At 42.7% G+C, this 72,089-nt stretch overlaps 1 protein-coding gene across 2 annotated transcripts; it reads right to left on the bottom strand.

The window, feature by feature from the left end:
* Positions 1–6,350: 6,350 nt before the first annotated feature.
* LOC141140038 (cyclic GMP-AMP synthase-like) lies at positions 6,351–43,376 on the bottom strand. Of its 2 annotated transcripts, XM_073626799.1 has the most exons (5): positions 42,388–43,371; positions 40,258–40,486; positions 24,830–25,060; positions 17,270–17,369; positions 6,351–13,696 (listed from the first exon to the last, which is right to left on the bottom strand). In XM_073626799.1, exons 1-5 carry the CDS (start codon positions 43,309–43,311, stop codon positions 13,348–13,350), a joined length of 1,833 nt encoding a protein of 610 aa, XP_073482900.1. In that variant the 5' UTR covers positions 43,312–43,371; the 3' UTR covers positions 6,351–13,347. The 2 variants fall into 2 exon arrangements, with proteins under 2 accessions (XP_073482900.1, XP_073482901.1); XM_073626800.1 differs by lacking the exon at positions 24,830–25,060 and having other exon boundaries at positions 42,388–43,376.
* Positions 43,377–72,089: the final 28,713 nt, after the last annotated feature.

A 72,089-nucleotide genomic window follows, 5' to 3' on the forward strand; every position in this document is an offset into this window, starting at 1 on the left:
GAGTTTATACGTACTAGACATCCTCGTTCTCCCACTATGTATGCACTTGTACACAAAGATCTCTACAATCCCCCAGGCCGCCCCATCATTTCAGGAAACGGTAGAATATCCGAAGGTATTGGTCAAGTCATTGACCAACATCTAAGACCTCATGTCCTAGAGTTGGCATCTTATACTAAGGATACTATCCATTTATTGCAAATATTGAAGGACTTGGTGATTCCTGATTTGGCCATTCTGGTCACTATAGACGTCGAATCACTATATAAAAGCATACCGCACGATCTAGGGGTAGCTGCTGTTAGTCGTGTTTTACAACAAAAGGCAACCACAGAGTGGAAATTCAATAAATTCATACTTGAGATGTTGGTTTTAATCCTTAGACATAACATCTGTAAAAATCTGGGGGACTTTCCCCTGTGCTTCCTGTTCCTTTTGTGGGGTTATCGGTAAGAGAACTTCTTTCCGAATACCCAATGGTGAACGTTTCCACATGAAGCACTTTGCCAACTGCAAGACTCAGGGAGTAGTGTACTTAGTACAATCTCAATGTGGGGCTTTTTATGTCTGGAAAACCCGACAAGAATTTGGGCAGCGTGTCAGTAAACATCTACAAAGTATGCGAATTGGCAACTTGTACCTTCCCCTTGGAAGGCATGTGGCCAGGGGACATGGATATAGGATGCCATCTGTAAATTTTACAGTGTTGGATCGTATCTATATCCCTATCAGAGGTGGGGATTGGAATAAAATTCTATTACAGCGCGAAATGCGCTGGATTAGATACTTAGATGCCACTACACCACCGGGCCTCAATGATGCTGAAAGTTTCAGGCCTTTTTTAGAAGGCTTCAGTTCAGGAAAAACAGACTAAAATCCATCACGTCCCACTCCCTTTTTTCTCCCTTCTTGTCCTTCTTACTCTGTCTTCCTGTCAGCAGATCTGTTAGAATGACATTATCTACTGGCATACTATATTATTTTATTGGAAATGTATTAGTTAATGACATACACCTTTTGTCGTTGGTGCTCCACCTCTATGGTGGCTAGATTATGTAATATGATCTGTGTTATGTTTTCTCATTTCTTTTATACACATGTGATGAGATTATGTTCTTATACCCCATCCAGCTCTGTCCACCTTCACTTGTGGCCATCATCATGCATCCGGAACACGTAGGCCCCCACGATGTTGTTGGGGGCCATTTCTCCTCCCGTGCTGTGGTTCTGGATGCTTTAAGCACCGTTCCAACAGTTTCGGGTGGGCAACTCGTGTGTCGGGGGCTATTAGTTCCTGCTTTATGGAAAGATTCCCCTTTCGGGTCTTTTTTCCTTATGTCCTTGCTTCGGGCTGGGCTGTGATTTTCCGTTTTTCCATTCAGCCTGATTATTTTATATATATATATATATATATACTGTATATATATATATATATATATATATATATATATATATATATATATATATATATATATATAATTTTTTAATTTTTTTTTTTTTTTTTTTACATAGGTGACCCATTATGATTTTTCATGTATTTATCTAGTTGGATCATACTTTTTCTATTATCCTGGACATATTGATGTTCTAATCTTGTTTGGGACATCCTGACAGTTTGTTGGCCCTTTGGTTTACATCTGCTCTGCTGTGTGGATTACGAAGCTGTTTTTGATTTTGATTTGTATTTTTTAGATATTCTCAAATTTCAGCAATGTTGGTAAGCTTAGTTCTTTTGGATACATTTAATTTACTTCACTCCTGTGTTTTAAGACTCTGGGCTTCACTTGTGGAGGGAAGCTTCTTGTGTTTTACTTTCTAGATGGTCCTTATATTTTCCCTCCTTATTACCCCTTAGGGTTGGGAATTTTTATTTCCATCCTCCTGGTGGTTTGGATTTCCCCATTTGGAGCAAACTCCACATAGAGATTTTTGATTTGGATGTCATATTTTGAAAGTACCTCCCTTTTTTTTTTTTGATATGAGCCTCACCACATGCTGTGTGTTTTTCTCGTAGGTCCCCCTATTATTGCTGCTCTCAGCCGTTGTTTTTAAGGCAGTATTCCACCTTACTAATTTGGTGCCTCTTTTGGATTACAACATCCGGGGGTTTTCTTGCATGTTGAAAGGCTAACACAAGCTCTTTGGATGTCTGATGGGGTGTAGGAACTTTTTATTCGAATCACTGCTTTTTGATATGTAAGGTTTTTTTGTACACTTTGACATAAGTTTTATATATCGTTTCAGTTGTATGCTATAAGACATATCTCTGTATTTTATATACTTATATTGTATCTTGTACTTTTCAGAAATGGCAAAATTGTCCCTGAGGAAGATTATATATTTAATTATTTTGAAACGCGTCTGACTCTCACTCATGGATAAGGAGCATCTATGTAGTCTGATGATATAATGATATATTGCTCAAACATGCTATGGGCATATGTGAAATTACACCCCAAAATACATTCTGTTGCTTCTCCTGAGTACGGGGATACCACATGTGTGAGACTTTTTGGGAGACTAACCGCGTACAGGACCCCAAAAACCAATCACCGCCTTCAGGCTTTCTAAGGGTGTAAATTTTTGATTTTACCTCACTGCCTATCACAGTTTTGGAGACCATGAAATGCCCAGATAGCTCAAACCCCGCCCAAATGACCCCATTTTGGAAAGTAGACACCCCAAGCTATTTGCTGAGAGGCATGTTAAGTATTTTGCAGATCTCCCTTTTTGTCACAAAGTTTTGAAAATTGAAAAAAAAAAATACATTTTTCTTTTCTTAGTTCACTTTCAAAATACTCACCATGCCTCTTAGCAAATACCTTAAATTCATTAAATATACGCTTATTGATATTTTTTACCAAAGACGTGTGGCTGAATATATTTTGGCCTAAATGTATGACTAAAATTGAATTTATTGGATTTTTCTTATAACAAAAAGTAGAAAATATAATTTTTTTTTCAAAATTTTCGGGCTTTTTGCGTTTGTAGCGCAAAAAATAAAAATTGCAGAGGCAATCAAATACCATCAAAAGAAAGCTATATTTGTGGGAAATAAAGGACGCAAATTTAGTTTGGGTACAACATTGCATGACTGTGCAATTACCAGTTAAAGCAGCGCAGTGCCAAATTGTAAAAAGTGCTCTGGTCATTGAGCAGCCTAATCTTCCGTGGGTGAAGTGGTTAAATAGTTATATTTGATTTTGATGTTAAATTCATTGTTTGTCTGTTTTTGTTCTTACTTTTATGCATATTAGATTGCAAGCTCCTGAAGAAGCGCTTAAAGGCGCGCAACAAGTAGAGTTTTCTCAATTATGCCTCTGCCACCAACCATCTTCTTTTTCAATACTATCACCTAAGCTAAATCATTCTTGATCCTAGTATTATGGTAATATTTGGTTATGTAGGTAGTGAGAGTGCTGTATAGGTTTAATCATGTTATGTTTTTAATATGTATGTCAACAATGTTGTTTTTTAATCATGTCTAAATAAAAATGTATATATTCTTCTATCTAATTGTACGGGTGTGCCTGTAAAGGCCATGTTCTTTTATCTAAATAATTTTCCAATCTAGTTAGGACGTTGGCATACAAATTACTCTGTATCCACATCGCTATCATGTGGCGAAACATAATACTTAATTTTCCTATTTATGTCTTGGCTGACTTGACTTAAGAATGACCAAATGTTAGGGTTGATTTGTAAGGATGGAAATTTTTGGGACTTCTTTTTAATGTTGCTACTAGATTGCTGGACATTAGCTTCCATTTGTGTCAGTTACTCAATGAATAGATGATCATCGGATGAGCCATTCATTTTGTTACCCAATCCACCACCATCATTTTCTGACAATATGTTTTTTCTTTTGACGGTTCCCACTTCCTCCAGGTACAGGGGGTTGCTATAGGCACATGTTGTGCACTCTCCTATGCCAACCTGAACCTGGGGTGGTGGGAACGCGATTTAGCTGCCACTGAGGAATACGCCGATCTACTATAGAACATTTTATGTTGGTATAGATATATCGACGACGTCTTCATGTTGTGGGCGGGAACATCTGAGGAACTTAATCAATTTATGTGTGTGATTCATGATAATAAGTACAATCTCAAAATCACTATGGGGTATAGTGGTACTAGCATTGCATTCCTTGATATCAATATAAATTCTGTCGGCTCTATTGACACGTCTCTGTTCCGCAAGCCGACGGCAGGAAATACAATATTACATGCATCAAGTGAGCATCCCCGCCCACTGCTTGAAAGCATTCCATACAGCCAGCATCTAAGACTGAGGAGAAACTGTTCGGATGATCAGGTTTTCCACTGAGAGGCGGATTGCCTCCGTGTCAGATTACTGGATAGGGGCTATACTCAGACATGCCTCAAGAAGGCTTTCAGAAAATCGAAGTTGAGATCAAGGAATGCTATCCTCTTTAACCGATCTACGGCGAAAAATGCGGATACGGATAGATTTATCATAACATATTCTGACCAACATAGACGGATTAGGGAAATTATGAACAAACACTGGCACCTACTCACCAGTGACCCGACCCTATGTAAACACATCAAAGAATATTCAGGGATTACCGGATCTATTAGGGATCGTCTGGGTAAAAGCCACTACACTAGATTTAAAGACCAACAAGGGGATAGCTTGTGACATATAGATGCAGTGCGTGCGACTATTGTGAGCTGTTGTTGGAAGGCTCTTCCTTTCAGCTTCCCAATGGACGTATTCATTCACTGAAACATAATGTCACTTGTCTTACTAAAGGAATCATCTATATCATCCTATGCCAATGTGGTGCCTTCTACGTTGGCAAAACCATAAGGCCGTTTTGATAGCGTATGAAGGACCACATGTACTATGCTACAGTTGGGAATTTGAACACTCCCAATGGACATCGTAAAGCATTTAAGCATAACTACAATCCCCATGTCTTCAAATTTGCAGCGCTGGATAAAGTCCTGGAGGACCCCCGAGGGTTCTATGCAGAGAGGCAAAATGGATATTTGATCTGAAAGCTATGGTGCCACCTGGCTTGAACGATGTATTAAGTTTCAGATCTTTTTTAAAAAGCTTGTATCTGCAGTTATGCATTTCCTTATTATTATAATTTTTGTGTGTGTATTTTTTCTTTCTGTTATTTCTTTTTTGTCTCCCTCCCTCTATTGCTTTGTTAAGGTCCTATCTATAGAAGATCGAATTATATCTATAAATCTCTACTGGTACTGACAACCTTACATGTGTAGTGAGGTTAAATAATGTCCTATGATATCACATTGGCTTGCATTCGTATCTGCCTGCTCTGGTTAATGTGTCCCTGCCTGTATTTAAATCTACTTCGGACATACAACTTGATATTATATTTAGAATTTTGCTCTCTATATAGCAGGATTAGACAATTGGGCTTTCTTCGGGATGCTATCCTCTCTCTTGGTTTGGCTGTCGAGGGTGTCATATCATTCAATGATTCCTCAGATGGATCTGCATGTCATATGCAATGGATGTGTTTTCTCTCTGTACTTGTCTTCCATTTTCTTCTATGACATTGTTCCCTGTGGATGTGGGGTGGCTGTGGGCCTCATGGGAGCGTGTCCCTCTGTTGGGGCTGTGTACCTGTGTGTGGATCGCGCCCGCGCCGCTTGTGTTGTCGTGATCTGCCTTGGGATGCCGGCGGGCACGGTCTTTGGTGCGGCACCGCGTTAGCTGAAGGGGCAGGTGCTTATGGTCATCTGTATATCAGATGGCCGGCCATGCCCCACTACGACGCTGTACACGTCATCTGACCGCGTCATGGCGTCACTGCCCGCGTCAGCCCTGAGCGGCGGCGTGCATTGGCGCCAATTAGGGCGCAACAAGTGGGGGTAGATATAGGCCTATATATAGGCCGTGAACCCAACCCCTAACTGATGACATCTCTGGGGGAAGATATACAGGAACATTTACAGGTATGGCGAATTGTTAATTATACCAAGCTTGCTCCAGGCTACACTGGCTTTATTGGAATATGCTTTGAGGATCTGCTATACTCCTATGCTGTTGTTTGGCCTTAATTAGGTGCTGGCCCTGGATTAATGCTGTAGGAGCTGTGCAATAAATGACCTCCATGCAAATATAACGCTGTAAATAGGCTGTAATTATTGTCTGATGTGGATGTGACCATATATGTCAGTGCAGCTATTATATGACTCGTATCTGATGGCAAGTGTACTACACAAGACGTTGTTTGCCCTAGAGGCTGAAGTAAGTACTACAGCCCCATATTTCCTTATATGCGATACTGTCAGGGAATTTAGTAGACCAGACTGTGTGGACTGCACAGAAGGAACCAGAAACACAGGTAAGTGAAAAATAATGATGTTTATTAAATGGGTGACAAATAAATGAAATATAACAGTGCAAAACAACCATAGACCCACAAACAAATGGTATATACAAATGGATGGGAAATACCATAATCGTAACAAAAGCCAGGCCGAGTTCATACACAAGGAGGTCAGTCAGATGGGAAAGGACGGGGAACCAACAGGACAGAGAGAGGATGGATGGATAGGCTGCAGGGCAGGGATCAGGGAAATCAGGAAACCGGAGGGACAGGTCCAGGATGGGCTCAGGATAGGGATCGGATCAGGTCAGGACAGATGCAGGCTCAAGGTCAAGATAACAGGCAGCAAGATCAGGGCACAGGGAGAGAGACACCAAGGCAAGGATGTGAGGGCTTGCCAGGTATTTATCAGACTGCAGTGATTTGACCTCAGGTTACACCTGAGTGCAGAGGATGGTGTCTGCTCCACACTGCCAGAATACACCCGCTGGTGGACACCGGTACTACGGCCCAAGGATGCAACAGTGCCACCAGCAGGTGAGTCCTCTTATTACAGGTCTTAGGTGTTGGAAGACACCTGCTGGTGGACACTGGTACTGCGATCCAGGAGACCGATAGCGCCACCAACGGGTGAACCTTTTCATGACAGTACCCCCCTCAAAGGAACGGCCTCTGGATGTTCCAACTAGATGAAATTGTCCAAAGTTCATGGCCTCAAACCGAGCAACAGATGAGGGCACGTCAGGCTGGGCATTGGGTACTTCAGGCTGGGCATCAGGCACCTTAGACTGGGCAGCGGATACATCAAACCGGACAGCGGGCACATCAGAGAAGACAGCGGGCACTTCAGAGAAGACAGTGGGCACATCAGAGAAGACAGTGGGCACATCAGAGAAGACAGCGGGCACATCAGAGAAGACAGCGGGCACATCCGTGCAGACAGTGGGCACATCCCAGCAGACAGCGGGCTCCGGGTCGTCGAGCTGGGTAGCAAGCTCTGGGTCGTCAGGCCAAACAGCGAGCACCGTAAGGGCAGGCTGGATCACAGGCACCAGCTCAACAAACTGGGTAGCGGGCCCCGGCCCAGTGGGCTGGGTAACGGGCCCCGGTTCAGCAAGCTGGACACCGGGCACTGGTCCGGCAAGCCGAATAACGGGCACTGGCTTAACGGACTCCGGTTTAGCAGACTGGGTAACGGGCACCGGTTTAGCACACTGGGTAACGGGCACCGGTTCAGCAGACTGGGTAACGGGCACCGGTTCAGCAGACTGGGTAACGGGCACCAAAACTTCAGGCTGACACACGGGCACGAAACTTCAGGCTGACACACCAATATCAAGACATCTGGCTGGAAGGCAGGCAACGAGACACCAGGCTGGAAGGCAGGTAACAAGACATCCGACTGAGAAGCGGGCACATCAGACGGGGAAGTGGAGACATCAAGCTGGAAGGCAGGCACCAAGACATCAGGCTGGAAGGTGGGCACATCAGACTGGAAAGCGGGCACATCAGACTGGAAGGCGGGCACATCAGACTGGGAAGTGGGCACATCAGACTGGGAAGAGGAGACATCAGGCTGGAAGGCAGGCACCGAGACATCCGGCTGGAAGGCAGGCACCGAGACATCAGGCTGGAAGGCAAGCATCGAGACATCAGGCTGGAAGGCGGGCACATCAGACTGGAAAGCGGGCACAGACTGGAAAGCGGGCACATCAGACTGGAAGGCAGGCATCGAGACATCAGGCTGGAAGGTGTGCACATCAGACTGGAAAGTGGGCACAGACTGGGAAGCGGGCACATCAGACTGGAAAGTGGAGACATCAAGCTGGAAGGCAGGCACCGAGACATCCGGCTGGAAGGCAGGCACGGAGACATCAGGCTGGAAGGCAAGCATCGAGACATCAGGCTGGAAGGCAAGCATCGAGACATCAGGCTGGAAGGCGGGCACATTAGACTGGAAGGTAGATACATCAGGCTGGAAGGCAGGCACCGAGACGTCGAGCTGGAAGGCAGGCATTAAGACATCAGACTGGAAAGCGGACACATCTGACTGGAAGGTAGGCACATCAGGCTGGAAGGCAGGCACATTAGGCTTGAAGGCAGGCACATCAGGTTTGAAGGCAGGCATCGAGACTTTGTGCTGGAAGGCAGGCATCAAGACATCAGACTGGAAAGTGGGCACATCAGGCTGGAAGGCAGGCACATCAGGCTGGAAGGCAGGCACCGAGACTTTGGGCTGGAAGGCAGGCATCAAGACATCAGACTGGGAAGCTGGCACATCAGACTGGGAAACGGACACATCAGACTGGAAGGTAGGCACATCAGGCTGGAAGGCAGGCACATCAGGCTGGAAGGCAGGCACTGAGACTTTGGGCTGGAAGGCAGACATCAAGACATCAGACTGTGAAGCGGGCACATCAGACTGGAAGGTAGACACATCAGACTGGAAGGTAGGCACATAAGACTGGAAGGCAGGCACATCAGGCTGAAAAGTGGGCACATCTGGCTGGAAAGCGGGCACATCAGGCTGGAAAGTGGGCACCAAGGCATCAGGCTGGAAGGCAGGCATCGAGACATCAAGCTGGAAAGCAGGCACATCAGACTGGAAGGTAGGTACATCAGGCTGGAAGGCAGGGACCGAGACATCAGGCTGGAAGGCAGGCACATCAGGCTGGAAGGCAGGCACCAAGACTTTGGGCTAGAAGGCAGGCATTAAGACATCAGATTGGAAAGCGGGCACATCAGACTGGAAGGTAGGTACATCAGGCTGGAAGGCAGGCGCATCAGGCTGGATAGCAGGCACAGGGTTGGCAGGTTTAGGTGGGTCATCAAGTTCAACTGGCATGAACGCAGGCTGGAACAGGTTGGTTGGTGTGGAGGCAGGTTGGGTTACTGGCGAGATGGTGTGGGTCGGGAAGAACTTTCGTTTCTTTTTTGGTTTAGCCATTGCTGCTTTGTACGTAGGTGCAGGGTCGTAAGAAAAGTATGTAGCTGGGCAAAAGGAAGACAAAGGAACAGTGGCTGGAGGGGGGTTCTGTGGGGTTGTTACAGGTGGAGGAGAAGAGACAGGTGGATTAAAGGCAGGATAGGTGCAGCACTTGGAGACTGGGTAGTAGTATTTGGTAGGGAGCTGAGTAAACTGGGCTGTAGCTGAGGTTGCCATAGGTGACGGGAGATAGATTTTTGGGAAGGCAGGTGTTTGATGGCAGGGCTGGAATGTTGAGGCTTAGCTAAGTGCAGGAGATCTGACCATATCTGTAGCACAGGTTGAACAAACGCTGATTCACACCCGGCCTGACTAACCAGGGATTGCACTGAATGGATGCAATCAGACAACACCTGCTGTGAACAAGCGGAATAATGTTCCATAAAAAAGGCTGGATCATCTTCTAATAACCATACCAGGCATTCAACTTGGCCATAATTGAAGGGGGGAGAAAAATCATCGCTCCCTTCGGGAATGCATGACAGGGCTGATTTTGCACATAACTGGATTAGGGGCTGAACATCTTCAAATGACATATACCCCTGATCCACTAGGGAATGAGCTGATCGGATAGTTCCCATCAGCTGGTCATTAGTCCACCCTTTCAAAATCTGGCGACAATATTCACCATCATCTTCTGCCAACACAGGTAAGTGAAAAATAATGGTGTTTATTAAATGGGTGACAAATAAATGAAATATAACAGTGCAAAACAACCATAGACCCACAAACAAATGATATATACAAATGGATGGGAAATACCGTAATCGTAACAAAAGCCAGGCCAAGGTCATACACAAGGAGGTCAGTCAGATGGGAAAGGACGGGGAGCCAACAGGACAGGGAGAGGATGGATGGATAGGCTGCAGGGCAGGGATCAGGGAAATCAGGAAACCGGAGGGACAGGTTGGGCTCAGGATAGGGATCGGATCAGGTCAGGACAGATGCAGGCTCAAGGTCAAGATAACAGGCAGCAAGATCAGGGCACAGGGAGAGAGACACCAAGGCAAGGATGTGAGGGCTTGCCGGGTATTTTTCAGACTGCAGTGATTTGACCTCACGTTACACCTGAGCGCAGAGGGTGCTGTCTGCTCCACACTGCCGGAATACACCCGCTGGTGGACACCGGTACTACGGCCCAAGGATGCAACAGTGCCACCAGCAGGTGAGTCCTCTTATTACAGGTCTTAGGTGTTGGAAGACACCTGCCGGTGGACACTGGTACTGCGATCCAGGAGACCGATAGCGCCACCAACGGGTAAACCTTTTCATGACAGATACACATCAAGATGGTAGTTGATACATACGCCTATTGGAGGTGATTGACATGTAACACTTCCTCCTTTTTGTCCTCTTTTCTTTTCCCCATACTCCATAGTTATTTGGTTGTATATTTCAAGTCTGGACCCTGGCCTTGGTTATTCCAGTGCTGCGGCGCCCATCCAGGGAGAGTCCTGTGCAGGCAGTGACGCATGTTCAGATCAGATGAATATGAATGCATAACTAATTTTAACGTAATTTTGGTACTTTTTCTTTAATGTACTACTGTATACATTTATTTATATGCAACTCTTTATACATATATATTAATATGTTGTGAAATGATCGGTTCTTCTATCCTATGTGGTGAGATCTGTTCCCATACCCCCAATGTGTGTCCTGAAGAAGCGATCAAGCAAAACGCGTAGACGCACAGGGGTTCACGCATGTTCTGATGTCATACTGTTGAACATAATTTTCCCATTTGGGTATATGTAATGTCCTCCCTTTTCTGTCCACTGCCTGGCTGTTAGTGGACAACACCTTTTTACACAATTTTTATACTGTATATGTCTATATGTTTAATAAAAGTAAACTTTTAAAATTATATAATTGTTCCAATCTGCTTCCAAAGTCCGACCTGGAAAGGATTCTTTACTACACAATCTGTGAATATTTTTTATTTCTAAATACAAATGGACAAAATGCAGATTTAATTCCATCTTGGTATTGATTTACCTACTATATATTTCAACAGTTTAGTAACATAATAAAAATTGATAATATTTGTAACCTATGAAGTTATAAGCATTCCTATAATTTAGTGCAGGGGAAAAGTATACCTTTTTGTCATTTGTTTCAATGTGAAATAATATATATAGTTACATAGTAGGTGAGGTTGAAAAAAGACACAAGTCCATCAAGTCCAACCTATGTGTGTGATTATGTGTCAGTATTACATTACATATCCCTGTATATTGCGGTCATTCAGGTGATTATCTAATAGTTTCTTGAAGCTATCAATGCTCCCCGCTGAGACCACCGCCTGTGGAAGGGAATTCCACATCCTTGCCGCTCTTACAGTAAAGAACCCTCTACGTAGTTTAAGGTTAAACCTCTTTTCCTCTAATTGCAATGAGTGGCCACGAGTCTTATTAAACTCTCTTCTGCGAAAAAGTTTTATCCCTATTGTGGGGTCACCAGTACAGTATTTGTAAATTGAAATCATATCCCCTCTCAAGCGTCTCTTCTCCAGAGAGAATAAGTTCAGTGCTCGCAACCTTTCCTCATAACTAAGATCCTCCAGACCCTTTATTAGCTTTGTTGCCCTATCTCCTGCAGTAGGATAGAGAACATGCAAAGTAACTGAAATGTATGGCAAGTTTCCACAAAAAAAACATCCCTTGACCTCCCAGACCATGATTGATTGGATAAAATCTAAACCGAAAGCTTAGTATACACCATCAAGGTGTTTTTTTTTTCATTCATTGAATGGAAAATAAAAAACCTGACAGCTGTGTTTGGAGCCGCTGTACTAACGATCTGACATTAGTACAGTGATCTTTCCCGCTGAGCTATTGTGTTCTGACAGTGGGGCCCTCTCTCAGCCAATCTGGAGCTAGTCGGCTGCTGGTTTTCTGGCATGCTCATCCAACAGAAGCCGTCTTCTGTCGGACCGGCTGCAATACACACAGGCTGAATGCCACACATTCGGCCTGTGTGTACTAGGCTTTAGGGTCCATGCACACTGCCTTAAAAATTGCTGCTTCTACAGGAGTTCTGCCTGTAGAAGCAGCTTAATGTTATCCTATGTGTCCATGCATATTAGGCCGATTAGAGGCATATTTTAAACTCAGCGATTAGCAGCAGGAAAAAAAAACTCCTATATGAGCCTTTTTTCTGCCAAAGGAACTGGTGTTTTTTTAAACCCAGAGTGCAGGGAGCCTTAGGCTGAGAAGCTATGTATGCATACCGCTGCACACTGTTTATTTGAAGTTCTGTAGGCCCTGGGTGTGTCCAAGGAGGAATTTTAATTCCCAGTGGCTGCAAACCAAGGAGTAGTTTTCTTTCCTGCAAGCATGGGTTGCAGGAAAAAAAATTGCTTGTTTCCCCCATTAACACTGACCGTTGTGTTCTTCATTGTGTACTCCCAGTGGAGGAACACAGTGATTACTGCTAGCGGCTATAAAAGCTGCTAGCAATAATCACATGTAAAATCCGACAGTCTGGTTGTGTACCCAAGTTTATCGATCAATTGGGTACATTCAGCAACACACATGCTTCAAATCTCAGCCAGTCACTGCTGAACTGAGATTCAAACCAGCTATGGCCAGCTTTAATCATATCCCTGAGCTCCTTCAGCATCCAGTGACAGCTTGGGAGAACCTGTGGACTGCTATAGAAATGAAAGGCAAAACATTTTTGAATGGATATAAAAAAAACATTATAAATACATCCCGCCCCCATGTTTTTTAAGTGATCACATTCCTCCTCTTCTCAGCTACACAAGGGGGAGGGAGAATGGCAGCACACTGAGCTTCCCAGTGAATGGCTGTGCGGGGGGGGGGTGCACGTGTCAGGACAAGTCTGATTATTGGAGGAGAGCACAGCTAGAGAACTGACCACAGTGTCTTCTGCTGTTTAGTCTGGTCAGTTTATAATAGAAAAGCAGTGGGACATCAGGACTTTCACACAAAGGAAGCAATACAAAGCGAACAGGATACTTTCTCATACAGCAGGCACATATCGGGAATATGAAATGTTGGGTTTACTTAATCTTTAAAAATATTGGGTAGTTTTTAACCTTTTCCATTTCTAACTCATCAAGAAGGTAGTTGCAGCTTGCTTTATCAACTTCATCTGGACTAAAAAGGTTTTGGGAAGGTATGAAAAAGTTCGGAAGAGAATAGGTTTTCAGGCATTTTTGAAAGAATTCAACATATCTATTGAAGCAGATATGCAGGTCTTCCTGCTTCCAATCGTCATCTTTTGGGTACTGAACGCATGTATGCAGTAGAGCAGTCTTTGCGTGGTATGAGTAAAAATGATTCATTCTCCGATTTCCACTCTCCTTGAGTTGTTTCAGTATATACTTCATCAGTTTAAGACACTGTTTCCTGAAAGATATTTGTACAGTGAGAACATGCAAAAAACAAATTTGGGCTGTAAGGAAAAAAATAAGTGAAAACAGCCTCATATTCCTTCTCGTCTGTTGAGGGACCTAGGTGGTCCTTAAAGTGTTTATAAAGGCAGTTGTTTTGTTTTTTTTACCTTACTGCATTGTATGCAGTAAGGTAAACAAAAAAAAAACTAATGCAGCTTTCCCAAATATATACCTAAGCCAATGTCGATCTAGTGATGTGCACGAGAGCTGAGGCCCTCCCAGGTCTTTCACTCCTGATTTGCTCAGATAAAGCAGCAGGAGCCATTGGCTCCCACTGCTGTCAGTCAGAGCCAGTGACCAGGGCTGAGCTCTGTGTCTTATGTCTGAGTGTGGCTTGGGATCAACCACGGATGAGTACCCCCATAGCAAACGACTGCTGTGCCCTACACAGATGATCACAGAACGCGATAAAAGGCCAGTTACAGCGGTCCTTTTCCATGTGAACGGCTGTGTCCAATCAAAGCTGGTCACATGTAAACAGACTTGCCGGTTATTGGCAGTCCTTTCCTCACGTGCTGTCTCTGTGTGAAAAAAGGAGAGCCGATATTGGCAAGGCTGACAGGGCACAGTGAGTACATTCTTTACACTGATAATCAGAGCAGCCCCATCAGTGCAGCCTCATCAGCGCACATCAGTGATGAAAAATGATTTATTTGCAAAATTTTATAATAGAAACTAAAAGACTTTTTTTTTTTCAAAATGTTTGGTTTGTTTAGCAAAAAATAACCCAGTGGTGATTAAATACCACCAAAAGAAAGCTCTACCTCAAAAAAAAATGATAAAAATTTTATTTGGATACTGTGTTACATAACCGCAAAATTGTCATTCAAAGTGTGACAGTGCTGAAAGCTAAAAATTGGCCTGGCCAAAAAGGGTCAAAGTTTCCGGTATTAAAGTGGTTAAAGACTAACCTATTATTTTAATAGCACTTTTTTTTCGTCACCCTAGTCTCCCTACCCCATTGCTGGAGGCTTACCGTCAAACTTGCAGCCATGCACTGCCCTCATTTTCAGCCTAGTTTTTGGCATGTATATCTAGACTCCCGTAGACTGGATGTTACAGAGCTAGCCTGGAAGTGACCTTCAGCTCTTGGGTTCCAAGCTTTTAAAGTCCAGAGCTGCTGGCATTGCCTCTGCGCTTCACTGTCTCTAAAGACTCGGTGAGTAGACTGGTTGACTCAGGCCAAGCAATGAGTGCTCCCTCGTTATTGGTTGCTGTGCATCGTTATTCTCTTCCTACTGGCTTTTGCTGTGGAAGAGGTTAAAGCTGTGGGAATGAGCAATGATGTCACCCACGGGGTAGAGTGCACACACCACGCTTTCTCTCTGGGGGGAATATCTCCCTACTGCTTGTAAATAGCACATGGATCTTTGGTCCATTTCTGCTGCCTGCCTATAATGACTTTGGTCACTTTTGGCCATCTGGCCACTGACCCTCACCTGCTACCAGCTGGCTAGATTTTTTGAGTACTTGAGGCCTTGCCTCTTGGTTTGAGCCAAGCTAACCATGCTGCGTGTCCAATTCTAGACATTTGGGGAGGGGGGGAAGGGGTCATGGGCAGTTTCCTGCTTTTAATCTAGGCATTAACCCTTCAGTGCAGAGGTTATGTAACTCTCTGCTTCTGCATGCGAGTCTTGAGGCTGATGGTAGCCTTCTTCGAGGCAGTTCCCTTTGCCCAATATTTCTGCCCAATATACTCTAGGCCCATGCAACACAAAGATTTGTCATTATGAGAGAAATTTGTCCTGTCTCTGGACAGATTTGGTTGACAGCAAAGACTGGGCTACTCCTGGCCTGATGTCTCAGGAAAATGGTTCTGGTGTTGAATCTTCTCTTCATACCTTTTGGAAGATTCTCAAGACAGAAGCCAGCCTGTTTGACTGGGGAGGCGGAGTTCTAGGCACACTGTCAGTACAGAGTATTTGTAGCATTGGACCCACCTATTAGAGAGCCCTCTGATCCAGATTGACCAGCGTCTGCCACTCGCCAGTCACGCCACTCACCTTTATATTCCATTTCATAGACTGTTGGCCCCTAACTCTTTTTGATTAAGGCTTTGTACAGTAGGTCTCCCAATCTGTTTCCCAGTGGTATCCGATTCTGGTTCTCTCTGCACTTCAGAAACTACCCTTGAACTCTTTGGACATCTACTGCTGTCTTATTCTCTCACACACAAGGTAGATTTCCTTGTAGCCATCACCTCTGCAACTTTTATCTGACCTGGAAACTTTACAGAAAACACTTTTTGATCTTGATCTGTGAGCATCTCATGGGTTTTTGGAATTGGGCAACTGGTTTTCAGATATATGTAAGGCTGCCATCTGGCCTTATGGTCACACATTCTCCAAGTTCTATCAGGTGGATGTTTTTACCTCATCTGATGCCAGCTTCAAACTTAAGGTTTTTCAGGCAGCTCTTGCATGCCCGGAGACCCAAAGAAATCTGCTTTGTTCGGGGCTCAGGTCCAGTAACCCGGAAGCAATGTCATGCCTAAAGGCGTGTTTTAAAAAAATTACAGTATTCAAAACAGCCAAACTTTGCGTTTTGAATGCTTTAAAAGGCAGAGGAGGGATTTGGGTGATCCCTCCATAAAGAATACCTGTCACTGCCTATTACTGTCACAAGGGATATTTACATTTGTTATGGCGGCAATAAAAGTGATTAAAAAAAATGTAAAAGGACAGTGTAAAAATAAAAACTTTAAATCTACAGAATATAGAAAGCGATATTGGTCAATCTCTAACAGGTACCCAGCCCACTGTGTTGTGATCATAGTTTCCATATTGTTTTGCTACTAATGTGAGGCATACTGGTGGTAGAAGGGATTATCCTGGGCTGACTTACAGGTTTTATATTTGCCAGTGTCTAATCCGTCTGTATGTGGCAGTTATAATAGCAAGACCTAAATGTATTTCCATTTTTGAGAAAACCACACTGTTTGTGTATAGTCTAGTGGTAAACAAGCACATCTACATTTCAGAGATTGTCCCATGGACAGTTCAAGCTTCCCCCATTAACCTGTTATGCAGTGAAGTCACCTCTGCACCACGTCCAATCAAATAACACTTTGCCAAGCAGGCAACCTCTTGTGTTCACAATGCAGCAGAGCATTTGCTCACCACCATACCTGAAAGCTAGTGGAGATCAATGTAATGTGATCCCTTAGGTATAGTATATACATAGTTACATTGGTCCAAGTTGGACCAATGTAACTATGTAAATCTATTTATACCTGGAATTCTTTAAGTACTTTACTTTTATTTAGCTATTTATATATATCTAGAAAGTGACAGAGTGTATTCTTAAAAAATGCCATATACACTTCTAGGACATTACAGATATGAATGTGTTGAGAGTCAGAATTTCCGCCCACAGATGTCAAAGTGAGATCGAGGTCACAAATAGCAGTGAAGATCTAGGAGATTATCAAATTCTGCTGCACCTTACTCAGAGCTACAAATATAAGCTGGTGTTCCACTGTAATGTTTGTTGTGAATATGTCTGTAGCATTATTTCCACCACTAACCTGCAGCACATGGATCCTTGACGCTCACAGCAGGTTTTTGCACTTCCGTGATGGCTTATTATTTTTTTTTCAATATTTGAAAAGGAAATACGCCATGTATCTGGGAAAAAAAGGGAACAGTTATCTACATGAACTGCAAGAAATTATGCTAGAACTGAGTGAAATGGGGGGTTTCCATCATACTAATTGACAAAGAAATTCACTGTATCGTTCATTCAAGCACAAGACCATCCATTTTGTATAATGGTTTTGCAGTGTCTATTTTCTATATAAAATAAATTTTATGCTCATTCTCGCTCACCCCCTCCCATTTCAAGTTTTTAGTTTTGCAACTTAAGATAACTGCTGACGTATGAAATATGACTATTTGCTGGTTTTTAAATACATCGCACACCATCCTTTTCTTGGGTATAAAATGAGATCTAAAATACTTTAGAACAGATGCTTTGATTTAATTTGGTGTCCAGTCTCCTCCTGTTGTATCTGTTCTTTGCATTTGCATATACTTATTTCAGTGTCTCAAGAAAAGTCATAACCGTTTTGGTGAGTCAGGAGCAAGGAATCAACAGAGTTTCCAGAAGATACTGCGCCTCAATTGAAACCATTGGGAACACAGACTCTCAGAGGCGTAACTAGAACCTTTAGGGCCCCGGTGCAAGAAACCATGATGGGCCCCCCTTCCATCCGAGCCCCGGGCTTCCAATTTTGGGAGAGTGTCCATGGACATCCTCCCAAAACCGTGCTTCCTGCATGACCCCTGGGACATACATCCAGCGCAATCACATGGGCCCTTTACCATGTGATCAGCTGATCACATGTAAACAGACTTGCCGGTTATCCACAGCCCTTTCCTTACACGCTGTGTCTGTGTGAGGAAAGGACTGCCGTTAACTGTCAAGAATGTCAGTAAATTGTTTACACTGATAATCAGTGCCCCAATCATCAGTGCCATCTATCAGTGCCCATCAGTGCTGCCTATCAGTGCCCATCACTTCCACCTACAAGTGTTACCTATCAGTGTTCATTAATGCCGCCTATTAGTGCCCATCAATTCTGCCTATCAGTACCACCTATCAGTGCTCATTAATGCCGCCTAACAGCGTCCATCAGTGCCACCTATCAGTACTCTTCAATTCTGCCCATCAATACTGCCTGAGTTCTGCCTATCAGTATTCGTAAGTGCCCATCAGTACCACCTATCAGTGCCCATCAATGCCACCTATCAGTGCACATTAGTGCCTCCTATCAGTGCTGCCTATCAGTGCTCATCAATGTGGCCTATCAGTGCTCATCAGTGCCTCCTATCAGTGCCTCCTATCAGTGCCCATAAATGCCTCCTATCAGTGCCCATCAGTGCCCATCAGTGCCTTTTAACAGTGCCTTCTATCAGTGCTCATCAGTGCCGTCTATCAGTGCTCATCAGCGCCTTCTATTAGTGCTCATCAGTGCCTTCTATTAGTGCTCATCAGTGAATGCTATTAGATTCCATCAGTACCGGACAGCACGGCTCTAAGCGGAGATCGTGTGTCATAGAACAATAGCACAGAGACACCGGCGGCATTAATGTTCTACTTGTCCGTCCGTCCTCTCTGGCACAGATGAGAGAGGACACACAGCTGATCTCACGGCTCCCCCTTCTCCCCCCTCCCTCCTCCTGTGTGCTCCGCGGGAAATGGGAGCTCCTTAGCTTCACACGACTGCCTGCAGAGCACACAGGAGAAGGGAGGGGTGAGAAGGGGGAGCCGTGAGATCAGCTGTGTCCTCTCTCATCTGTGCCAGAGAGGACCTACAAATAGAACATTAATGCCGCCGGTGTCTCTGTGCTATTGTTCTATGACACACGATCTCTGCTCAGAGCGTGTGTGAAGAGCAACCCCGCTGCCCCCCCCACAGTGGCGGAATGCCGGGCCCTGTCGCAACTGCGACTGTTGCAACCCCGGTAATTCCGCCACTGCAGACTCTTATATGCTGACTAGGTAAGTTGCCTTTAAGCTTATATTTTTGCCTTTTCTTTGTGTCTTGTTAGTTCTCAAGGAAAGCAGATCTGCTTTCTGGTTGGATAAACTTGTGTGTGTGAATGTGTTTGTGTCCCCCTTTTCAAGCTGGACCAAGAATGGACAAGGATAAACCTCTGTAGCTTCCTACGCTGACCCCTCAGCTGCCTTGGTCAGAGACGCATGGTATGGTTAGAATAAAACACAGATAAGAGATGAGGAGGGTCTCTGCCGTGTTTTATCTGTTGTTGTAAACCCCTTCTATCCACATACTGTAAGTAAGTGGAGACTATGCTTGTAAATCTGCAGATTGCTGTACTTTTTGTTTTAGAAGCAAGAGGGGTATAGGCACAAGTAAAGAAGAGAAAAGACTAGCCAGTCATTATGGGTATTGAATTAAGTAAGGGAATGAAGGGTCAGGGAACCGAAGGTACAGTTCTGCATCAGTGGTTCTCAACTCCTGTCCTCAGGACCCACTAACAGGCCAGGTTTGCAAGATAACTGAAATACATCACAGGTGATATAATTTGCTGCTCAGTGATTGCAGTATTCTAGTCTGCATCTCCCCAAGGTAATACTTAAAATCTGGCCTGTTAGTGGGCCCTGAGGACAGGAGTTGCGAACCACTGCCTTAGATTATTGAGTAGAATAAACAAAAAGGGTCAAACTTTAAAACTTGAAGGCACTTTTGATTTAAACACATTGGCAAACCTTTCTGCACGATTATGGCCCCCCACTGTGCACTGAAGAACATGAAGAATAGCTTGCAGGGGGGGGGAGAGAAACTAAATTCGCAAACAAAACTGGCCTGATGGAAGTGTTTAATAAAAGTACTGGCCAAATTGTATTATGTCTGGCCAGAAGATACTTAACCACTTCAATACTGCGCATTTTCACCCCCTTCCTGCCCAGGCCACTTTTCAGTTTTCAGCGCTGTTGCATTTTGAATGATGATTGCGCGGTCATGCAGCACTGTACACAAATGAAATTTTTATCATTTTTTCCCCACAAAAAGAGCTTTCTTTTGGTGGTATTTGATTACCACTGCGGTTTCTATTTCTTGCGCTATAAACAAAAGAAGAGTGACAAGTTTGAAAAAAACACAATATTTTTTACTTTTTGCTATATTTTATAGCACTGATTGCTGTAAAAAATGACAATGGTCCCAAAAAATGTGTCAAAATTGTCCGATGTGTCCGCCATAATGTCGCAGTCACGGTAAAAAGATCGCCGCCATTATTAGTAAAAAAAAAAAATTACTAATAAAATGCCATAAAACTATCCCCTATTTTGTAGACGCGATAACTTTTGCGCAAACCAATCAATAAACGCTTATTGCGATCTTTTTTAACAAAAACATGTAGAAGAATACGTATCAGTCTAAACTGAGGAAAAAAAGTTTTTTTTATATATTTTTGGGGGATATTTATTATAGCAAAAAGTAAAAAATAATGCGTTTTTTTCAAAATTGACGCTATTTTTTTGTTTATAGCGCAAAAAATAAAAACCGCAGAGGTGATCAAATACCACCAAAAGAAAGTTCTATTTGTGGGAAAAAAAGGACGTCAATTTTGTTTGGGAGCCACGTCGCATGACGGAGCAATTGTCAGTTAAAGCGACACAGTGCCAAATTGCAAAAAGTGCTCTGGTCTGTGGCCAGCGAAATGGTCCTGGGCTTAAGTGGTTAAAAAAACAAATTTTTTCCTCAGTTTAGGCTGATATGTATTCTTCTACATATTTTTGGTAAAAAAAATTTGCAATAAGCGTATATTGATTGGTTTGCGCAAAAGTTATAGCGTCTACAAAATAGGGGATAGATTTATAGCATTTTAATTTATTTTTTTTAACTAGTAATGGCGGCGATCTGCGATTTTTATCGTGACTGTGACATTGCGGCGGACATATCGGACACTTTTGACACTATTTTGGGACCATTCACATTTCAACAGCGATCAGCGCTGGAAAAATGGACTGATTACTGTATAAATGTCCCTGGCAGGGAAGGGATTAACGCGTGCGCGCTCCCCAGGCGGCTGGGAAGCCGAGGACGTCATATGAAGCCCGCCCGGGATGGGAAATCCCTCCTGCGGACGTCATATGACTATAGGCCGGTATTGAAGTGGTTAAGACCCCTTTCACACTGAGGCACTTTTCAGGCATTTTAGCACTAAAAATAGCGCCTGAAAAGCACCTCTCAAGCTTCCCCAATGTGAAAGCCCGAGTGCTTTCACACTGGGGCGGTGCGCTTGCGAGATGGGAAAAAAAGCAATCAGCATCTTTGGGGCGGTGTGGGAGCGCTGTATACAGTGCTTTCACACCGCCCCTGCCCATTGAAATGAATGAAAGCAGTTCGGAAGCTCCACAACACGGGCGCTTTTAACCCTTTCTTCGGCCGCTAGCGGGGGTTAAAAGCGCCTTTACCGCCAACGGACCCCCCACCCCAGTGTGGAAGTACCCTTAGAGAAGGACCCCCCAACTTATGTGGCTGCCAGTTTGGCTTTAGGAGGCTCTACCACAACAACCAGATTATATGCAATGCACAAAAGATGAGTTGTACAGAAGTTTAGAAGCACATCAACTTACTAAGCATGATATTCAAGATGCTAGAAACAGACAATTGGCAGCAATCAAAATTTTGACCAAAGAAAGCGATATACAGTATCTCACAAAAGTGAGTATACCCCTCACATTTTTGTAAATATTTTATTATATCTTTTCATATGACAACACTGAAGAAATTACACTTTGCTACAATGTAAAGTAGTGAGTGTACAGCTTGTATAACAGTGTAAATTTTCTGTCCCCTCAAAGTAACTCAACACCCAGCCATTAATGTCTAAACCGCTGGCAACAAAAGTGAGTACACCCCTAAGTGAAAATGTCCAAATTGGGCCCAATTAGCCATTTTACCCTCCCCGGTGTCATGTGACTCTTTAGTGTTACAAAGTCCCAGGTGTGAATTGGGAGCAGGTGTGTTAAATTTGATGTTATCACTCTCACTCTCTCATACTGGTCACTGGAAGTTCAACATGGCACTTCATGGCAAAGAACTCTCTCAGGATCTGAAAAAAAGAATTGTTGCTCTACATAAAGATGGCCTAAGCTATAAGAAGATTGCCAAGACCCTGAAACTGAGCTGCAGCATGGTGGCCAAAACCATACAGCGGTTTAACGGGACAGGTTCCAGTCAGAACAGACCTCGCCATGGTCGACCAAAGAAGTTGAGTGCACATGCTCAGCGTCAGATCCAGAAGATTTTCTTTGGGAAATAGACGTATGAATGCTGCCAGCATTGCTGCAAAGATTGAAGGGGTGGGGGGGTCAGCCTGTCAGTGCTCAGACCATACGCTGCACACTGCATCAAATTGGTCTGCATGGCTGTCGTCCTAGAAGGAAGCCTCTTCTAAAGATGATGCACAAGAAAGCTCACAAACAGTTTGCTGAAGACAAGCAGAGTAAGGACATGGATTACTGGAACCATGTCCTGTGGTCTGATGAGACCAAGATAAACTTATTTGGTTCAGATGGTGTCAAGCGTGTGTGATGGCATCTGGATGAGTAGTACAAAGACAAGTGTGTCTTGCCTACACTCAAGCATGGTGGTGGGAATGTCATGGTCTGGGGCTGCATGAGTGCTGCCGGCACTGAGGAGCTACAGTTCATTGAGGGAACCATGAATGCCAACATGTACTGTGACATACTGAAGCAGAGCATGATCCCCTCCCTTCGGAGACTGGGCCACAGGGCAGTATTCCAACATAAAAACGACCCCATATACACCTCCAAGACGACCACTGCCTTGCTAAAGAAGCTGAGCGTAAAGGTGATGGACTGGCCAAGCATGTCTCCAGACCTAAATCCTATTGAGCATCTGTGGGGCATTTCCCAAATCGAAGGTGGAGGAGCGCAAGGTCTCTAACATCCACCAGCTCCGTGATGTCGTCATGTAGGAGAGGAAGAGGACTCCAGTGGCAACCTGTGAAGCTTTGGTGAACTCCATGCCCAGAGGGTTAAGGCAGTGCTGGAAAATAATGGTGGCCACACAAAATAATGACACTTTGGGCCCAATTTGGACATTTTCACTTAGGGCTGTACTCACTTTTGTTGCCAGCGGTTTAGACATTAATGGCTGTGTGTTGAGTTATTTTGAGGGGAAAGCAAATTTACACTGTTATACAAGCTGTACACTCACTACTTTACATTGTAGCAAAGTGTCATTTCTTCAGTGTTGTCACGTGAAAAGATAGAATAAAATATTTACAAAAATGTGAGGGTTGTATTCACTTTTGTGAGATACTGTAGAATCCAAAACTCCAGGGCACTAGTTTCTAAATTGTAGCAACAAGATGAAGTGAATAAGGGAGGAGCCACCCCTTCTGGCCCAGAGCAAACTGTTGCAGTCTATCGTCTCAGAACATTCATTTTTCACAATGAAATGGAGAGAGCAAGCTCGCAGTATGTGGGCGATCTCATGTATCCATCCAAATTGTGTCCCCAGCAAAAAAAAAAAAAAAAGTACCAAGGTAATGCATTTTTTTTAGGAAACTGCTTGAACACATATGCAATATAGTGACCTCTACCAAGAGGAATACATTTTGAACATATGCCAATTTGTTAAAACAAATATGCTTCGTTTAAACAATAAGATATTTTCTTAATCATACAGTACAGGACACAGGCTTGATATTCATAAACCCTGGATTATAGGCTGGTACCTTAAGGTGATTGAACACTGGTAAAGCTTTTGAAGATGCCCCCTGGGTGTCCCCCTAGAACTCTACCCCACTCTGTAAGTTTTAAAACACAGTGAGTTTCTGCTAGGGTCCTAAGGTGATGGACCTCTTCTCTGTTATGGAGAAATAACTTGCCTTAAATAGTTTATTATTTTTATTTTTGTTCAACCCCTTAAATTAAAGCTGAAAGTCTGTACTTCAAATCATTTTGTATTGTTTCGTTTTCATTTTATTCTGGTGGCATACAGAGCCAAAAGTATGAAAATTGTGCCTGTGTCCAAATATATATGGACCTAACTGTATGTGTGTGTGTGTGTGTATATATATATATTGTAAGTTTGCCCATTTACAAAGAAATGAAGGGTCTATAATAATTTTTTTATCATTTTATCATAGGTGTATTTCAAATGATAGAGACAGAATATCAACCACAAATCCAGAAAAAATACATGGTACAAATGTTATAAATTGAGTTGCAGTTCAGTGAGTAAAATAAGTATTTGTTCTCCAAGCAAAACATGACTTGGTACTTGGGGAGAAACCATTGTGTACTCAGTTTTGTGAGATACTGTGCATGTATGTATGTAATATTTATATATTAACTTCCTATTGGCCTCTGTACAGCAGAGGGAGGAACAGCACTCAGAGCCAATTCTGTCCTTTTAACAATTTGAACGTGGAGGAAAGAGCAGGGTTCTGACTTCACCAGTGCTGGCTGGCAGGGGTGCCAAGTTCACAAGACTTGCTTTACTTAACTAGTAAAATAATTCTTATGCATGCCAACCACGTCTTTAGCATTACACAACATCTAAACAAGCAATCGTACATCTTACCTTTTTTGTTTTTCTGTTTGGCTACCATGTAGCATGGTTCTTTTCTATACTCTTGTTTAACCTTTGTGCCAAGCCAGCCGTCAATATTCATTCCATTGTTTGCACTTTCAGGCCATTGTCGTATTTGAAGAGCAAGAACCAGATCCACCGATATATTCTCAGATTCATTAGTAATAGTCAGAGTAATTGCAGGGCTTGAAGGATCTTTCCTCTCTAAGGAGGCTTGTTTACCTGTTGTGAAGACAGACTTGTTTGTACTTGTGAACAGGGGCGGATCCAGAGCCTAGTCTCGGGAGGGGCACTGGCAGAAAATACACTAACTGACCCCATACTACACTAACTGACCCCCATGCTACACTAACTGACCACCATGCTACACTAACTGACCACCATGCTACACTAACTGACCATTATACTACACTAACTGACCCCCATGCTACACTAACTGACCACTATACTACACTAACTGACCACTATACTACACTAACTGACCATTATACTACACTAACTGACCCCCATGCTACACTAACTGACCACTATACTACACTAACTGACCCCCATACTACACTAACTGACCACTATACTACACTAACTGACCACTATACTACACTAACTGGCCATTATACTACACTAACTGACCCCCATGCTACACTAACTGACCACTATACTACACTAACTGACCCCCATACTACACTAACTGACCACTATACTACACTAACTGACCACTATACTACACTAACTGACCACTATACTACACTAACTGACCCCCATGCTACACTAACTGACCCCCATGCTACACTAACTGACCCCCATGCTACACTAACTGACCCCCATGCTACACTAACTGACCCCCATGCTACACTAACTGACCCCCATGCTACACTAACTGACCCCCATACTACACTAACTGACCCCCATACTACACTAACTGACACCCATACTACACTAACTGACCCCCATACTACACTAACTGACCACCATACTACACTAACTGACCACCATATTACACTAACTGACCATTATACTACACTAACTGACCCCCATACTACACTAACTGAACACCATACTACACTAACTGATTTTCTCTCTTTCACCCCCCCCCCCAGGGCCAGTAACAGGACTGTCACGAGGGAGTCTCACTCACCTTCGTGTCTGGCTGGCCTGCATCAGTCCGGAGGAGGAGAAGACAGCGGCGGCTCACAATGCTTCTCTGCCCTGCGCTGTAGCTGCCATGTTCAGTGTCCGGTGCAGCAGTCTCTGTGATTGGGCGTATGGGGGTCATGTGCGGAGGCGGGACTTCAGGAGCAATCACGGACAGGCCAGCTCTACGCCTCACCTGACCCCCATACGTCCAATCACAGGGCGCCGGACACTGAACATGGCGGCCGGAGCCCGGGGACACAGGAAGATAAAATTAGGAGGAGGCAGCCAGTGACACATACTGGCGCCCCCCTAAATGTCACGCCCAGGGCCACGGCACCCCCCACGCTAGGAGCTCACTCACCTGCCAACTCCCGCTGACTGGCCCGCCCGCACACTCGTCCCTGGGCTCTGACTGGCCTGTTCATCACACTAATTTCTCGGAGGGGGCAATTGCCCTGTTGCCCCCCCCCCCCTGGATCCGCCCCTGCTTGTGAAGTGCTATCAGGTAGTCTCATAAATGAACATATCACAATCTTCAAATTTACCTGAAGGGCCACCTACTGGTGAATTTGAGAATGTACAGTGCCTTGCAAAAGTATTCACCCCCTTAGCTTTTTACCTATTTTGTTACATTACAGCCTTTAGTTCAATGTTTTTTTAATCTTAATTTTATGTGATGGATCAGAACACAATAGTCTAAGTTGGTGAAGTAAAATTAGAAAAATATATACATAAAACTATTTTTCAGAAATAAAAACATTGGCATGTGAGTATGTATTCACCCCCTTTGTTATGAAGCCCATAAAAAGCTCTGGTGCAACCAATTACCTTCCAAAGTCACATAATTAGTGAAATGATGTCCACCTATGTCCACCTGTGTGCAATCTAAGTGTCACATGATCTGTCATTACATATACACACCTTTTTGAAAGGCCCCGGAGGCTGCAACACCTAAGCAAGAGACACCACTAACCAAACACTGCCATGACCAAGGAACTCTCCAAACAAGTAAGGGACAATGTTGTTGAGAAGTACAAGTCAGGGTTAGGTTAAAAAAAAAATATCCAAATTTTTGATGATCCCTAGGAGCACCATCAAATCTGTCATAACCAAATGGAAAGAACATGGCACAACAGCAAACCTGTCAAGAGACGGCCGCACACCAAAACTCACGGACGGGCAGGAAGGGCATTAATCAGAGAGGCAGCACAGAGACCTAATCCTGGAGGAGCTGCAGAGTTTCACAGCAGAGACTGGAGTATCTGTACATAGGACGACAATAAGCCGTACGCTCCATAGAGTTGGGCTTTATGGCAGAGTGGGCAGAAGAAAGCCATTACTTTCAGCAAAAAATAAAATGTTTTGAGTTTGCAAAAAGGCATGTAGGAGACTCCCAAAATGTATGGAGGAAGGTGCTAAGATTGAACTTTTTGGCCATGAAAGAAAACGCTATGTCTGGTGCAAACCCAACACATCACATCACCCAAAGAACACCATCCCCACAGTGAAACATGGTGGTGGCAGCATCATGCTGTGAGGATGTTTTTCAGCAGTCGGGACTGGAAAACTGGTCAGAGATGAGGGAAAGATGGATGGTGCTAAATACAGGGATATTCTTGAGCAAAACCTGTACCACTCTGTGTGTGATTTGAGGCTAGGACGGATGTTCACCTGCCAGCAGGACAATGACCCCAAACACACTGCTAAAGCAACACTTGAGTGGTTTAAGGGGAAACATGTAAATGTGTTGCAATGGCCTAATCAAAGCCCAGACCTCAATCAATAGAAAATCTGTGGTCAGACTTAAAGATTGCTGTTTACAAGCGCAAACCATCCAACTTACATAGTTACATAGTTAGTCAGGTTGAAAAAAGACACAAGTCCATCTAGTTCAACCATTAAAAAAAAAAAAAAAAAAACAATAAAAAAAAAAAAAAAAATCATACAATCCCATATACTCAATCCTATACCTACAGTTGATCCAGAGGAAGGCGAAAAAACACCCAGAAAAGCAGGATCAAAATTGCTACAACAAGGGACAAAAACTCCTTCCTGATCCCAGGGAGGCAATCAGATTTTCCCTGGATCAACTTTACCTATAAATGTTAGTACCCAGTTATATTATGTACATTTAGGAAAGAATCCAGGCCTTTCTTAAAAGCAATCTACTGAGCTGGCCAGAACCACCTCTGGAGGAAGTCTATTTCACATTTTCACAGCTCTTACTGTGAAGAAACCTTTCCTTATTTGGAGATGAAATCTCTTTTCCTCTTTCCCTCAACACCAAGTTCACTATAACTTGAAGGAGCTGGAGCAGTTTTGCAAGGAGGAATGGGCAAAAATCCCAGTGGTAAGATGTGGCAAGCTCATAGGGACTTATCCAAAGCAACTTGGAGATGTGATAGCCGCAAAAGGTGTCTCTATAAAGTATTGACTTTAGGGGGGTGAATAGTTATGCACATTGACTTTTTCTGTTATTTTGTCCTATTTGTTGTTTGCTTCACAATAAAAAAAAATCTTCAAAGATGTGGACATGTTCTGTAAATTAAATGATGCAAATCCTCAAACAATCCATGTTAATTCCAGGTTGTGAGGCAACAAAACACGAAAAATGCCAAGGGAGTGAATACTTTTGCAAGGCGCTGTAGATCATTTATGCAGACGTGAAAAATATTATCTCAAAATCATCAGTCTAAAATGGAATTGCAGGCGAACAACTAAACATAGGCCCTCTGGCACACCAGGCAGATGACAGATTTATATTTTTCTTTAGCAATGTAGTTTCTCCTCTGTTCATTCTAAGCAGAATTCACACATTTCTTCTAGGTGTATGGTTCCAGGAGGATTGCATACTGACTCTTGGCTTTGCCTAAGGAAAGGGGAGGCATAGGGTTCCCAGACCCCTTCAAATATTACCAAGCAGTCTATATGACTGGAGTCCTAGACTGGATTAAGATGGGTAGATTTGGAGCAAGAAATGGCCTCACTACCGCTACATACTTTACCATGGCAATACTCTACACTCCCATCTTCAGTAAAGCTCCACCCACTAATAGGTAATATGCTTAAGGTTTTCAAAATCAAGCTGTATTTCTTCCTCCTCTGCAGGACCAACAGGAATGACGCTGGTTATCAGCTTTGCAAGTTTCCCTACTGTGTCTGTCAACCCACTAATTCTGTCTTTCCAAGCTAATAACCAATTATCTATCAGCTCAAAAATTTCTGGTGTATGGGGTTGTGGAAATCGGTTTTGTAAATTCAATCAATGATCATGTCATCCCTCTACTGAAATTGTGGTAGGCCTTTCATGTCAAACTCTATCTTTCTACTATCAAACCCCAGACTGTCGAAATGAAGCTGTGTTCTGCTTTTGGGAACCAATGTACTGATGTTTTGCCCTTGAAGCATGCACTCTTGATCTCCTATAACCTTTTTTCTTGTCTGGGTGAAGGGTATGCACCACCTCTTCTTAGTATATGGGAGAATGCTCTAGGGCTCACATTTACAAATAAAGGGCTCATGTCTTATTTTTTTGTGCATAGGTTTTCCATCTCAAGCAGATCCCTGGAAGCTGGATGTAAGCTTCTGACCAGATGGTATAGGGTGCCCTCTTAAATAAAATGTTCCCCACCACTCCATCTGTATGTTAGAGGGGTCAGTGGTAATGTGGAACCTTCACATTTTTGGGGACTGCTTGTTAATACATCTGCTTTGGGAAAATATTTAAGATATAATAGCTACACTATCCAATGTTCAAATACGGAACTGACCTGAGGCATTTCTGTTGCATCTTACCCCAATACTTAAGAGCCACTATTAAAAGGAAAGAGGAGCAGCATCAGAAAACATGGTTTATTGAAATGCTTTCCAATTCTCCCAGGAACGCCGCTTTTATTTTTCTCAATAGTATAGTATAATATGTCCCTTAATTCATTTTGCTGTTTTAATATGTTAAAATGTTTTATTCTTCACATGTAATACATGTGAGACAACACTTAAAGGATAAGTTCACCTTTGTTTACATTACCACCCTGCGTCATTCATTCAGTTTCCTTTGAATGAATGAACTACAAGTTCCATCTTCCATTGCTGCAAATGGCTTGTAGATCTCAATGATCTGCAAAGGTGCTGTTGAGTGCTCTCGTAGTTCATTGATTCTTCCTAGACTTCAGCAAATGCCTGCCCATACAGGCGACATGGGCAGATAGTTTACTAAGAGTATGCAGGATCCTGGCATTGCACCCGCAATCTGCTAATTGTGGATGCTGTGCATTTATTTATGTATGTATGTATTTATTTATTTACAAATGGTGAACTTCGGCTAAGCAGCCCATAAATTGATCCTTTTTTATTTTTTTATTTTTTTTCAACCAGCGGATTGAACAAGAAAAAATCGGATTGCCCCATCCACATATTCGAGGTGGATGGGGGATTCCTTCCTGCTGTGGTATTGTATTCTGACAGCGGGAGCCTAACCTACTGTCAGAATCCAATGATCAGTGTTGCCGGCTATAGCTGGTAGCACTGATCCTTTGTGAAAAAGTTGACTGATTTGTGTACAACCAGCCTGCACATACATATGTAGCGCTGGTAGATTTTTGATCTACCGCTGATAGGTAAATCTAGTGGGTCACTTGTTAGAGGAAGTTAGATTTGCCTCTGTTCCAGCTTGGCTGAGTTGCATGTGGTCACACACTGTGCCAGTGGGTGTCGTTGTCACCATGGGCCAGTGTTGGAAAAGCAACGTGTTGAAGCGTATGAGTGCTCCTCTGTCCCGGAGATAACTCGGTGGAGGTGGTCCTCCGAGTTGCATTCTGGGAGAGGGTGTTTATGGGACAGACGCCATATTTTGGGGTTCGTTTTCAGCCACCTGCTGGCCCTCCTGGCCGACAGGTATGTGTTAAGAGTACCACCTCGTGGTCCTCCGTTCCGACGTGGGTGGGCCCAGAAGCCTGTGGGGCCTACCACAGCAGCAGAGGAATGGTCCTGAGCTGTCTATCCTGAGTGAAGAAGCTGGACAACCGAGAAGATCCCAGGGGAGGACCCGTCATGGAAGGATCATGCAGAGTGCTGGTCTGGAGAGGGGCCTGGGGACTTGGTTGGAGGACGTATCCTGAAGTAGTCTTACTGCATAGTACTAAGCAAAAAAACAGAGGTATTGCCTGGATCAACCAATTAATTAATTCCGTAAATGGCCATTTTAGCGGGTGAGTATAAAACAATCATGTAGGCATAAGCCTGCATGCAGTTCCAGTTGCCCTATGAACAAGTAGCAAAAAACAAAAGAGAAAGAATTCTCTAAAAGAGGTCAACGGAGAACACTGATGTTAATACAAAACCAGCTTTATTTATTACCTAAAATATAAACCAAATTGAGATACAAAAAAGTGAAAAAAGCAGCAATGGAGACTGACGGTTACCACTAACCAATTAAAAATGGACAATGTTGTCACAAGGGATAATTAAAAACATATGGGAGCCGCGGTTACACATCCACTCATACACATCATTCGCATCTCTGATATATTGATAAGGTATAATGAACAATAAGAAAGTCCAGCCCAGTTGGAGTAGCAATAATAGGTAATAATTAACCAAAAATGGAGTATCCAGTATAGCAAGGGCAGTTCTTATACCGATATAATTAGGATGTGGGTGGATGAACGATCTGGCTATAGGTTGGGTGTGATGTTGTTCTACACAGAAAAATCGATCTCGTAAAGGATTAACTTTGCACTAACGTTGTGTATATAACAGCTGTAAAGCAGGTTGCAAATCAAAGCATGTCCAGGTCCCAGCAAGGGAGGATGTAGATTAAACTACACAAGCAGCAGGATGTATGTCCATGGAGACAGCAATAGGAAAATGCAAAGAAAACTGACATACGTTTTGAAGGTGCTGAATGAAGTGGGAGAATCTCACCAGCCGCAGTATCACAGTCGTCAGATTGCAATAAGCCTTTAGTTCCTGGGTCTCTACATGGATAGGTGCCGCTGTGATGGTACAGATGAAATCCAAAATAAAGGACCGTCTCTTGCTGTGAAGCCGCTGTAAGGCTGATGTCTCAGTATAGTGCGATGTTAGCAGAGGAGACTGGCATCAGCTGTTGAGTCTGTGTAAACACGAGCGAGATCAGATAGCCAGATCGAATTGCGCGCGGCTCCCAGTGATGTGCTGACGTCACACCGCTGACGCGTTTCACCAGCCAATGGACGCTGGTTTCCTCAGAGCAAGGAGGGCTCTGTGGTGAGAGACTTAAAGCGGGGGTTCACCCACACCGCCAAAAAAAAAAAATATTAAAAGCCAGCAGCTACAAATACTGCAGCTGCTGACTTTCAATACATGGCCACTTACCTGTCCCAGGGTCCAGCGATGTCGGCAGGGGACGCCGAGAACCCGCTCGGTTCTCGGCAGCTGCCGCCGCCATCCTAGGTGAGGGAATCAGGAAGTGAAGCGTTGCGGCTTCACTTCCCGGTTCCCTACTGCGCATGCGTGAGTCGCGCTGCGCATCCCGAGTGGTCCCCGCTCTCTCCTGGGAGCTGTGTGTTCCCAGGAGACAGCGCGGTGGGGACAGGAAGAGGCATAGACTCCCATGGGAGTCTATGCCGGAAGTGGGTGCAAATACCTGTCTTAGACAGGTATCTGCACCCCCCTCCCCCCTGAAAGGTGCCAAATGTGACACCGGAGGGGGGGAGGGTTCCGAAAAGCGGAAGTTCCATTTTTGTGTGGAAATCCGCTTTAAATAGGTACTAAAGGATGCAATTCCTGCCTCTATCCACTAGATGTCACCATCCATACCCCTCATGTGTAAGACATTCAGCAAAGGGAAAAACGTACACATTAAGCACATAGATGAACTAATAAAGGTGGCGATTGTGAGATAGAAAACAAGGGAAGGGAGGGAAAGGGGGGGGGAGGGAAGGGGGAGGAGGGGGGGGTCCGGATTGGCGAACACATCAGTGGCATTAGGAATAAGAAAAAGAATAAAGAAGATGACCGACCTATTCCAGTGCATTTTGCCAAATTCCATGACAGTAATCCTAGGGGCCTTACAGTTAAAGGGATTTATGTGCTGAATTTACCCCCTAGAAGAGGGGACTTCGACACTATTCTCCTTCAAAAGGAGGAAATGTGGACGTACTACTTAGACTCTTTAGCCCCTAAGGGGTTGAACACTGAATGTAGTCTACAACCCTTTTTAGAGAAATGACAGCTTTCCCTAAAATTTTCGGGTGAATTCTTAATATAGTCATTATCGCTAATAAATAAGTTCTTCACTTTTTCTATGGCTATTTTCTATTAGACATTATTTAATAATTATTCCCCATCCCCCTTCCCCCTTATTCTTTCCCTCCCCCCTCCCCCCCCCCCCCACCCCTTCCCTCCCTTCCCTTCCCTTGTTTTCTATCTCACAATCGCCACCTTTATTAGTTCATTTATGTGCTTAATGTGTACGTTTTTCCCTTTGCTGAATGTCTTACACATGAGGGGTATGGATGGTGACATCTAGTGGATAGAGGCAGGAATTGCATCCTTTATTACCTATTTAAGTCTCTCACCACAGACCCCTCCTTGCTCTGAGGAAACCAGCGTCCATTGGCTGGTGAAACGCGTCAGCCGTGTGACGTCAGCACGTCACTGGGAGCCGCGCGCAATTCGATCTGGCTATCTGATCTCGCTCGTGTTTACACAGACTCAACAGCTGATGCCAGTCTCCTCTGCTAACATCGCACTATACTGAGACATCCGCCTTACAGCGGCTTCACAGCAAGAGACGGTCCTTTATTTTGGATTTCATCTGTACCATCACAGCGGCACCTATCCATGTAGAGACCCAGGAACTAAAGGCTTATTGCAATCTGACGACGGTGATACTGCGGCTGGTGAGATTCTCCCACTTCATTCAGCACCTTCAAAACGTATGTCAGTTTTCTTTGCATTTTCCTATTGCTGTCTCCATGGACATACATCCTGCTGCTTGTGTAGTTTAATCTACATCCTCCCTTGCTGGGACCTGGACATGCTTTGATTTGCAACCTGCTTTACAGCTGTTATATACACAACGTTAGTGCAAAGTTAATCCTTTACGAGATCGATTTTTCTGTGTAGAACAACATCACACCCAACCTATAGCCAGATCGTTCATCCACCCACATCCTAATTATATCGGTATAAGAACTGCCCTTGCTATACTGGATACTCCATTTTTGGTTAATTATTACCTATTATTGCTACTCCAACTGGGCTGGACTTTCTTATTGTTCATTATACCTTATCAATATATCAGAGATGCGAATGATGTGTATGAGTGGATGTGTAACCGCGGCTCCCATATGTTTTTAATTATCCCTTGTGACAACATTGTCCATTTTTAATTGGTTAGTGGTAACCGTCAGTCTCCATTGCTGCTTTTTTCACTTTTTTGTATCTCAATTTGGTTTATATTTTAGGTAATAAATAAAGCTGGTTTTGTATTAACATCAGTGTTCTCCGTTGACCTCTTTTAGAGAATTCTTTCTCTTTTGTTTTTTACTGCATAGTACTGCCGGGTTGGCTTAAAGGTTCAAGTACTGTGTCTGACATTCATCACAAACCAATACATCCTGTGGCAGAGGATCGTACGGGTTTTATTCCAAACAAGTCTGTGGCAGAGACTTTTGTTCGTGCTACGTACTGGCTGCTAGGCAAGTGAGAGATGTCCATCCAGGCGGGCAAAGATTAAATCCTACAAAGGGGAGACTATTCAACTACAAGTGTTCAATTGCAAAGAATGTTCTGAAGAATACTACGGAAAGGTATTTGAGCTTCCCTGCAGCTTTCCTTCTGCCTCTTTCCTGCTACTTCCTTTATTTGTTCATTAAAGCATTGGAAAATATACTCGAGTGTTCAGTGCTTACATCGCCCAGAGGTAAACTCAACGGAACCCTAGACCCGGTGTCGGTGAAACAGAGGTATCGAGAGTGAAGGTAACAGCCCGCTTTAAACCAGCAGCTCCACCGACAGTTATTGCTACACATAAATCTATATTCAGCTGGTCCCTGCTTAACCAGCTGAATTTCTATTCATATATGGCTGGCTTTGGAGCATGCTGTGGATGAGAAATTTACCCTGCACTTCGGCATGTCTTATGTTGTATTGTGTGATACGTTCTTTTGAGGATGCATATTTTTTCAGGTAGATGGAGATGTGTTGAATTCTGGATCTCTTATTCTGCGGACATGTATTATGTGACTGTGTTAAAGGATTTAATGCAATTTTTTCTTTTTTTTTTTAAAGTAGCTTTCTAGGTTACCTCTAGTTCTCTAGCTTGTTTACTGGAAGGAAATCGGTATTATCACCATTTCCAAGTAGTAAAAAGGTGGTCCAGGAAATATGAAGATAAACCAGGAAAAAGGCTCTTCTGACCCTGTGACTGAACAGAATAATTTAACACTGCGGCAGGTAATTTAGAAAAAAAAAAAATATATATATATATATATATATATATATATATACATATATATATATATATATGTACATATATATATATATATATATATATATATATATATATATATATATATATATATATATATATATATATATATATATATATATATATATACATACACTTTTACCAAAAGTATTGGGTCGCCTGCTTTTACATGAACTTTAATGTCATCCCAGTCTTGGTCTGTAGGGTTCAATGATGAGTTTGCCCACCCTTTGCAGCCATAACAGCTTCAACTGTTCTGGGAAGGCTGTGCACAGGTTTTAGGAGTGTGTCTGTTTGACCATTCTTCCAGAAGCGCATTTGTGAGGTCAGGCACTGATGTGGACGAGAAGGCCTGGCTCGCAGTCAGTGTGGTAATTCATTTCACAGGTGTTCTATCGGGTGGAGGTCAGGACTTTGTGCAGGCCAGTCAAGTTCCTCCACCCCAAACTCGCTCATCCATGTCTTTATGGACCTTGTTTGTGCGCTGGTGAGCAGTCATGTTGGAACATGAAGGGGCAATCCCCAAACTGTTCCCACAAAGTTGGGAGCATCAGATTGTCCAAAATGTATTGGTATGCTGACGCCTTAATAGTTCCCTGCACTGGAACTAAGGGGCCAAGCCCAACCTCTGAAAAACAACCCCACACCATAATCCACCCTCCACCAAATGATTTGGAGTCATGTTGGAACGGGAAGGGGCCATCCCCAAACTGTTCCAACAAAGTTGGGAGCATCAAATTGTCCAAAATGTCTTGGTATGCTGACACCTTAATAGTTCCCTTAACTGGAACTAAGGGGCCAACCCCAACCCCTGAAAAACAACCCCACACCATAATCCTCCCTCCACCAAATGATTTGGACCAGTGCACAAATCAAGGCCCATAAACCTTTGGGATCAATTAGAGCAGAGACTGCGAGCCAGGCCTTCTCGTCCACATCGGTGCCAGACCTGACCAATGCTCTTCTGGAAGAAGGGTCAAACATTCCCATAGACACACTCAGTGGCGGCCCATCCATACATGGCCCAGGGGAGCCGCTCCCCTAATCCATGCGCCCGGCCCCTAAATCTACATGCAGGGTGCCGGACACATGGATTCCAATTGGGTTTTTTTTTTAAGCAGATGTTTAGACTTTGAGGCTCTAATTGGACTCATCACCCGATTGGCCGAGAGGGGAAGCGATCCTATTGGCCACCTAGGAGGAGGGGTGAGACGCATAGTGGAAGTTGCCTTGATGCCGAGGAGGGGGAGACGCAGGGGAAGTCGCCGCCTGGAGGATTGCTGCCCGCGAATTAGATGGGGTAAGTGCAGGGCTGGTGACTGACCGGGGGGGCAGCAACACCACCAGCCACACTCCTAAACCTTGTGGACAGCCTTCCCAGAAGGGTTGAAACTTTTATAGCTGCAAAAGGCGGGCCAGAGCAATATTGACCCCTACGGACTAAGACTGGGATGCCATTAAAGCTCATGTGTGTAAAGGCAGGTGTCCCAATATCCCAATACTTTTGGTAATATAGTGTGTGTGTGTGTGTGTGTATATATATACCCCGAAGATTTGACTAGTTTTTATATTCTATTTGTATAGATTTTTTAGATAGATTGAATTATGGGTACTAATTATAATGATTCACTGTTTTTTACATTCAGGTCTTTATTAGGATTCTGGGATTGTGGTGATGTTGATTGTGATTGTATCCAGCTCTCAGCCATTTCATTGTCTGTGATTAAATGAAGATTGTATTCAGATGTAATCTTTAACCACTTCAGCCCCGGAAGAATCTACCCCCTTCCTGACCAGTGCGTTTTTTGCGATACGGAACTGCGTCGCTTTAACTGACAATTGCGCGGTCGTGCGACGTGGCTCCCAAACAAAATTAACATCCTTTTTTTTCCCACAAATAGAGCTTTCTTTTGGTGGTATTTGATTTTTATTTTTTGCGCTATAAACAAAAAAATAGCGACAATTTTGAAAAAAACACATTATTTTTTACTTTTTGCTATAATAAATATCCCCCAAAAATATTTAAAAAAACATTTTTTTTTCCTCAGTTTAGGCCGATACGTATTCTTCTACATATTTTTGGTAAAAAAAATCACAATAAGTGTTTATTGATTGGTTTGTGCAAAAGTTATAGCGTCTACAAAATAGGGGGTAGTTTTATGGCATTTTTATTGATAATTTTTTTTTTTACTAGTAATGGCGGCGATCAGCAAATTTTTTCGTGACTGCGACATTATGGCTGACACATCGGACATTTTTGACACATTTTTGGGACCATTGTCATTTATACAGCAATCAGTGCTATACATATGCACTGATTCCTGTGTAAATGACACTGGCAGTGAAGGGGTTAACCACTAGGGGGCAGTGTAAGGGTTAAGTATGTCCTGGGGAGTGTTTCTAACTGTGGGGGGGCGCGGTTACTTGTGACATGTCACTGATCTCTGCTCCCGATCACAGGGAGCAGAGATCAGTGACACTGTCACTAGGCAGAACGGAGAGATGCTTGTTTACATCAGCATCTCCCCATTCTTTCTCTCCGTGAGGCGATCGCGGGTATCCCTGTGGCAATCGAGTCTGCGGGACCCGCGACCCGACTCACGGAGCCCCTGGCCGGCGGCGCCCACACAATGGCATGGCGGCAAATTTAAAGGGACGTATGGGTATGCCTATTTGCCCAGCCATGCCGTTCTGCCGACGTACATCGGCGTGCGCCGGTCGGGAACCGGTTAATGATTATCGAATTAATTAAATTGATTCCAAGTGTTCATGTTATGTATATACAGTATCTCACAAAAGTGAGTACACCCCTCACATTTTTGTAAATATTTTAGTATATCTTTTCATGTGACAACACTGAAGAAATGACACTTTCCTACAATGTAAAGTAGTGAGTGTACAGCTTGTATAACAGTGTAAATTTGCTGCCCCCTCAAAATAACTCAACACATAGCAATTAATGTCTAAATCGCTGGCAGCAAAAGTGAGTACACCCCTAAGTGAAAATGTCCAAATTGGGCCCAATTAGACATTTTCCCTTCCCGGTGTCATGTGACTCGTTACAAGGTCTCAGGTGTGAATGAGGAGCAGGTGTGTTAAATTTGGTGTTATCGCTCTTACTCTCTCATACTGGTCACTGGAAGTTCAACCAAAGAACTGTTGCTCTACATAAAGATGGAGTAGGCTATATGAGGATTGCCAAGACCCTGAAACTGAGCTGCAGCATGGTGGCCAAGACCATACAGAGGTTTAAAAGGACAGGTTCCTCTCAGGACAGGCCTCGCCATGGTCGACCAAAGAAGTTGAGTGCACGTGCTCAGCGTCGTATCCAGAGGTTGTCTTTGGGAAATAGACATATGAGTGCTGCCAGCATTGCTGCAAAGGTTGAGGGGGCAGGGGGGGGGGTCAGTCTGTCAGTGCTCAGACTATATGCCGCATACTGCATAAAATCGGTCTGCATGGCTGTTGTCCCAGATGATGATGTACAAGAAAGCCCGCAAACAGTTTGCTGAAGACAAGCAGACTAAGGATTACTGGAACCATGTGCTGTGGTCTGATGAGACCAAGATAAATGTATTTGGTTCAGATGGTGTCAAGCGTGTGTGGTGGCAACCAGGTGAGGAGTACTAAGACAACTGTGTCTTGCCTACATGCCTACAGTAAAGCACCTAAAGCACCTCCGAGACGACCACTGCCTTGCTAAAGAAGATGAGGGTAAAGGTGATGGACTGGCCAAGCATGTCTCCAGAACCTAAACCCTACGGAAGGTGGAGGACTCCAGTGGCAACCTGTGAAGCTCTGCTGAACACCATGCTCAAGAGGGTTAAGGCAGTGCTGGAAAATAATGGTGGCCACACAAAATATTGACACTTTGGGCCAATTTGGACATTTTCACTTAGGGGTGTGCTCACTTGTTGCCAGCGGTTTAGACATTAATGGCTGTGTGTTGAGTTATTTTGAGGGGACAGCAAATGTACACTGTTATACAAGCTGTACACTCACTACTTTGCATTCTATCAAAGTGTCATTTCTTTAGTGTTGTCACATAAAAAGATGTAATAAAACATTTACAACAATGTGAGGGGTGTACTCACTTTTGTGAGATACTGTATATAAGACTATTACATGTTTGCCATACCTTGATGTGTTCCTGTCTGAGGAAGGACGCTATCTAAAATAGCCCGAAACTGTAACTTCTATGGAATACTACCAATTTTTGTATGTTTTTTTCGTTTGAATAAATGTTTGTGCAGCAATCCTGTGAACTCTATCTATCTATCTATCTATCTATCTATCTATCTATCTATCTATCTATCTATCTATCTATCTATCTATCTATCTATCTATCTATCTATCTCAAAAAGGGTGATTGCTTTTGACAGTCCCCAATGTTCCATATATATAAAAAGTCAAAAGAAGATGCCACCCTACTCACTTTTCTTCTGCAATTTATTTTTGCATATACAGCACCAGAGCAACGTTCTGGTGCTGCTCTTTTTTTTTTAACTCACAGGGACTTTCACCTGTAAGTTTGTAAAAGTGAGATTTGTAACATTGTTCTGACAATGCCGTATATGCAACACTGAAATAAGCACAGATTGCAGCAGAAAAGTGAGTAGTGCTGCATATTTGGACTTTCTATATGTATAAAAAATTTGTTTTTCCAACTGTTTGCCTGGAATTTCACTTTATGTTCACTTAGAAATATAAACCGGAATGAGATATTTCTGTCTAATCTATCTGGTTTTTAATAATATATTCATGCTTTACACACAGGCATAAATGTACAGGAGATAAAAATTTAGCATACCTGCTGGCTGTTTAAGGACATTATTGACCAGAGTTCTGAATTCATTCAAGATATGTTTGGCCAGTATATTTCCTTCACCATCAATGTATGGAGTCATGGCTGATGGTTTCCGCTTTTTAAATGCTAGCGTGTAGAAAGCACCACCCTCATCAATACTTGTCAACTCAATTGTGTGGTAACTCTCAAATGAAATGTTCAGCATGATGTCAAATTCATTTGGGTTTGATATCTGGAGAAAAAAAGAGTATGTATTTTATGTTCAATGTTTTTTCTTATAGCTTTAAACCTCAATTCCACATAACCTAAAAACCTAAGTGCTTAGTTCCATCTAGGGAACAGAAAAGCAGCTTCACTCACCTGGTACTCCACTCCTCCAGTAGATGGGGCTTCCCCATGCTCCCTCGGTGGACTGTTCCTCAGCATCCAATGCAATGCTGCAAGAGATGCCCAGGAACAGTGAGTGCTGTTCTAATGCTGGTCAAGAGGATGGAGCCATGATGTTGTAGGAACACATAAAGGAATGAAATACTGTAGGATTAAAGGCTGTCTAAAGCATTGTTTTTAAAAAGTTGCTCAAGGCATCAAGAGGGCAGTTAAGTTTTAAATTAGAGCAGTTTTTAAAAAAATAAAAAATAAATTGTCAATCATTTTTCAAAATATTGGTATATATATGTAAAAAGGGTCATCAGTTGCGTAAAATTGTTAGCAGTGAAGAATTCAGGGTGGTGTCCCTGAAGGTAACATATGACGTGCATTAGGGTGTTTAACTGGCTTGCAAGATAACACCCTTCACGTTTGTACAGTATACTTTTTGCTGCAGTTACTAAGGTCTGTTAAAGGGTAACTCCACTTTAGTGGGACAAAAAATAGCAAAAAAAAAAAAATAATAATAATAATGTAGTGTATACAATTGCAACACAAGTCAAATTGTAATTGAATGTTATTAAAAATTACTCTTCCTTTTCAATCTGCAGTGCTGCAATTTTCAGTAAAATACAATGCAATATGGCTACCTGGAGGAGTTCTGTACACAGAATGTGTACAGAACGCCCCCAGAAACATAATTTCCTGCTTGTGTGATTGGCTCATTGATTTTCCCAGAAGTCTGCAAGATGCTAGTTGGATTTCAGGCATCCCCTGCAACAAAAATGTCATTTTTGGTGAGATACTCCAATGGTAAATCACAAAGGGATGCAGACCCTGCAATTTTCATCATTAGAGCCCTGCAAGTGCAGCAGCTGATTGATAATTATGAAACCACTCCCATACACTTTCACTCTGCACATGGACAAAAACAATCCATGATTTCTTAAGAATAACAAAAGGTAGGAATCTGCAACAAAGTTTGTTAAAATCCTTGCAACGTATATAGATCACCCAGAGGGGAATGTTTTTTTTCCTCAACAAAAGTGGAGTTACTCTTTAAACACGCACTAGGCACAGACAAATATTTATGCATAATGATGAAAATTTACAAGAAGCATTCATAGATCCTATAATGTGTGTGCTTTTATTTTATAAATACATTGGGGGTTTGCACTGCAAGTGCACTTGGAAGTGCAGTCACTCTAAATCTAAGGGGCAGATCTGAAATGAGTGGAAGCTCTGCTGATTTTATCATCCAATCATGTGCAAGCTAAAATGCTGGTTTTTATTTTCCTTGCATGTCCCACTCGGATCTACGGCGACTTTATTTCCAAAAGCACTTTCAAGTGCACTTGCAGTGCAAAGTGGATTTTCCTTTAGTAAATAACCCCCGTTGCAATGAAGCTGGTAAATTACACCTGTAACTAGCAGTTTAGTGTTCCAAGTCACATAAATCTACTAGTAAAGGCTCATGCTCATTGTTTTTGAATTGTGGGAGGAAACCAAGGGATTGCTGAACAGAGAACTGTGAAATGTATGGCTCTATCCAAATGATCTGTCCCTGTTAGAACTAGTCAGGAATGCTATGGTATTCACCTCAAGGACTCCAAGCCAACTATTATAAAGTTATGCAATTTTACTGTTATTTTTATAAGTTTGCTGTTTCAGGGGTTTCAGTGATTGCTTTCTAAATCTCTTCCTAGTGCTAAGAAAATATTTTGCATTGTGAAATATTTATTATAAAAATCAAAGTATATTTATTACCTTTACACCTTCGTAGTAACTCCCTGTTGACATTTTTGTCATGCTCTTAAATAGAGGGTGGCTTTTAGTAGACTCAGACTTGATAATTAAATCTATGATATTGTTAACTTGCTCTGCTGCTTTGGAGATGTCACCCATCTTCATTTTCAAATTGTCCACTGCATTTTTCAAGTGCTTGGAAAGGTTGGAGATTGGCAAACTGTTACTTCTGCTTGCTTGGCTTCTAATCTCATCTCTATCTCTGGCAGAGTTATAAGTGTCTTCATCCTCATTTATTTTGCTATTTCTTCTTTTGGGATCATTTTTTTCCATGCAATGGTCTCTCTTAGTTTTTGCATCCAGATCATGTTGTTCTGTTTTTGATCTTCTCCCCTGATTAAAGGTAGTCTCCTTTGGTGCATTTGGATGGAATTGACCATTGTCCACTTGACCCAGAGATATTCCAAGATCATTTTGTTCCACTGATTTTGATCTTCTGCAGCTTTTAGAGGTAGTCTCCTTTGCTTTCATACTCACACTTGGTTTGGTTTCATTTTGTCCACTTGCTGTCTGTTGGAGTATCTCCTCTTTTTTCTTTGCACTGCATTTAACAAGGCATTTGCTAGTAGTGCTTACACAGATATCTGTGCCATTGACCATAGATGCTGAGTTACTCTTCTTACAGGGTTGAGTCTTTCTTTTTACTTTCCCATTACCATCAGAGTGACCAGAATTAGAATGTTGAAACTCTGAGCATGTAGATAATTTAGATTCCTGCATCTCTTTTGAATGTCTGTCTTTGCCTGAATCAGTTGAATTGCCACCTTGTTTCTTTGGGCGAGTTGCCATTTTTTTGCTGTCTGTCTTGTTAAATGTCTTTTTGCAGGTCTCACGTCTTCCTGACAAATACACTACAAAAATAAGTGCATCCTCTTTTATATTCATTTTCTTGTAAAGATCACTCCCACCTCAGAGGCATAGGAAAGAGAAACGAAACTGAAAATGTGACCTATTGTCTGCCTCATGGCAAAAATATGCCTTAGGACTGTAGTAATTATTCTACTTTGGCAGTTCTTAAGCTGAAATTATTATTGAAAGAAAGTATAAAAAGCTACAAAGACATGTCTCTAACTACTAAAAATGTACACCAGAAGCCATATATACCAAGCTTCTTGTTTCAATTCTCGCAAAAATGACATCTCCGAGTTATAGGAAAGTGAGAAACGAAACTGAATATATGACCTGTTAACTGCTTTACTATCCATCTTTTGTTCACGCTGGGGATGTGGGGCAGGATTGATTATCCTGACAGTTTTGGTTGTGGAGGAGTTAAAGGACCCAAAAAGCAGCTATAATATTGCAAGTTTTTTTTGGGAGCTTTGTTTGGGTTCCTGGATTTTGACTGTCTGGAATGGAGTAGGAGGGAAATATTGTACATGCTATCCTTCTCTCCATTCCAGGTATTGGGCAGGCACTCTGCTGCACCTGGCTAATACAAGTCAGTGATCATATAACCTTGGGGTCAGTGTAAGGAGTCCCTAAAGCTGGGGTCCATGCCTTTCCTATTGAGGCTGTTGTAAGGTGCTTGGTGGAAGGATGCTATTGTTTGGAGTCGCCCTTTGATTGAGCAGCTATTAAAGTGGTTATAAACCTTAGTCATGAAATATGAACAAAGCACATCCCTCTATAGTGTGTCTTAATGAAGAGCACTACATGTAATTTCTGTCTGCTGCTTCGGTCTCTCTCTGCTATCAGTATTAATCATTTCTCACAAGTTTTCCTGACACCAAGAGAAAAATGGTTACTGGAAGGACCTCCAGCTAATTGACAGCCTCAGCTCTGTCCTTGTGAGCTGTGTGAAGGGGGTGTGTCTCTTCCTTCCCATCAGCTCTCGGAACTCTCCTCACTGAACTCTACAGAGTGTAATTTCAGCTCTCCCTTTTTTCTGAACTCTCAGAGAAGCTTTATAAATTCTGTAGATAATAGAAGACTGCATATAAACAGGTACAACCTATGGAGGAGGATTTGTTTAATCTCTGTGTAACACCTGAAGCCAGTCACTTCACTGGGTATATGTAAGGGTTTACGTCCACTTTAATCATTATGAGTGCCTGTGACTATGTTAGAATATTATTCCAAATTCATAATTTGACACTTATAGGTGTTATATTATATTCATGGCAAGCTTGCAAAATATATTTGGATTTATGATTAATCATAATAAATACAGTATGAGTGAATGACCTTGATCAATTGATTTGATATGATTCTTCAGCTAAGCTGAGTCAGTAATTCTAGATGTTTCTGTTATAACTAGCTAGTTAGTGTGACATATAAGGTATCTGGTATCTTGGTATAGAATGTCATGGGAAGACAAACAGACACGTATCTATGTAGTTAGAGGAATTATACATATTTGTTTAAATACTGTTAAGTTGGGACAAGCATAGTCTCAATCGTAATTTATAATATTATTATGTATGTACTTAATGTACAGAGTTCTATTCAAATACCCTTTGATGATTTGGAACAGGTGCCTTCTCCCAGGAGCCAAAGGCGCAACGTCATTTCTTGCTTCTTGGTTACACGAGACAGAATTGAAGAAAAGCACATGGAAGACACATATGCCTGAGGAGCCGTTACTACAAATTGAATACATTTTTCATAAGTATTGCTTCTATTTCATATATTTTTACCTAAACTGAACTGAACTATTATACTTTTACATTGTATTTATGATGCCAACTGTGTGACAATAAACACACACTTTGTTTTAAGTCAGTCTGATTATCAATACTATTACTTGCTCTCCATAGCTGCTGAAGGCAGTATGTTAAAGGTGGAGTCTAGCAGGAGCCAAACACAGCCTCAAGAAGTGTTCAGCGCAGCAAAGGTTGGCAGAGAACGTAGTCGACCATCAGTAACGTGAAGTTTACCTGCTTAGATTGTTACAATCATGTGACAGCCTGATTATGTTGACTGGACTAACATGAACGCCCACCTCTAAATTAAAATAAAAAACTAAACTACCCCCCTCCCTGTGTCCAAAAAAATGTAAACTATTACTTACCCTGCCCATGTCCCAGCGCTGCCCTCTGCACCCTCTGCTGATAATGTTTGCTGTTAGCCCAGGCTGTCGTGGACACCCCTTGGTGGTATATCATCATGCAACCTGAACTCACAGTGGAATGCTGCATAAGATGGCATATACACATTACATTTTTATTTTTTTTTAAAGAGTGCACAGAGCTCCTCTAGCTGCTGCCAGACAAAGGGTGATGTCAGGGCCGAGGAAAAACAGTGTCCATCCAGCACGAGTCTACCACTACGCCGCCAGGGACTCAGATCCTGCAGTGCCAGACGTGTCCCCCTGCTTAAGCCAGGCCCGTCTGAGGTTTGCTAGAGAGCATTTGGGTGATCCAGAAGAGGATTGGGAGAATGTCATATGGTCAGATGAAACCAAAGTAGAACTGTTTGGTAAAAACACAACTCGTCGTGTTTGGAGGAGAGAGAATGCTGAGTTGCAACCAAAGAACACCATACCTACTGTGAAGCATGGGGGTGGCAACATCATGCTTTGGGGCTGTTTCTCTGCAAAGGGAACAGGACAACTGATCCATGTACATGAAAGAATTAATGGGGCCATGTATCGTGAGATTTTGACTAAATACTGACTAAATACTTTTTTGCCCCTCCCATCAGCAAGGGCATTGAAGATGAAACGTGGCTGGGTCTTTCAACATGACAATGATCCCACACACACTGCCCGGGCAACGAAGGAGTGGCTTCGTAAGAAGCATTTCAAGGTCCTGGAGTGGCCTAGCCAGTCTCCAGATCTCAACACTATAGAAAACCTTTGGAGGGAGTTGAAAGTCTGTGTTGCCCAGCGACAGCCCCAAAACATCACTGCTCTAGAGGAGATCTGCATGGAGGAATGGGCCAACATACCAGCAACAGTGTGTGACAACCTTGTGAAGACTTACAGAAAACGTTTGACCTCTGTCATTGCCAACAAAGGATATATAACAAAGAACAAAGTATTGAGATGAACTTTTGATATTGACCAAATACTTATTTTCCACCATAATTTGCAAATAAATTCTTTCAAAAATCAGACAATGTGATTGTCTGGATTTGTTTCCACATTTTGTCTCTCATAGTTGAGGTATACCTATGATGACAATTACAGGCCTCTCTCATTTTTTTAAGTGGGAGAACTTGCACAATTGGTGGCTGACTAAATACTTTTTTGCCCCACTGTATTTCTTAATTGTACAGTACTGGAAACAGGATCTTAGTCCTAACTATGGTTTATAGGCAGCTACTTTCAGGTGATTAAATATTGGCAAAAAAGAAAGCTGCAAGGACATCCCATTTATAATCCCCCCCACTCCCAGCAAGTCTGTTTTATTTCTAGTGTCTTTGGACAATGGAAATCTCTCTACTGAAAGAAGTTTATCTCATTTATGCAAAGGGCTTTTTTTTAATCAAGATTCTTGTTAGATTCAGGTTTCTGGCTGTACCATGAGATCCTCCTGCGTTTCTGATTCTGTTGATTCCTCAGCTGAGTTGTGGGGGATCATACCCAGACCTTATCTGGAGAAGATGCAGGGTCAGCCTGTAAAGTCGCTTTGGCTCTAGATCCTATGTGGGTGCTCAACTTGGCATGTGGTGCATTATGTTGGGTTAGCAGGTCCAGGGTCATGGTCTGATGACAACAGAGCCCTGCCCTTAAAGACTGCTTTTGAAGTATGTCCATCGTTAAATGCAAAGCCAGGCTGAGGCTGGTCCTTATAAATCCAACACAGACTAAGAAGACATCTGTCTCAGTCAGAGGGCTTGCGCCATTTTCTAAACAAGGTTGCTGGTGCTCCAAGGCCATATGCCTGAAGTGGAGTGTAGGCTGCAAATTTTTAATTGTGTCACAACCATGAGCGTTACCCATTTAAAATGGGTACCATTTTTTTCTGGCATCTCTCACACAACCTTTATTCCAGTGGTTTCAATGTATTTGTGCTCCATTTTCCTTCCCTGGGTGCACTTCTCTTAGTCAGCACCTGGTGTCCTGGCTCCCACAGTACATCAGTTATCTCTGGATGCCTCCTGGGTTCAGCATCCTATAGTGTCTGGGGCAGAAGGTTTCTTCCTTCCCTCTCAGCAGCAGTAAAGGTGGTGAGTATCACTTGGCACCACACATGGCAGATCACAAGCGCACGAGAAAAGGGACAGAGGGTCTTCCTAGACTTGGCTCATGGCCTGGGGAAGGCAGTGCATGGGTGACATTCTCTACCAAAATACCCTCTGTTCTGACAACTGGCCCCATCTGATTTCCTGCCTTCCTCTAGAAACTTTCTTGGCCTTTCAGCTCCACACCCTTACACATTTTTCTGGATACAGGTTTTTTTCTGCCACCATATCTGATTTTAGGGGCAAGATCTCAGTCCTTTTGGAGGGTGTAGATCGTTGGGGTCACAAATAAGCCCCTTCAGTCTCTTCTCGAGTCAGTCTCTGACTTTGCTCTTTCAACTGCTGTGCTGCCTGAGAAGGAGATAGACGAAAAATCAGATCAGCATGATATGCTTTTGGCTGAGATCTCGTCATAGCTTAAAGATACCATTGCTACCCTGACTGACACAATACACTCCTATTTAGTGTTGGAGCAGCCTGAATCTGCTCATGCCAAGGTTTTCAGCATGGGTTCCCTTAAATTGTCCAAGCCTGCTAAGACCTTCCCAGTCTACTTGCTCTTAAAACATTTCTTCTACTGTTAATGGCTAACCCTGAAAAGTTATTTGCTTCTCCTAAGCTTTTTGCTTACCAATATCCTCTGGAGGAAGGCATCCTACAAATACGGGCTGTCCCTGTGGCTGACCCAACGATTTCTTGTCTTAAGACACTAATGGTTCCTGTGGAAGAGAATCCTGTATTTAGGCATCCTATGGCCAAGCGTTTAGAAGCCTTCTTTAAATTGCCTTCACGGCTGTCTGCCAGACTCTTGCTGTTTGATCTAAGTGCATGGCCTGAGACCCTATCTCCATCTTAACAAACCCCTCGATTCAACACCACCTGAAGCTTTTTTTTTTTTTTTTTTTCAAATATAAATTTTTATTATATCCAAGAGAACATAAGAGAATAAAGAATCAAAAGAGAAAATATAGTACAATTCCCATCACAGTACTTGATGTTCACAGGCGAATACATGCCCTAGTAACAACAGTAGCATCAGTGTTTGTATTTAAGAGCTCAGCATCTGTAGTTGACATTCACTAAAAATAGCCGAGTTGCATGAATGGTGTATAACATCACTTTTTGAGAGCCTAAGCCCAGTCGAACGTTAAAATTTCTGATTTAAATACCTCAAAGAAATAATCCCAGGATCAGGCGGTTGGAAACCAATAAGTTCCACAGAGAATAGAAGAAGAAACGAGAAAAAAGGAAGGAAGAAGGAGGAAGAAGAGAAAAGGGAAGAGGAACATGGATACTAGGAGGGGGATGGGAAGGAAGGGAGGGGGCATAGGGTGGTAAGCCCAGGTGTATCGACTTCTGTTGTGTTACTTTGTTCTAGGTGGCAAGCATGGCAATTCCGTCATCTGAGAGTATGAATATGTTCCAAAGCATCCATGCTTGGGAATGTTGATCTTGTCTATTTTGTTCCATCAGGACCAAGTCCTCCAACTTTCTGATCTCCTCCACTCTGCGCAACCACAACCCTATAGTTGGTGGCAAGCTTTTCTTTCACAAAAGTGGGATGCAAGCTTTGGCTTTATTCAATAAGTGCCTTACTATCGGCTTTTTGTATATTCGTGTCGGGATTGTATTAGCATGCAGCAGGATGAAAGCTGGATCATCACTTATTGTGTAATCCATTAATTTTTGCGTAATCGTTCGGACTGTCGTCCAAAAATGCTGAAGCAGAGGGCAGGACCAGAAGATATGGAGGAGTGTCCCTTTATCTGTCTGACACCTCCAGCATTCGTCTGATGTGGCCGGGAAAAACTCGTGAAGTCTGCTAGGAGTACCATCTAGTCAGGGTCTTGTAGTTGAGTTCCTGTATTTTGGTGCAGATAGATGCTTTTAATTAGAAACAGATAATTGTTTGTTTTTGGGCACTAGTAAATGTGCTTTGTAGGTCAGTTTCCCATTTACGTATGAATGTCAGGTCCGGTTGTTCTGGAGGAGAATTGAGCAAGACATAGGTTTTAGATAATACTTGAGGTAAAATTCCCTCATCGTTACAGTAGTTTTCGAAAGTCGGCAGATCACGGTTAAACTGTGCCGGGTTAGGAATTGAGTGTAGAAAGTAGTGCAGTCGTATTGCTGTCCAAAATGGAAGTTGGAATTGACCACTGTCGAGAGTCAGGGATTGTATGGAGGGACAGTTATTGTCTATTAAGAAATGTGAGGCTTGATCCCTGCCAGTTGATTTGAGTATTCCATACCCCATTTGTTTCATACCTGGGGGGGAGGTAGGGTTACCCAATATCGGATATAGAGGGGAGTTGCTAGTGGATAGGGAGTTTGCAAATATTGTGGAGGCTCCCACCCTAATGCCCCGTACACACGGTCGGACTTTCCGCCGGAAAATGTACGATCGGAGCTTGTTGTCGGAATTTCCGACCATGTGTGGGCTCCATCGGACATTTTTCATCGGATTTTCCGACACACAAAGTTTGAGAGCAGGCTATAAAATTTTCCGACAACAAAATCCGATCGCGTGAATTCCGACCGTGTGTGGCCAATTCCAACGCACAAAGTGCCACGCATGCTCAGAAGAAATTCCGAGATGGAACAGCTCAGTCTGGTAAAATTAGCGTTCGGAATGGATATAGTACTTTCGTCAGGCTGCAATGTTTAAAATTGTTTAATACAGCGCACTCTCTTCTTCTTTATAATGCTAGAAGAATGAAGTAGTTTTGCTGCTCATATTCACACAGACTTCTCACAAACTTCTTTCTTTATTATTTATTGTGATTCCCTCAATATATTTTGATTTATCACATCTGACAAAAAATATATATATTATTTTTTGTTGAGTTTGTATTTTTTTCAAGGCTGATTTTTTTTTTTTTTTTTTTTAATTTTTACTCGAGAATATTTTTGTGTGTGTTTTGTGTGTCAAGTTACCACAACACCATTATTATCTTGTATTATTTAATCTCAAGGAGGTTGCTTGGTGTTTCTTGATAATTTCACATTGTATTTTTGAAATGTACCTGCCTCCTCACAAACAAACTGTCCTTTTTGAAGGAAAACACACATAGGCGAGTATAATTGAAACCAAAAATCCTTTATTAAGGACTCACAACCAAACAAAGAGGGAGGCAACGCTGAAGAAACAGCAGAAATTGGAGAAGCCTTTGGCCCCCAGGGCACACATCAAGTATTTAACAGCAAAATTGGTGGCCTGAGGAGTCCATATCTAAGGAAGGGCAGTCTGGTCCAGAAGTCCCAGAGATCCTGAAAGCAGCAGATAACATCTGTGTCCCCAGGCTGTGGTCATACAAGAGACTGCGTCTTTTGCCAGACCAGACTGAACCCAGGATCATCACTCTCTGGTCTTCCTTCCACGCTTCCTTCCACGCTGTGGCTCTGGTGGTGGAGTTGTGGCAGGAGGAGGATGGTCCAACTCACTTAGGTGGGTATTGGGTGTGATTTCGCCCCTCACCCCCTTAGTTAAGACTTTATAAAGAAGGTCCTTACACAGGAGGCGTTGGCCCTCCTGCATGCCCTGCAGTTTGGTGGCAGCCATGCAGGCAAAGGCCTCTTCAGGAGTGGGGGTGGCTCTGAGGGACGCCGAAGCCTCCTGAATCAGCCTGAGTGCTGAATCCTGCACGTGACTCCCCTTCCTGGGTCTTTTGTTTGGAAGGCGGAGGGGAGGAACCTGCGATTCGGTCAGGCTCCTACTGGGCCCAGGCTTCTCCTGGCTGCCAATTAGCCCCGCCTCCTCCTTGCTGCCACTTATCCCTGCCTCCTCCTGGCTGCCACATTCCACAGCCTCCTCCTGTGTGGCACATTCCACAGCCTCGTCCTGGCTGAGGTCTTCCTGTGTATGAAAAAGGGACATAGTTTGAGTTTTTTATTCATCAATCACACACAATTTTCACCTCATGACTGTTGCTAATTGAAAGTTAACAAATATAACAGACTATCATTCTGACCCAGCATTTTTCATTACTGTCCCAATTATTTTTGCCCAGTACAGTCTATTGATATGTAAAACACTTTATTAAATCAGCAATTAGTGATCAATAATAACATCTAGTAAACATCATTTATTTCTTGACCATAAATCTGTTAAAACAATGCTATACCTGGCTCCAGCTGGGCTCCTCCACTTCTTCCTGGCTGGAAGTCCCAGGTTGGACATCGGAAGCCTCAGCTGGGGGGGAAGGAAGTGTGGAAGGAAGAGTGGAAGGAAGGGTTGAGAGGGATTCCCTGACTCCAGTCTGGTCTGACAGAAATCGCAGTCTCTCATAGTACCACAGCTGGGGACATAAATGTCATCTGCTGCAGCTCCGGATCTCTGGGAATCCGTGACCTTCTTGCGCTCCCTTAGATAAGTGCTCCTCAGGCCACCAATTTTGGCTTTTAAATAGGGGATGGTTGCCGTGGGGACCACCGGCTTCACCAACTCCAGCAGTTTCTCCAGCGCTGCCTGCCTCTTTTGTTTATTATTGTATTGGGGGTGTTTGACCTGCCACAGACAGGGCTGCTCCCTGTATTTGTCTATGAACAGGGGGAGGAAGTTGTGGTCATTGAAGCCATCCAATTTATCTGCAAGACACAACACAAGACAAACCCTAATGTCAGGAGAAACTCTCCTAATCTTGTTACAATATAGGCCTCAATCTAGAAGCAGTATAGGCCCAAGTTTAGATCTTACCTTCCTCCTCCTTCCTCCGCTCACAGACCGGACGTACTACGCACGCGTGTTACGCTTTATATACACTGCGCATACACTACACGGCGTGAAACTCCGCCCGCCCCTGACGTTCTTTCTAGCCTATTCCCCGCCCCTTCTCGTTCGGCGCAGTGGGGGAAGAGCACATGGCGGAGACACAGCAGGTGCGTGCTAATTACAGCAACAAGGAGGAGGAAAGGCTGGAGCCTGAAACGTCCCGATTCAGAAGGAGATGATTTAAGGCATCAAATATGTCCTTTGTTGAGATAGTGGAGATGGTCGACATACTGAAAAGGACCGACTATGATGGGAAATATGGACCTTACCCCAACCCCAATGTCAGAAAGGCCAAGATCATGGCGAAAGTGGTCAAGAGTCTGCACCGGAATTTTGGGGTACGACGATCCAAGGATCAGCTCAGGAAGCGGTGATCGGACCTGAAATTAAGGGAGCACGAAGTACAGAAGGATCAGGAGAGTGCTGCAAAAAAGTAAGTAGTTGTGCTGTGTTCCTATTCTTTATTTTTATTATGTTCGTGCTGCTCCATGTGCTTTTCTTAACTGTTGTACAGTTTAAAATGGAAACTTTCATGTTCATGGGCACATTATTCGTTCATATGAAACATTGTTTGTTTGGCCTAGAAAACACCATTTTTTTTGGCCATATGCATTTGAATAGATTTTTTATGGCCTACTTATCTTAAAATAATTTGGTTGCGTAGATGGGTTTGTAACTAGAACGAAATGCAAACTAGATTCTGGGTAAGGAGAGGACACTCAGCAGCAGTTTTCACATCTGGACGCTGGAGCACTAGTGTGGGACACAAGAACACCCTTTTTATTAGTGGGCCCCACACAGGTGCTCCAGTGTATACTATAGGGGGGGTCTCCATCTGTGAAGCTTGTAAAAAACAGGTAAGTATTCAAGCTTGACAAAGGACAAAAACATTTCTGCATCTTGGAACTCTGCCAAAATAGACAATTGTACCCCACTTCCAAGCAATGTTTCATATTGCTCTTTCTGTCATCAAATATCTGTGTGCTAAGTATACCTATTTTTTTTACATAGGGGATAAAAGACTCGGAGGACACCCCTCATCGGAGGAGACCACAAAACCCCCACCTCTTGAAGAAGGTGAAATCCCCCAAACACAACAGGAGGAGGAAGGAGATGTGGTGGAAATTGTCACCACAACAGGTGAGTGTCTGCGACCACAGGCTCAGGTAAGAGATGGATGCCAGCATATTAATAATGCACGGTGTGTTTTTGTTTCTATCTTTTTAGGTGATCGTGATGTTGTGGATCGAGATCATTTCACCTCTGAAAGTGCACAGATCCAGATCGGGGAGATCATGGGGTGTAATAGGGACTTGGAAAACATCCAGAAAAACATCAATGATTTTCAAAAAAAAAGAAGAACATCATTGATGTTTTAGGGAGCGTTTAAAACCCATCCAAATCCCTTCACTTTTTTGTGCTTTTTGGGCTCTAAAAATTTATAACATTTTTTGACAGATTCGAGAAAAGCCAAATTTTGAAGATGCACACAGTGTGTCAACATGTGCTATCTGCCATCACGGGAGATCAATGGACACGTTTTGGGGGTGCAACCCCTTCCTCAATAATAAAGTAGCTGGGAGGAAGGGGTTGCACCCCCAAAACACGTCCCTTGATCCCCCGTGCTGGCAGCTAGCACATGTTGACATTCACCAATTTGTGTGCATCTTCAAAATTTGGCTTTTCCAGGGGTGACTTCACCCCATCTGAGCGCAATATCAAACACAGTTTAGAAATACTCATGTCTGATATTGCCTTCAATTTCTTTACAAGCTGAGCTTTGTAAGTTCCTGATTTGTGTCTTTCTTGTTGGTTTTAACCACTTGCCGACCGCCTAACGACGATATACGTCAACAGAATGGCACGGGCAGGCAAAATCACGTACCTGGTACGTGATTGCCTTCCCGCGGGCGGGGGGTTCGATCGGACCCCCCCCCCAGTGCCAGCGGCAGTCGGCTTTGGTCTGGGAGCATTCAGTGATGAGGGGGAGGCCATCCGATCTTGGCCCCTCGTGATCGCTCCCAGCCAATGAGAATCATCCCCTGCCTCTGTGTAGTACACAGAGGCAGAGGATGTGATGTCATCTCTCCTCGGCTCGGCAGTTTCCGTTCCGGCGCCGAGGAGAGAAGACATGTGAGTGAGTGCACAACACACACACATCACAGTAGAACATGCCAGGCACACTTTACACCCCCGACCCCCCCCCGATCGCCCCCCGATCACCCCCGAATCATCCCTCTCCCCCCGTCACACTGACACCAAGCAGTTTTTTTTTTTTCCTGATTACTGCATGGTGTCAGTTTGTGACAGTTAGAAGTGGTAGGGCAGTTAGTGTTAGCCCCCTGTAGGTCTAGGGTACCCCCCTAACACCCCCTAATAAAGTTTTAACCCCTTGATCACCCCCCGTCACCAGTGTCACTAAGCGATCATTTTTCTGATCGCTGTATTAGTGTCGCTGGTGACGCTAGTTCGGGACGTAAATATTTAGGTTCGCCGTCAGCGTTTTATAGCGACAGGGACCCCCATATACTACCTAATAAATGTTTTAACCCCTTGATTGCCCCCTAGTTAACCCTTTCACCACTGATCACGGTATAACTGTTACGGGTGACGCTGGTTAGTTCGTTTATTTTTTATAGTGTCAGGGCACCCGCCATTTATTACCGAATAAAGATTTAGCCCCCTGATCGCCCGGCGGTGATATGCGTCGCCCCAGGCAGCATCAGATTACCGCCAGTACCACTAACACCCACGCACGCAGCATACGCCTCCCTTAGTGGTATAGTATCTGAATGGATCAATATCTGATCCGATCAGATCTATACTGGCGTCCCCAGCAGTTTATGGTTCCCAAAAACGCAGTGTTAGCGGGATCAGCCCAGATACCTGCTAGCACCTGCGTTTTGCCCCTCCGCCCGGCCCAGCCCAGCCCACCCAAGTGCAGTATCGATCGATTACAAAACACTAAACGCATAACTGCAGCGTTCGCAGAGTCAGGCCTGATCCCTGCGATCGCTAACAGTTTTTTTGGTAGTGTTTTGGTGAACTGGCAAGCACCAGCCCCAGGCAGCGTCAGGTAATGCCAGTATCGCTAACACCCATGCACGCAGCGTACACCTCCTTTAGTGGTATAGTATCTGAACGGATCAATATCTGATCAGGCCACCCAAGTGCAGTATCAATCGATCACTGACACTTACAAAACACTAAACGCATAACTGCAGCGTTCGCAGAGTCAGGCCTGATCCCTGCGATCGCTAACAGTTTTTTTGGTAGCGTTTTGGTGAACTGGCAAGCACCAGTGGCCTAGTACACCCCGGTCGTAGTCAAACCAGCACTGCAGTAACACTTGGTGACGTGGCGAGTCCCATAAGTGCAGTTCAAGCTGGTGAGGTGGCAAGCTCAAGTAGTGTCCCGCTGCCACCAAAAAGACAAACACAGGCCCGTCGTGCCCATAATGCCCTTCCTGCTGCATTCGCCAATCCTAATTGGGAACCCACTGCTTCTGCAGCACCCGTACTTCTCCCATTCACATCCCCAACCAAATGCAGTCGGCTGCATGAGAGGCATTTTCTTTATGTCCTCCCGAGTACCCCTACCCAACAAACCCCCTCAAAAAAGATGTCGTGTCTGCAGCAAGCGCGGATATAGGCGTGACACCCGCTATTATTGACCCTCCTGTCCTGACAATCCTGGTCTTTGCATTGGTGAATGTTTTGAACGCTACCATACACTAGTTAAGTATTAGCGTAGGGTACAGCATTCCACAGACTAGGCGCACTTTCACAGGGTCTCCCAAGATGCCATCGCATTTTGAGAGACCCGAACCTGGAACCGGTTACAGTTATAAAAGTTACAGTTACAAAAAAAAGTGTAAAAAAAACCCCACAAACAAAAATATAAAATAAAAAAAAATAGTTGACGTTTTATTGTTCTCTCTCTCTCTATTCTCTCTCTATTGTTCTGCTCTTTTTCCTTGTCAAAAGAAGTTTATTGAGTATACAATGTTATAAAGATACATAAAGTAAGTTTACAAGGATCTATAAAGTAAGCTCATTGTTTTACAGTAGGGTTTACATAGGTAAATATCATGAAATTTCAAATATTAAACATTGGGTTCACGTAAACCTAAATTAAAGATATATATAATTTCCTTAGTTACTTTTGTAGGTATTTAAATGATTTATACCTACTATACATATTGTTTACAAGTAGAGTGTATATAGGTCAAATAAATTCTGATAATGAACTTTAATCGTAAGGTGGAGAAAAGGAAAGAGAAAGAAGAAAAAGGGTTGAAAGGTAGAGGTATGGTCCACAAGGTTGTCCCGCTCGTCAGTTTATTATTCTTTTTAGTTCTCTTTGAAGCCTTAGAATGGGTGTCTCTGTAAGTCATTTAATCTGGTACCATGGCAACAGGACAGAGTCATTGAAGTTTGACAGGAACTGTTGTTTTATCCAAGGATGCCAAAGTTTTTCAAATTTTGGAATTTGATTTTGATCGATGGCTACCATCTTAGCATGGGACATTGTATTATTCATTCTGTGAATTGTTTCTGCTAGTACCAATGTAGGAGATTTCCATGCCTTGGCCACTGTTTGTTTTGCAGCCGTTATTAGTTGGATCATAAGTTTGAATTGAGAGAGTGTTAACCATTCCGGTTTTAGATTAAGTAAAGTTAAATATGGATCTGGTTGTATTATTTTTTTAAATATTTTAGATGCAATCACGAAGACTTCCTTCCAGAAGGTTTGGATTACTGGGCACGTCCACCATATGTGTAAATATGTGCCTATTTCTGGGCATCCTCGAAAACAAAGAGCTGAGGTATTAGGTGAATATTTTGCCACTCTAGCGGGTACAAGGTACCAGCGAGTTAGGACTTTATAATTTGTCTCCAGTGCTAAGATGTTGGGTGAAGATGACTTAGATGTGAGCCATATGTTAGACCAGTCCGTGTCTTCTAAAGTTCGTCCCAGGTCCTCCTCCCACCTCTGAACGTAAGAGGGTCTATTAAGATTTGCTACTCCATATAATTGATTATAAAGTGATGAAATTGTACCTTTAGCAAATGGATGTTTTGTACAGATTGATTCAAAAATGGATAATTGGGATAATGGTGTATCCCCCTTTAGGAATGGTGTATAGAAATTTTTGATTTGGAGATATCTAAATATCTCAGAGTTTGGTAGATCATATTTTTCTCTAAGCGATGGGAATGAAAGGAATGATTTAGATGCTATGAAGTCATTTAGTGTCTGAATGCCTGATGCTGTCCAAGCTTTAAAAGAATTTGGGTAGATCCATGCCGGATAAAAGGCCGGATTTCTGATAAAAGAAAGGAGAGGATTGTGTGGAGATTGTAACTGATATTTGGTTTTTAGTTTATCCCAGAGAGATAAGAAGTGTTTAGTTATGGGATTATGAATTTTAAAGCGGTCTTTAGGATCAAGCCATAGTAAATTTGATATTAATAGAGGGTCATTTTCTGAAGCCTCTATAAATACCCATAATGGGATTTCCTGTTTTGCATGGTATTTGGACAGACTGGCCAAATGTGCTGCTCTGTAGTAGTTAGTAAAATTAGGGTATCCCAGGCCTCCTTTATTTTTGGGAAGATGTAGTGTGTGTATAGGTATACGTGGTTTAGAAGAGCCCCATATAAACGAAGTTGCTCTTTTTTGTACTATTCTCAAAAAATAGGAAGGAATTGGAATAGGGAGGACTCTGAATAGATAAAGCAATTTGGGTAGAATAGTCATTTTGATTGCATTAATCTTCCCTATCCAGGATAAAGGAAGTTGCGACCATTGTTTTATTAGATTTGTGATCTGTCTTAATACAGGAGGATAATTGGTTGAGAATAAGTCAGAATGAGATGCTGTTAAATGAATTCCAAGATATGGGATTGATTTTTCTGCCCATGTGAATGGGAGTGCAGCCCTAGCCGGGATCAATTCCATGTTTGTGAGTGAAATATTAAGCACTAGGCATTTCTTAGGATTAATCATAAGGCCGGATAGGGCTGCAAACCCATCAAGAGCTGGTATTAAGTTAGGACCAGAGACCTGTGGTGATGATAGAAAAAGTAATATATCGTCTGCAAATATACATAATTTATGTGTAATACCTCCTACTTCAATGCCAGTTATAGTTTGGTTTGTTCTGATGTATTGGGCCATGGGTTCGAGTATAAGGGCAAATAATAAGGGAGATAATGGGCAACCCTGTCGGGTACCTCTTTCGATATTAAAGGCTTCAGATTTGTATCCAGCATATTTTATATAGGCTTTGGGTTTATTATATAATGCTTTGATCCATGTTAAAAAGTGGGGTCCAAAACCCCATTTTTGTAATGAATATTGCATATATTGCCAGGATACTGTGTCAAATGCCCTCTTAATATCGAGAGACAGAAAACATAAAGGGATTTTCCGTTTTTTAGCAATATGTGCCAATAACACTGCCCTGCGTATATTATCGCCTGCCTGTCTATTTGGCATGAAGCCTACTTGATCTCTATGTATTAATTTTCCTATAATGCTATTGAGGCGTTTTGCTATTATTTTTGCTAATAATTTAATATCGAGGTTTAACAGAGAGATAGGCCGATAATTCACACAGGAAGTATCATCAGAAAGGGGTTTTGGGATCATACAAACAATTGCCATTAGTGTTTCTTGCCGAAAAGAATGTCCATCTAGAAGTTTGTTAAAAGTTTCAGTGAGAATGGGAGAGAGTATTTCTGAGAATGTTTTATAGTATAAAGCCGAGTAGCCGTCTGGGCCTGGTCTTTTATTAAGTTTTAGGTCTTTTATGGCGTTAGCAACTTCATCTATAGTTATAGGCTCATCCAAACTGCTTTTTTGATTTTGAGACAACTCAGGTAAGGTTATTTTTGAGAAGAAGGATTCAGCCTCTGTAGGATTAAATTCATTGTTTGTCTTGTATAAAGTTGCGAGATGTGAGTGAAATTTATGGACTATTTTAACTGGATTACAAGTGTAAACATTTTTTGATAATTTCAAACGTATTGGTTTGAAAGATTTGTTAGTTGAATTTATTGCCCGAGCCAAATATGTACCTGGTTTGTTTGTATTCATGTAGAAATTGTGTTTGGAGCGTTTGAGGGATTTATCAACTGACTCCGTGAGAAATAGATCGTATTCCAATCTAGATTTTTCCAGATGAGATTTTGTACTCTGAGATGGATTATCTTGGAATGATATGTAGGCTGCATTAAAATTGAGTTCTAGTTTTTTTGCTAGATTTTTGCGTTCCCGTTTAAATAGTGCCATTTGTCTTTGTATTGTACCACGCAAGACAGGCTTATGAGCTTCCCACAGTGTTATTGGGGAGATGTCTGTTGTATTATTAATTGATATGTATTCCTTTAAAGCTTGTTCAATGGCCATCTGATGTAGTGGGTGTTTGAGCATTATGTCCGGTAAGTACCACGTTGGGTCATGCGCTTTTGGTATGGCTGAGGCTATAGTAGTGTATACTGCATTATGGTCAGACCACGGAATCGGAATTATATCTGATGCAATAATTTCTGGTATCATTCCTATTGTTAGAAAAATATGATCTATTCTGGTGAAGGTTTGATGAGGGTGCGAGAAATAAGTGAATTTCTTTTTCATTGGGTTACTTTCTCTCCATGAATCTACCAGATTGTATTTGGAAAGAAGTTGAGAAAAAGGTAATCTAGAGGTTATTTTGGATGGTGTAAAAGGTGATTTATCTAGAAATGGGAGGAGGACCTGGTTCGAATCCCCACACATTATCACTGTTCCTATTTTGTGTGTATTAATCACTTGTAATATATGTGAGAGGAATGGTGTAGGTTGTTTGTTAGGAGCGTAGTAGGAAATCACCGTGATTGCTGTATCCATTATATAACCCATGAGTATCAAGTATCTACCTTCTGGGTCTTTAATTTCTGATGATAAGGTGAATGGTGTGGATCGGTGAAATGCAATTAGAGTTCCCCTTTGCTTGGTACAGGCAGAAGCCGTGTAAATTTGTTGATAAAAAGGAGAAATATATTTTGGAGTAGAATCTTTGGTGAAGTGTGTTTCTTGGAGGCATACTATGTGAGCCTTCTTGTTATGGAAAGTACGGAAGGCTTTGGTCCTTTTTTGAGGGACATTTATTCCCTGAACATTCAGGGAAAGTATATTCAGTGGTGCCATGGCAATAGATCAAATAGTTTTGACTTACTTTTTGTTATGCAGAGCTGACTGCGCAGATCAACCTGTGTGGACTGAAGAGATGAATAGATAGAAAAGAAACCAGTGAATTCTGGAGTAAAGAGTAAACAAAAAACATACGAGATTAGATGATACATTGTATAAATTATTTTTTGCAAGTAATCACAATTTACCCGTGAAAGAGAATAAATATCTCTCTCAGGGGAATAAGTGCCTTCGTCACACTCCCACATAATATGGTTGGGAGAATGAGGAGGGCTAATGGGGGTACACGGATCTTCCGCTTACAGGAGAGAAGTGCTATGTCAAAAGACATCAAAATGATGTTTCATTAATTGGAGTGCAGAATATAGTTTTTGTTGAAATTATTTATTCCAGGGTGGTTGTATATGGTTAGTCTTGCCCTAGGCTAAATAATTCAGTTAGAAAGGTACTGTTAATACCTTTGGTATTGATGAAGATAGTTTGAATTATTTTGGGATTTTAACCCTTTTAGAGTAAACAATTACATATTTTATTCATACGTAACTGTTTAGATATGTTAACTCATAAAATTGAGGTTGTATTGCTTCAGATTAGAATAAACAAAAACATAATTCTAGGAACTAGTTAGATAATAATATATTTGTTTTAAGAAAAGAAAGAAAAAGCTTCCATTACTTCTGGATTATTGAACATATTTGTCCTAAAAAGTAATAAATCTATTGTTATTACCTGATAATATATAACTGAACAAGAATTTCCTTATTTCACTTATATATTCTAAGGCTATATGAATCAGAAGTAATAAGAAATATAACTGGAATGTAACATGATCCCACACAGTGTGTGACTATCAGAATGCAGTTACATTCAGTTATAAATATAGGTTTTTTATAGAGAACCATCTCTTAGTATAATAAATGAAGAGATATCAGGAATTAGGATGTCAGTCCATTGAATCTTCTTGGTCCATGGATGATGTGGCATAACGGCCTCTTTTGTGAGAATGGTGATTCCCATTTTGTTCTGAAATTTTCTGCGTGCTGCCTGAAGGTGAAGATGATGCCATTCTTCTGCGTGTGGGAGTGTTGCTGCTTGTGGGTTCTGTCAGATTTAATTTTAAAAGGGTTTGTTGTAGTTCATCTGCTGATCTGCTTCTGTAAATTGTACCTTGGTAGTTAAATCTGACTGAAAAGGGGAAGCCCCATTGATACATAATGTTGTGGCGTTGCAGTTCCATTAGTTGGGGTTTCATGGATCGTCTTTTAGTAATAGTAAGTTGGGATAGGTCAGCAAAAATTTGATAATTGTGTCCTTGAAAATTAAGTTCCTTTTTTTCTCTTGCAGCAATTAGTATTTGTTCTTTCGTTCTGTAATAATGAAATTTTGTGATTATATCACGTGGGGGTCCATCTTTCTTTTTGGCTGTGAGGGCTCTGTGTACTCTGTCCAGTTCTAAACGTTCAATAGGGATATCTGGCTTTAGTTCTTGTAATAGAGCAGTAATAGTAGATTGCAGGTCTGTCACAGTTTCAGGTATTCCCCTTATGCGTAAGTTTGAACGTCTGGCTCTATTTTCGTAATCTTCGAGCTTAGTTTGAAGTATTAAATTCTCTTTTTTTAATTGTTCCAATTCTGTTATATTTTCTTGGGTTGTAATTTCAATTTCATCCATTTTTATTTCTAAAGCTGCGGTGCGGTTTCCCAGCTCTCTTATTTCTTTGGTTAGGCTTTTTGTTATTTGGTCTGAGGTTTGTTTTAAAGCCTTATGAAGCATCTTTTCAAATTGTAATAATATTACTGGGGATACTGAGGAGGCTTGTGGAGAAGTTTGTGAGAGGATTTGTTCTGTATCTGACTCAAATGGAGAGTCTTGCTGTGACATTTTCTGTCTGTGAGAGCGCCCTGATGCTGTAACTTGTGAGGTGACTGGAGCTGCTTCAGCTGCAGTGAGTGCCTGTGAGCTCTTTGTGAGGTGATTTTTATTTCTGCCACGGTTTCCTCCCAGTACCATATTTCCTGCCCAAACTTTCACAGTTTGTTCCCTGGGGCAAAAAGGTTCAAATGGATACCTTTTGAGCCTGCAGGCTCCGCTTTGTCCTTCTCTTCTCTCCTCAGCGGTGTGGAGCTCTAATAATGCATGTCTGCTCTGCTAGGCTCCGCCTCCTGCCCCCCGTTCTGCTCTTTTTTACTGTATTCTATTCTGCAATGTTTTATTGTTATTATGTTTTATCATGTTTGCTTTTCAGGTATGCAATTTTTTATACTTTACCGTTTACTGTGCTTTATTGTTAACCATTTTTTTGTCTTCAGGTACGCCATTCACGACTTTGAGTGGTTATACCAGAATGATGCCTGCAGGTTTAGGTATCATCTTGGTATCATTCTTTTCAGCCAGCGGTCGGCTTTCATGTAAAAGCAATCCTAGCGGCTAATTAGCCTCTAGACTGCTTTTACAAGCAGTGGGAGGGAATGCCCCCCCCCCACCGTCTTCCGTGGTTTTTCTCTGGCTCTCCTGTCTCAACAGGGAACCTGAGAATGCAGCCGGTGATTCAGCCAGCTGACCATAGAGCTGATCAGAGACCAGAGTGGCTCCAAACATCTCTATGACCTAAGAAACCGGAAGCTACGAGCATTTTATGACTTAGATTTTGCCGGATGTAAACAGCGCCATTGGGAAATTGGGGAAGCATTTTATCACACCGATCTTGGTGTGGTCAGATGCTTTGAGGGCAGAGGAGAAATCTAGGGTCTAATAGACCCCAATTTTTTCAAAAAAGAGTACCCGTCACTACCTATTGCTATCATAGGGGATATTTACATTCCCTGAGATAACAATAAAAATGATTTAAAAAAAAAAAAAATGAAAGGAACAGTTTAAAAATAAGATAAAAAAGCAAAAAAAAAGAGAGAAAAAAAAAAAAAAAAAGCACCCCTGTCCCCCCTGCTCTCGCGCTAAGGCGAACGCAAGCGTCGGTCTGGCGTCAAATGTAAACAGCAATTGCACCATGCATGTGAGGTATCACCGCGAAAGTCAGATCGAGGGCAGTAATTTTAGCAGTAGACCTCCTCTGTAAATCTAAAGTGGTAACCTGTAAAGGCTTTTAAAGGCTTTTAAAAATGTATTAATTTTGTTGCCACTGCACGTTTGTGCGCAATTTTAAAGCATGTCATGTTTGGTATCCATGTACTAGGCCTAAGATCATTTGGGCAATATAGTGTGTTTTAGTGCATTAAAATTTTAAAAAGTGTGTTTTTTCCCCAAAAAATGCGTTTGAAAAATTGCTGCGCAAATACTGTGTGAAAAAAAAAAATGAAACACCCACCATTTTAATCTGTAGGGCATTTGCTTTAAAAAAATATATAATGTTTGGGGGTTCAAAGTAATTTTTTCATGTAGTCAAAAAGTGTCAGAAAGGGCTTTGTCTTCAAGTGGTTAGAAGAGTGGGTGATGTGTGACATAAGCTTTTAAATGTTGTGCATAAAATGCCAGGACAGTTCAAACCCCCCCCAAATTACCCCATTTTGGAAAGTAGATACCCCAAGCTATTTGCCGAGAGGCATGTCGAGTCCATGGAATATTTTATATTGTGACACAAGTTGCGCGAAACAGACAAATTTTTTTTTTTTTTTTGCACAAAGTTGTTACTAAATGATATATTGCTCAAACATGCCATGGGAATATGTGAAATTACACCCCAAAATACATTCTGTTGCTTCTCCTGAGTATGGGGATACCACATGTGTGGGACTTTTTGGGAGCCTAGCCGCGCACGGGACCCCGAAAACCAAGCACCGCCTTCAGGCTTTCTAAGGGCGTAAATTTTTGATTTCACTCTTCACTGCCTATCACAGTTTCGGAGGCCATGGAATGCCCAGGTGGCAAAAAAAAACCCCAAATGACCCCATTTTGGAAAGTAGACACCCCAAGCTATTTGCTGAGCGGTATAGTGAGTATTTTGCAGACCTCACTTTTTGTCACAAAGTTTTGAAAATTAAAAAAAGAAAAAAAAAATGTTTTTCTTGTCTTTCTTCATTTTCAAAAACAAATGAGAGCTGCAAAATACTCACCATGCCTCTCAGCAAATAGCTTGGGGTGTCTACTTTCCAAAATGGGGTCATTTGGGGGGGGGTTGTGCCACCTGGGCATTCCATGGCCTCCGAAACTGTGATAGACAGTGAAGAGTGAAATCAAAAATTTACACCCTTAGAAATCCTGAAGGCAGTGATTGGTTTTCGGGGCCCCGTACGCGGCTAGGCTCCTAAAAAGTCCCATACATGTGGTATCCCCATACTCAGGAGAAGCAGCTAAATGTATTTTGGGGTGCAATTCCACATATGCCCATGGCCTGTGTGAGCAATATATCATTAGGTGACAATTTTGTGCAAAAAAAAAAAAAAATTTGTCACATTCCCGCAACTTGTGTCAAAATATAAAATATTCCATGGACTCAACATGCCTCAAAGCAAATAGCTTGGGGTGTCTACTTTCCAAAATGGGGTCATTTGGGGGGGGTTTATGCCATCTGGGCATTTTATGGCCTTCAAAACTGTGATAGGTAGTGAGGAGTAAAATCTAAAATTTACGCCCTTAGAAATCCTGAAGGCAGTGATTGGTTTTCGGGGCCCGTACGGCTAGGCTCCCAAAAAGTCCCACACATGTGGTATCCCCATACTCAGGAGAAGCAGCTAAATGTATTTTGGGGTGCAATTTCACATATGCCCATGGCCTGTGTGAGCAATATATCATTTAGTGACAACTTTTTGTAATTTTTTTTTTTTTTGTCATTATTCAATCACTTGGGACAAAAAAAATGAATATTCAATGGGCTCAACATGCCTCTCAGCAATTTTCTTGGGGTGTCTACTTTCCAAAATGGGGTCATTTGTGGGGGTTTTGTACTGCCCTACCATTTTAGCACCTCAATAAACGACATAGGCAGTCATAAATTAAAGGCTGTGTAAATTCCAGAAAATGTACCCTAGTTTGTAGGCGTTATAACTTTTGCGCAAACCAATAAATATACACTTATTGACATTTTTTTTACCAAAGACATGTGGCCGAATACATTTTGGCCTAAATGTATGACTAAAATTGAGTTTATTGGATTTTTTTTTAGAACAAAAAGTAGAAAATATCTTTTTTTTTTCAAAATTTTCGGTCTTTTTCTGTGTATAGCGCAAAAAATAAAAATGGCAGAGGTGATCAAATACCATCAAAAGAAAGCTCTATTTGTGGGAAGAAAAGGACGCAAATTTCGTTTGGGTACAGCATTGCATGACCGCACAATTAGCAGTTAAAGCGACGCAGTAAAAAGTGCTCTGGTCAGGAAGGGGGTAAATCCTTCCGGGGCTGAAGTGGTTAAACATGCCTGTTTTATCTTAAATGGACATTTATACTTTTAGTAATGTGACCCCAAAAATTGTTATACAACAAACATGTTGGTTTGTTGTAAAAACCTTTTACAAATGCACATGTGATTGTGCTGGTATAAAAAAGATTGATACTCAAGAATGTGTGGATTATTGTTTCAACGCTCCAAAAATTTTGTTGGGCTCAAATTGGTGTTTTCTGTGACAATGGGGGTTATTTCCTAAGGGAAAATCCAGTTTCAGTGCAGTTTCAGGTGCACTTGTAATGCAAAGTGTCTTTGCCTTTAGTAAATAACACCCAACAGTGCTTTGTAATGTTACCCAATCACGCCATTTTCAGGACTCACCACATTTCTGCCAAGGTCAGTTAAAAGAAACACAAGCAGTAAATGTCACCAAAGATTTTAGGAGTTCAAATTATTTTTTTATTTTAAAAATGTTTCAGACATTGTCTGGCATATTGATAGCCCCCCTACCCGCAAAGTATTCAAGGTATCTAAGACGGACCTCATGGCACTCAGGGGGGGCAAGCCAGGACGGCCACTTTCAAGCGCTGTCAGGGTTGGTTCATTATGAATTCTGGCCTCAGGCCCAACTGAGGCAGCATAGCTGGCAGAATTTTGCCTTAAAAAGTTGTGTAGAACACAGCACGCCAGGATAATATGATTCAGTTTGTACTCTGTCATGTGTATGGGTGTAAGAAATAGGCGGAACCAGCTGGCCATGATTCCAAATGTGTTCTCCACCACTCTTCTGGCTCTGGCCAGCCGGTAATTAAAAACCCTCTGGTCCGGGGTGAGGGTCCTCATCGGGAATGGCCGCATAAGATGGTCCCCCCAGCGCAAACGCTTCATCAGCAACAAAGACGAATGGGAGTCCTTCCGCATTGTCTTCTGGAGGTGGCAAGTCCAAGCTGCCATTCTGGAGATGCCTGTAGAACTCCGTCTGGGCAATGACTCCACCATCGGACATCCGGCCATTCTTCCCCACGTCCACATACAGGAACTCGTAAGTAGCTGACACCACTGCCAACATCACAATACTATTGAACCCCTTGTAGTTGTAATAGTATGACCCCGAGTTGGGTGGTGGGACGATGTGGACGTGTTTCCCATCAATTGCCCCTCCGCAGTTAGGAAAGTCCCACCGCTGGGCAAAGTGGGAGGCCACAGTCTGCCATTCCTGTGGGTTGGAAGGAAACTGTGGAGTCAAACAAGAAAAATAAATTAATCATTTAGCACATAAACAGGGAAAGCAGATTAGACACAAACATTCTTGGCCAACATCAGCATAACATTTATTTTAGGGAGTTTGGAAAGACCAAGGTATAAGGTCCACCTATCAGATTCCCCCCCCCCCCTCTCATGGGCCATTTCTAACATTTTAGGGGGGGGAGATCTTTTGGACAGGTCACCCTCTCCACTCTATTGAGAGATGAATGCCTAAATAATGTGTATTACTTTGGCCAGCCCCTCCTTATTTACACTATTGACAGCCCACTGGACAGGTAAGATGTGTCATAATACAAAGATATAAATACACACTGTACACATTTTAGCACATTTGGACATTCTGCTATTACCTATCAAGATAATAATAGTATACAAAAACTTGAAACATTACCATCTGAAAGTATACAGGCAGGCCCTTGCACTACATGTTTTGGGGAATTCATCCATACATCTGACCACAAAAGAGATGGGTATAGTGTGTATGGGTTTGGCAAAGTCAGCAGATAGATGATTGAGGATAGATAGAGGATTGGTATCAGCTGACTTAGCAGTTGGGGGGGAGGGAGGGTTCCAAATAATTTGGGGACACAAAAAAAAGCCTCTGGCACTCTGCCTGAATTTAAAGCACAAATCGCAATTTTAGACATTTTAGGGGGTGTTTGAGGTAAAGCACTACTATGGAGCTGATATAATACATTGTTAAGTGACTAGATGAGGTGAATATAGGGCCAGGAGAGCAGGCTGGGGAGGTAAGTGAAGGCAAATATGTATGAAGGACAAAAAAAAAATTACATAAAAATCCAGCATGCATGAGAACAAAGGGGACATTCACAGCATATTACAACCATGGTAATTAGGGAATGAGGAAAGAAATACAATACATTAGCAAACATTCTATACAATAAAATGTGATGTTAAAGGATAAAAATCTTACCTTAATATACTCCTTCTGCAGGACCTAGATGATGGCAGAACAGGTCTCTGGGATAACAATCCCCAGAGCCTGGGGGGAGATGCCTGTCGAGAACTTCAAGTCCTGCAGGCTTCTCCCCGTCGCCAAGTACCACAGGGGGGCGACTAGCCTCTGCTCTGGAGTGATGGCTTACCTCATGCAGGTATCCTGCCTGCTGATATAGGGGGTCAGCAAAGCCAACAAACGGTGAAATACAGGGTCCGTCATCCTGAGAAAGTTCCGGAAATCATCAGGATTATTCTCACGGATCTCACGGAGCAAAGGCATATGACAGAACTGATCACACTGGAGCAACCAATTCTTGGTCCATGAACTCCTCCCCACCCTGTTCATGGACTGGGCTTGTGTTAAGGTAAGGACCCCAACACCAAGTCCCCGTACAGCACGAACTCTACGAGGAGTACGTATACGCAACATGGCTAGAAAACGGTCAGCTGCTCAGAATGAAGTAACAGATTGCTCTGAAGAACAGCAAAGCCTGTGAAGAGCGACCTGAAAAACAGTAACGAACAAACAAGAACACAATGACAAAGTCACGCGTAACTCGCTGCGTGCACTGAAGAGCAGATACAAACCCACAAGCACAAACTGAACAGCAGAAAACGATCTGAAAGCCACGAGTCTGAAAAAGCGCGAATCGTCTCTCACCAAATTTTTACTAACACGAGATTAGCAAAAGGAGCCCAAAGGTTGCCGCGCTTGGTCCGGACCTGCCCTTTTCTAGTCTCGTCGTATGTAGTGTACGTGACCGCGTTCTTCGCGATCGGAAATTCTGACAACTTTGTGCGACCGTGTGTATGCAAAACAAGTTTGAGCCAACATCCGTTGGAAAAAATCCATGGATTTTGTTGTCGGAATGTCCGATCAATGTCCGATCGTGTGTATGGGGCATAAGGGTTGTACCAGTTACCGGGCGTGACTTCTCCAATATTGAAGGAAGTCGGTTGAAGCACCATACCGCTCCTTTCAACGAGGCCTCAAACTGTGTCTGTTCCAGTTGTATCCATAGTTTATTTTTGCCATGTCGGTTCCAGTCTATTATTCTGCCTAGATGTACTGCCCTGTAGTAATTTTTTAAGTCTGGGAGAGCCAGGCCTCCGTAATGTTTGGGTAGTGTTAGATAGCTCCTACGCAGTCTAGGTTTTGATTTTGCCCAAATGAATTTGATAAAGATGGAGTGTATTTGCTTAAAATAGTGTGGTGGGATCTTGACCGGCAATGCTTGGAATAAGTATAGGAATTTCGGCAGTATGGACATTTTAATAAAATTACACCTGCCGAACCAGGAATGTAGTCCTTTATTCCACTCCTCCAGGAGAAGTTGGGTTTTAGTCAACGGGGAGGGAAGTTTAAGTCAAAGGTGCGTTGTAAATTATTGGGGATTAGGGTTCCCAGATATTTGAGGGAGGAGTCTGACCATTTAAATATGAACTGTGATTTTAAAGTTCTCAATCTATTTGGCGTAATATTGATCCCCATTGCCGCCGACTTATCAAAATTAATTTTTAAATTGGAAAGAGTTCCATACCTATCGAATTCCCTGAGAAGGTTCGGTAATGACACTATGGGGTTAGTTAGAGTGAACATGAGGTCATCGGCATGGGCAGAAATTTTATATTGAGTTCCTTCCACTGTCACACCTGTTATGTCAGGGTTCAAACTTATAGTGCAGAGGAAGGGTTCCAGGGTTAGGGCGAAAAGGAGGGGCGAGAGCGGGCATCCCTGTCTAGTGCCATTTGATATTGTGAATGTATCTGAGAGGATTTCATTGGCCTTGATCTGTGCTGTGGGCGTGGAGTAAATGCTGGAAGTCCACTGTATCATGTTATGACCTAAGCCAATCTGTTTAAGGACTGATGACATGAAAACCCAGTTAACGCATTCAAACGCCTTCTCAGCGTCTGTGCTGAGAAAGACGCATGGGGTTTGAGTTTTGGTAGCCACATGGATGAGATTGAGAATTTTGGTGGTGTTATTCCTTGCCTCCCGGGCAGGGATGAACCCCACCTGATCCAAGTGAATTAGATCTGGCATAAACTGGGTTAATCTGTTGGCTAAAATTTTCGTGAATAGGTTAAGGTCCACGTTCAGGAGGGATATGGGCCTATAGCTGCCACACGCCGCCGGGTCCTTGCCTTCTTTTGGTATGAGGGATATGTGTGCCCTCAAGGTATACCTGGGTAGAGAGTCTCCCTCGCCTAGTCCATTAAACATCCTCACCATGTGAGGGCCCAGTATTGGTAAGAGGATTTGGTTGTACTGTAGGGTCAACCCATCTGGGCCTGGTGCTTTGCCTTGTTTCATCCCACCCACTGCTCGTTGTAGTTCCTCTATAGTGATGGGATCTTCCAATCCTGTGCTAGCTTCTATCGATAGTTGGGGGATTTGGGATGCAGCGAGATAATCATTTATCGTTGTTCCGTTTTGTGGTCTAGCTGGGAGATTATATAGGGAGGCATTATAGTCCCTGAATTCTTCTGCTATTTGGGTAGGTTTGGTCTTTTTTTGTCCCATGGGATTTATGATTTGAGGGATATATGTGTTAAGTCGATGGGTTCTGACTGTTCTGGCTAGAAGTTTCCCACATTTGTTTCCTGACTTGTAGGACAAATTTTGGCAGATTTGTAATGCTGCTTTGGCTCTATATTGCAGTAAATCCACAATTTGTTTCCTGAGGGATATCAGTTCTGTTACTATTAAGGAGGTCGGTGTTTTTTTATGTTTTGATTCTACATCATGTATCTTAGGAATACTACAGTGGTGTAGTGGGTAGCACTCTCGTCTAGCAGTAAAAAGGGTTGCTGGTTCAAATCCCAACCACGACACTATCTGCCTGGAGTTTGCATGTTCTCCCTGTGCCTGCGTGGGTTTCCTCCGGGTACTCCGGTTTCCTCCCACACTCCAAAGACATGCTGGACGGTTAATTGACTTCTGTTCAAAAAATTGGCCCTAGTATATGAATGTGAGTTGGGGACCTTGGATTGTCGGCTCCTTGAGGGTAGGGACCATTGTGGATGTACGATGTACGATGTATGTGTGGAGTGCTGTGTGAATTGGCAGCGCTATATGGGTACCTTAAATAAATAGGGATGATTGTAGATACGCACCCACACTCACTCAGATTGGATGGACTGGTGTCTTAATTCAACCTTACTAACTATGTAACTATGAAGGAGGTCAAGTAGTAAATGTTCTTTTTCTTTTTTGATGCGCGCACCATGTTTAATAAGTATTCCTCTTATTACAGTCTTGTGGGCCCCCCATACAATACCTGGGGCACAGTCTCCGGTGTCGTTAATTCGAAAGTAATGTGTCAGTTCGGTCTGGACGTCTGTCAGAACCTCCGGTGTCTGTAAGAGGCTTTCGTTTAACCTCCAAAATTTAAGGGATGATGACAAACAATAACGCATGGTGATAGGTGCGTGATCTGACATGTGATGTTGCCTATCTCAACGTTTTGGACCACTTCCAGTTGACTATGAGGAACAAAGTAGTTGTCTATTCTCGAATACACTTTGTGTGGGGACGAAAAGAAAGTATAATCACGTTCCCCAGAATGATGTAGCCTCCAAACGTCTATCAGTTGGGCGTCATATAAGTCCCGGGTTATGCGTTTGTGTATACCTGAACGTAGAGATGAGGTGCTTGAAGAAGTGTCAACTGCGGGGACTAGGGGTACATTAATGTCCCCCCCCAGAACTAGTCGACCCTCCTTAAAATCAGTGAGTAAGTTCAGTGTACGGTGGAAGAAGGCGTCTTGTCGGTCGTTAGGGGCATATACAGTGGCTAGCGTCATCTTTGTGCCCCTTAGCAGGCGCTTAATGAACACGTAGCGGCCACCAGGGTCTACTAGGGTGTCAGTGCATGTCCAGGGCACTGTCCCTGAAATGAGTATAGAGACTCCCTTAGATTTAGCCTCTACATTAGTGGCATGGTATGAGTGAGGGGAGTATCGGTTTTTGAGGCAAGTAGGATTTCTTGCCCTGAAGTT

The sequence above is a fragment of the Aquarana catesbeiana genome, linkage group LG04, assembly GCF_042186555.1.
Source record: "Aquarana catesbeiana isolate 2022-GZ linkage group LG04, ASM4218655v1, whole genome shotgun sequence".
Lineage (NCBI taxonomy): Eukaryota > Metazoa > Chordata > Amphibia > Anura > Ranidae > Aquarana > Aquarana catesbeiana.

Excerpts from the sequence above, each read along its gene's own strand:
- LOC141140038 (XM_073626799.1), bottom strand. The coding sequence starts at position 43,311 with ATGAATATAAAAGAGGATGCACTTATTTTTGTAGTGTATTTGTCAGGA. Across the intron at positions 40,487-42,387 it reads GTTACTACGAAGGTGTAAAG|ATATCAAACCCAAATGAATT; the intron begins GTAATAAATATA and ends TTTTTTCTCCAG. Across the intron at positions 25,061-40,257 it reads TGTCCTTAAACAGCCAGCAG|GTAAACAAGCCTCCTTAGAG; the intron begins GTATGCTAAATT and ends TCTTCACAACAG.